General features: G+C 38.7%; 7 protein-coding genes and 1 pseudogene across 10 annotated transcripts; all 8 read right to left on the reverse strand.

Moving 5' to 3' along the window:
* Positions 1 to 803: 803 nt before the first annotated feature.
* LOC137714443 (uncharacterized) lies at positions 804 to 2322 on the reverse strand (annotated as a pseudogene).
* A 2108-nt stretch (positions 2323 to 4430) lies between these two features.
* LOC137742653 (uncharacterized) lies at positions 4431 to 7521 on the reverse strand. 3 transcript variants are annotated; one of them, XM_068482594.1, is made up of 4 exons: positions 7381 to 7451; positions 7136 to 7197; positions 6160 to 6686; positions 4431 to 5798 (listed from the first exon to the last, which is right to left on the reverse strand). In XM_068482594.1, the coding sequence occupies exons 3-4, from the start codon at positions 6661 to 6663 to the stop codon at positions 4695 to 4697; spliced, it is 1608 nt and encodes a 535-aa protein (XP_068338695.1). In that variant the 5' UTR covers positions 6664 to 6686; positions 7136 to 7197; positions 7381 to 7451; the 3' UTR covers positions 4431 to 4694. The 3 variants fall into 3 exon arrangements, with proteins under 3 accessions (XP_068338695.1, XP_068338679.1, XP_068338687.1); XM_068482578.1 differs by lacking the exon at positions 7136 to 7197 and having other exon boundaries at positions 7381 to 7521; XM_068482586.1 differs by lacking the exon at positions 7136 to 7197 and having other exon boundaries at positions 7369 to 7479.
* Positions 7522 to 8278: 757 nt separating this feature from the next.
* On the reverse strand, positions 8279 to 11422 carry LOC137728662 (F-box protein At5g07610-like). Its single transcript, XM_068467391.1, has 2 exons — positions 11323 to 11422; positions 8279 to 9518 (listed from the first exon to the last, which is right to left on the reverse strand). Exon 2 carries the CDS (start codon positions 9473 to 9475, stop codon positions 8390 to 8392), a length of 1086 nt encoding a protein of 361 aa, XP_068323492.1. The 5' UTR covers positions 9476 to 9518; positions 11323 to 11422; the 3' UTR covers positions 8279 to 8389.
* An 11407-nt stretch (positions 11423 to 22829) lies between these two features.
* LOC137744279 (F-box protein At5g07610-like) lies at positions 22830 to 25026 on the reverse strand. 2 transcript variants are annotated; one of them, XM_068484137.1, is made up of 2 exons: positions 24922 to 25026; positions 22830 to 24159 (listed from the first exon to the last, which is right to left on the reverse strand). In XM_068484137.1, the coding sequence occupies exon 2, from the start codon at positions 24142 to 24144 to the stop codon at positions 23029 to 23031; it is 1116 nt and encodes a 371-aa protein (XP_068340238.1). In that variant the 5' UTR covers positions 24145 to 24159; positions 24922 to 25026; the 3' UTR covers positions 22830 to 23028. The 2 variants fall into 2 exon arrangements, with proteins under 2 accessions (XP_068340238.1, XP_068340241.1); XM_068484140.1 differs by having other exon boundaries at positions 22830 to 24170; positions 24922 to 25010.
* Positions 25027 to 32158: 7132 nt separating this feature from the next.
* Positions 32159 to 32659, reverse strand: LOC137714528 (uncharacterized). The gene has a single exon (XM_068453750.1). The coding sequence runs from the start codon at positions 32657 to 32659 to the stop codon at positions 32159 to 32161; it is 501 nt and encodes a 166-aa protein (XP_068309851.1).
* A 1169-nt stretch (positions 32660 to 33828) lies between these two features.
* Positions 33829 to 36890, reverse strand: LOC137738117 (acidic leucine-rich nuclear phosphoprotein 32-related protein-like). Its single transcript, XM_068477743.1, has 2 exons — positions 35623 to 36890; positions 33829 to 34316 (listed from the first exon to the last, which is right to left on the reverse strand). The coding sequence occupies exons 1-2, from the start codon at positions 36736 to 36738 to the stop codon at positions 34035 to 34037; spliced, it is 1398 nt and encodes a 465-aa protein (XP_068333844.1). The 5' UTR covers positions 36739 to 36890; the 3' UTR covers positions 33829 to 34034.
* Positions 36891 to 38153: 1263 nt separating this feature from the next.
* LOC137746834 (plant-specific TFIIB-related protein 1) lies at positions 38154 to 40832 on the reverse strand. The gene is made up of 3 exons (XM_068486848.1): positions 40126 to 40832; positions 39811 to 39969; positions 38154 to 39189 (listed from the first exon to the last, which is right to left on the reverse strand). The coding sequence occupies exons 1-3, from the start codon at positions 40720 to 40722 to the stop codon at positions 38419 to 38421; spliced, it is 1527 nt and encodes a 508-aa protein (XP_068342949.1). The 5' UTR covers positions 40723 to 40832; the 3' UTR covers positions 38154 to 38418.
* A 761-nt stretch (positions 40833 to 41593) lies between these two features.
* LOC137716913 (uncharacterized) lies at positions 41594 to 45751 on the reverse strand. The gene is made up of 3 exons (XM_068456267.1): positions 45332 to 45751; positions 45011 to 45232; positions 41594 to 42085 (listed from the first exon to the last, which is right to left on the reverse strand). The coding sequence occupies exons 1-3, from the start codon at positions 45569 to 45571 to the stop codon at positions 42005 to 42007; spliced, it is 543 nt and encodes a 180-aa protein (XP_068312368.1). The 5' UTR covers positions 45572 to 45751; the 3' UTR covers positions 41594 to 42004.
* Between the last annotated feature and the right edge of the window lie 8609 nt (positions 45752 to 54360).

A 54360-nucleotide genomic window follows, 5' to 3' on the forward strand; every position in this document is an offset into this window, starting at 1 on the left:
AATAGTAACTTGTAGGTACTGTGTCTGTATAGGGCATACATCCATTATTTCGTACCTGCTCACCACCTCAATCATCCCCTCTTACATCACGGTAAAAATTCGGTTCTTGCACTTATGCATTATTTTCTACTTATAAGACAAATGGGTTTATTTTGTATTCGTTGAGCATTTTTCCATCCCACTAGATGGGAAAGAAAAAAACTATAAGGATGACGATGATGGAAAAATGCTCAACGGAGACAAAATTGGAAAATGTGATTCATTCTAATGTATGTCGACTAAACAATTTTCCACCATTTCTTTTGTTTCTGATATGAATCTTGGTTGTTGTTGTACTTTGAGAATTAAAAGAGACAAGAAACACTGCAAATTGTTTCAATTTGATGATTAAGAAATGAAAAGATTCAGCATTCAAGGGACCTCTGACTAAAAAGAGAAGAGAAATTCAACATTCAACATTCAAAATGGTGATCCCACAGTCCATGATTGTCAAATGATGTTTCCATGATCTCTGCATATCATACCGACAGTTAAAACCCCCTGAACAAACATTATGACTTGTGGTCCAAGAAACTGAACATTATAACTTGTGGTTCAAGAAACTAAACATTATGACCTTGAACAAATTTCAACTAAGAACTTCTAAACAAGTTTGAAAACAAGTTCAAAGTTGGACTTGCAAAAAATCATCATATCCTAAAATAAAAAACCCAATCTGAAAGAGTGGAAGGTGGGAAAACAGAGAACAAAAAACAACTAATTCACAACACCACGACCGTTTTTTAAGGATGTCGAAAGAAGCTTTAGCTAGCTAGCTTGGCACCAAGATCCACAGAAAGTATGCTGCTCATGTATGAAGGACGAATGTGCACAAGGTTGTTTAGGTAAGGAAGATACCTTACATATCCATCATCATCAATCCAGTCACTACTTCTTAGAATTTCAGCCTTCCTTGTCTTCAGAATATAAGTATACAGTCTCCTCCAAAATCGAATATCACCACGTCATTGTTCACGCAAGACAATGCCATCAACTCTTTGTTAAAATTGTTGAAGGACTTAAGACCAAGAGCAATCAGATGCTTCAGACTCATATCCTGGTCACCATAGATGTCCAGGGTGTATGCATACTCTTTTTCTCAAGTCAGAATGTGACACAGCCCACCATTCATCTCTGTCAATACAAAGTGACATAATACCATACTGCTCGTCATTCAAATCAAAAGCTAAAGCCGCTCTAGCAGAAGTTTCCCAAAAGGCTACACCTTTCAGAAAAAGCCCGTCGCCATTCAACTTCAAAGCATCCAGCTCATAGCATTCTGCATCAACAAGTCTCCATGAGGATAAGTAGATCTCAAAACAGATAAACGGATGGTCAATTAAAGAAAAGGCGTAAACGAGTTAGAATTGTTATGCAAAATTAAGCACAGAAGGCTTAAAGGCTAGAGCTAGGGGAGGTTCAGGGCCGTGAAAGAAGTTCGACTTGGGAAACGCCCTCCATTCCCTGGTAGCGGGGTTGCAAATGTAGTAGGTGTTCTCTCCATCACAACTTTGGCAGCAAGGCAGACCATTGCAAATGGTTCTAACAGTGACTTGTTCGGGCAAGAAGCTGAGGAAATGACTGGGAACGCCATAATCACGGTTAAGAGATACAAAGAAAGGCTTGCCAGGGACTTGACAAAAGAGACCATAGATGTCGCGGAAATGGTAAGCTTGCTTGTGCACCAGTGCATTAAGAAAGGACTGGTAATCAGGTCATCCCACTATTTTCCAACAGCTCTGAACCGGGAGAGTGCTTTTGCAAGGAGGAATGGAAGGGCATGCTCCGTAACATCTTTGATCTCCACAGTATGCTTGAGCCTTTTGTGTCCAGGATATTCCCAAGCTTCATGTACTGGAGCAATCCTTTTGTTGCGATATCTAGATATAACGCATTAGAAAGATGCCTAAATAGATAAAAGTTGAACAATGGCAAAGCCTGTTCATCATTAAACCAACAAAGTAAGGGAAATGAAATCCGGTAACCTTCTATTGCAAGAACAAAGTTTTACAATTGTATTCACATGAAAATGAAGCAAATGTATAGGCTCCAAATTAATGTAATCTATTAAACATGAATGTTCCAAAAATAAAAACAATTAATCAACCAGCAACAAACTGCATCGTAGCCGTAGCCAACCTCAACTTTCACCACATGGTCATGAGATGGATCATGCATAAACTCTTCTTGTCCACATTCATAAAAAAGTTCAACTTCTCCAGAACAATCAAAATTGCATTTATTAATGATGACAAACCCCTCATTGTCCTCAGAAGTCACCATTTTTGCAAAAACAAAATGTTAGTCAAAACAATCACGTTTCAAAGAATTCAACTAGGGTTTCTAGAGAAACCCAAAACTCCTCTCTGAAGAAACCCAAAACCCATTAAAGGAAATATGTGGGTTTCTAGGTAAAAATTGATCATTTTTTCAAAAATTAAATTTAAACCCAAAACACAATCAGACCCATTTTTCTTGCATTTTCCTTACTTTCTCAGTAACTAAGGGGATGTATTCAATTGAGATTTTGAAGGATTTTAATTCTTTCAATGAATATAATGGTATTCAATCAAGATTTTAAGCAATTATTTGTATGCAATCAAGATTTTAAGATAGTTTATTAAAATCCTTATAAATCCGGATGTATTTAATTAGGATTTTAAAGAAGTTTATAATATTTCAGGTATCTTTAATTAGAATTTGATTTTAAAGAATTTAAAAAAGTTGAGGAATTAGAGAGATTTTGTATTGCATTTTAACTATCCACAAATCTCACATCTTCTCATGAGATTTCGAGGAAATTAATCAAAATTTTATATAAAATATCCATAAATCAATTAAACTCTATAAAAATCTATAAATTTATAAATTCGTTAAAATCTCTTAAGTTTCTGGTTGAAGACACCCCTCAAAGCAATTGAACACAGAGTAAAGAAGAAAAAAACAAATAAACCCTCATAAAACAGAGAAAGCCCGATGGTGTTTGAACACGTGTTGGCCTCAGATTGGCTAACTAAAATTGTACTTCATTAGCACTGCGTCATCCGAATCTATCTGATAGTTATCATGTCTCTTTTTGTTTCAGTTTTTCCTAGAGATTAAAAGAAAAAGGAAAATTCATTGTTGGATTCCATTGTTCAGTTTTTGTCTTGTTGTGCTTTTGTTCTTCCCACTCCAAAATCTACAAAATTGAAATGCACAAACATGCTTTGTGCTCCACTAACAAATGATTTCAACATTAGTCTCACACATACTTATTTTTACCTCTTATACATATCCTTTAATTTTCAATCGTCGATCGATCGAATTGAAGATAATTAATGAATAAAAATTTACAAAGTTGTGTGGAAGTTAAATAAAAATGTGCGAACAACACTTCATATATCATTTTGTTTTGTGTACCGCCGAAACAAAAATACAATAAAATATAATGTTTAGATTGCTAACGGTTAAAAAGAAGTGTGAAAATCCTTTTTTCGTCATTCAATATTTTTACCAACATCGGAATATATTTTAATTTTGAACCCTTTTTAATGATTGATTAAATGATTAGCTCATACTGCAAGGCTCAATTTTTTCCATTAAACTAGGAATTTCGTAAGGTGAGCTATACTTTTTTTTTTTTTTAAGCCTTTTTGGAGGTGGAGTCAGCGGCAGATCCAAGATTCGAATTTTGAGAGGATCATAGTGTTAAAGTCCAAGTTTTATAGATAGAAACAGAGCATGTAGTGTGCAAAAAAAATAAATTAATTTACTCATTGGGGCATTTCGTCGAACACTTGGTGGATTTGTTGTCATCAGCCAAACTAAGTTGCACACAAGTAAAAAAGATATTGAAAAATCCGAAGCAATCTGATGAGTCCTATTGAGAGAATTTGTCAAGTGTTGTCGACGCAACATGCGAGAGGCATATTGTCACACTTGTATCAAACATTCTGAAGACTTTCACATGTATATTTTTCGAACTCCTAGTTGTACCTTGATCCTAATGTGCATCCGCCACCGGGAGGAGTTGATTAATTATTTCTGAATTTTGGGTGTGTTAATATCCACTGAACAGGGTGAGCCGCTCTTTGCACTATGTTTACGTAATTCCAATTATTTGTGTTAGGCTGGAGCCCACACGCTAATCTAAGGCTGGAAAAGGACTTCCTGGAATGAATTTATGTCACGTGGCATATCTTGTACAACAATGTCAGAAAATGTCCCAAATTCAAATAGTCTGTCCTTCGGTGACAAAAAGCCACATAAGAATAGAAACAGAATTTCCGGTTAGTTACTTACGAATTTGTAGGGAGTTTCCATCGCTGCTTTTATTTCTTAAGAAATTTCACATAAAGCACTTGGAATATAAGCCATTTTATGCACACAGAAAGAAAAAGAATCATTGTTTGAGAAGCAAAAACTGAACTGCCAAATTACCAGGGCTTATTATCAAGCACCATATTATTTATAAACACTATCATTTGAGGTAGCAAAAGCGCCATCTGACAAAAGCACTTAGTATCAAGGCACCAGGTCTACAAGAAGCCAACGAGAAATAGGTACTTTTAGAGTACTAACTCAAAGGCAAATTACATAGCCATGGACAAGAGAAACTTCAAACCAATTTGTTCAAAACATAAACCACCTAATAAAATGGAAGGCAGAGAGAACTAGATCTGCACAAGGCTGTTCACATATGGAAGATACCTTTCATTACCAGCACCAAGGCCGTAGTCAAGTATTTTCAAAACTTTTTCCTCCCCGGCTTTCACACCATACACGATCACCCTCTGTCCGACAAGAATTAGCATCACATCATCATTCACACAAGCCAATAACCTAACTGTGTCCACAAAAGAGGTGAAAATCTGGCCGACGAGATAAATTTTCTGCTTCAGGCTCATGTCCATATTACCGTAAATCTCCAAGGAGAACTGACCGAATTCAACACGAGGCAAAATGTAACACAGCTCTCCATTCATCTGTGAAATAACACCGCGTGGTCCTGTGCTGAAGGGGAGTGGCAGAATACCATATTGCTGCTCCTTCACATCGAAAGCCAAAATGACCCCAGTTAAAGTTTCCCAAAAGAGTACACCCTTTAGATAGAGGGTATAACCTTCCAACTCCGTAGTCTCCAGTTCATAGCATACCGTCTCAGCGAGTTCCCAACCACTTGACCTTGAAGAGTACATATCAAAATGGACACCTGGATGACCAGGTACAGAGAAGGCACATACAAGTTGAAAACACACTTCAAAGTCAAGCACAGAAGGCTCAAAGGCTAGTGCCGCGTAAGACTCAGGCCCATGATATAAACCTGACTTGGGAAGCTTTCTAAATCTCATGTTCACAGGGTTGCAAATGTAGTAGGTATCTTCTCTGTCTTCGCTCTGGCAGCAAACCAGACCATTGCAAGTGGCCTTTACAGTAACTGGTTCGGGCAAGAAGCTGAGGTAAGATCTGGGAATGCCGTAAGCATCATTATCAAGTGAGAGGAAGTAAGGGTTTCCACCGGGGGCTTGACAAAAAAGCCCGGAGATTTCCCTGAAGTAGTAAGTTTGCTTGTGACTGAAGAAAGGACTAAAAATCCACTTATCCCAGAGTCTGCTAACAGTTCTCAACCTGCACAACATTTTCGCAGGGAGGAAAGGAAGAACATTCTCCATTGCAACATCACTGATGTCCATTTTCTTATTATAAAGCCTTTCGTCACGGGGAAGTTCAGAACAATCATGTGCACGACGGATTCTTTTGCATGGATATGTGTAAAACTGCATATAAAGATAATCATTAGGATGCATGTCAGAGAAAAAAAAATTAAAGATAATATTTAATCACATGAACAATGCCAACGCCTCCAATTCATCGTCAAAACAACGTAAAAAGGGGGAAATAAAATTGTCGTGTACAGGGATCTTATAACAGCTTGCTTAATTTAGTTACACACGCAGTAGCCAATAATGCGTTTGGAATCCAAGCTTTCAGACAGCAAAAATTAAATATGTAGATATTGTAATATCATATACAAAATCAATTAATCAAAACAGCATGAGAGTAATATAAAATAAATGAAAACACATCCCATAAATAATACAGCAACACCAAACCTTTGAGCTGTCAACAATCGCATACCTCACAAGAACAATTCCTCGTCTTCAACTGTTTCCCAGGGAGTACAATATCCATGTAATGTTGATTATCCATAATCTTCAACTGTTTTCCGAATCCATCAGATAGTTCTTCTACAGAATCAGTACTCATATCCTCATTCTTCAACTGCTGTTCGCTTTCGTCAAATAGAAAGACTTCAGAATCGGTACTCAGATAACTAGCATTATCCGCTTCCTTCAAATGTTGTTCACTTTCATCAGATAGAACTTCTTCAGAATAAGTGCTCTCACCAGAGTCAGAGTCAGAACACACATACGCGTCCTTTTCCACATTCTTCGACTGTTGTGTGCTTCCAACAAATAGATCTTCTCCGGAATCTGTAGCTACATTGTTTTGAGGACTCACAATGACATAATTTTCAGAATCAGTACCCACGACACTTTCAGAATCACTGCACACAGAATTGGCATTGCTCACAATGACAAAAGAATCAGAGTCATTGCCAACATCTTTATCGCTATCCATGATAGGATCCTCAAAGCTCACAGCTGCACAGTGAAAAATCATTCAATGCAGATAACTGAATTTCCCAAACATCAAGACATAAAAAATCACAACTTTCAAACGAGAGGAAAACAATACAGCAGCTAGATTAAACCCTGGTATTCAATTATGGTTGCTTGGCACAAAAGAAAGCAAACCAAATATACACTATCAGATCACAACAAAACCCCCCAAGTCTTCGTTTGATTGCTTCAATTAGGTGTTCTGATATCTTGATTAACTAAATTTAAACATGGGTTTTGAAATATGGAGAAAAGTAACAAAACCCAACAAAGAATAAATCTTTTTTTTTTCAAAAATCAAATCCAAAATCCATAATACAATGGCTTCAAATCCCAGTTTTCCTTCAATTTCTCTGGGTTTCTCAGTAACCAAACAAATCAAAAAGGGTAAATAACAACAATAAAATTGAACAAACAAACAGAGAGCTTACTATTTAAACAAGAAACCCAGAATAAACATATACGAATGAACCCATCAACGATCAATCAAAACCTATTAAACAGAGGCAGATCAACGATCAGAAATGATAGGAAAAACCCCAGAAAGACCCCACTCATGCACGTCCTGAAAGATTCAATATTCTCCAGAAAACCCATATAAAATCTATAAAAAACAGAGAAGTTTCTCATTCTAAAAGTTGAAGAAGTAAACAATGAAATATACCGATAAGCTTACCGTGACTGCCGTCGTAGGCCTGCGAAGCATACCGGCGATCGAAACGCTGCGTCGAAGTAGAGAGAGACTCAGAGCTTGATAAAAACTGAAAAGTCTATACAGAGTGGGAGACTCTTGAGAGCAGTTAAAAGCATAGCACAGCGTACGAGGTCGTGGGACAAAGATTCTCTTTATTTTCTTGGTCGTAATTAAATTACGTTAATATTTTTTTAATACTTTTATAAAAATTTAAAAAAGGGAAAAATGAAAGAAGAGGATAGCTGAAGAGACTTAAGGCTGGTTTGGTATTATTGTACTTTGAAAAAAAAAACTATTTCTGCTATACTGTGAAAATAAGTAGCTATGAAATAAAGTAGTAGAGTGTTTGGTAAACTTTTTTGTAAAAGTGCTTTTGAAATTGGTAAACTTTTATGTAAAACAGATATAAAAAAAGTCAATTTTTTAAAGCTGGGTTTTGCAGCTTCTTGTTTTTGGCTTTTTTTCACAGTTTTTTTCACCCAAAACTGTGAAAAAAAGATGAAGCTGAATATTTACCAAACACAAAAACAGCTCCTAACTTTTTTTTTATACCAGTTTTTTTCAGAATCACTTCAGTACCAAATTAGACCTTAATAGAGGGAGAATTCTACTTCGAGGTGGTGTAATATTCCCTCTGATGCCAATTATTTGCACCGACTCTTCCTGTGCCACATGTACGACTAAGATTGGCCTTCAGCCAGAGGAAATGTTGGTGAGGTCAATTAGTGTTTGATTCACAAAAGTTTTACTATATAACATGTACCGAATAAATAGAACGTTAATGTGTAGTACATTTTGAAGATTACATTCCAAATTCTCGAAAATATCATTTTTTTAAAAAATGGTATTTTAGCAAATGTTTTGGCTCAAAAAAAAAAAAAAAACAGCTAATTAGAAATAAGCAGTTTACGAATTATTGACCAAAAGAAAAGCATATTTACTATTTAGTTCAAAACAAAACCACCCAACTTCTTCATGCCTTGCACACCAGCTAGAGCTCCACAAGACTGTTCACGTGAGAAACAAGCCTCCCACTCGAATTAAGTTCATCACAAACACATTGAATTTCTTTAGTCTTGATGTCGTAAACATGCATTTTTCCGCCACCCCGAAACATGATCACATTTCCACTGCCAAACACTACACTACGAGACTTTAGACCATAACCGGTTCCAGATGACATCGGAGCGGACAGTTTGATCTGATGTTTCGTTACCCATGACTTGACATTGCTGCCCATCGCCATTGTGTTTGTGTAGGCGTTACACAACGTTCGTACAACTAGTGTGGGAGGTTGAGAATACGTAGAACAAAGCTTTCCATCCATCATACCAAGGGTCCCATATCCTCTGTTAAGTTGTTGAGCACGCTCCATCTTCAGGTCAAAAACAAGAATCCGACCACTCAATGCCGGCCAATAAACTATGTCGTTCACATGAACACCGGATCTTGGCAAGAGAGTGCTCTTGCCAAAGAAAATCTCACCGGAAACCCTCCAAGACTCCTCCCTAGAGGAATAAATCTCGAATTCATATCCATTGTCGAAATCAACTGATGGAAAAGCACACACGAGCTTGTACTCGGCCACAAAATTGAGCAGAGAAGGTTCAAAGATGAGAACAATAGCAGGGTCATGTCCGTGATCCGCGTTTGGCTTGGGAAGTTTTGTCCACTTCCTTGTAACAGGATTGCAAATGTAGTAAGCCTTATAGCCATCACGTCCCTGGCAGCAAAGTAATCCATTCGAAGAAGCTCGTATGTCAACTGGCTCGGGCAAGAACTTTAGAGATGGGTCTGGAACACCATATGCATTCGGATTGATAGAGATGAATGAAGGAGGGCCTGCATTGGATTGATAAAAGAATCCCGATATTCCACGAAAACTATTTGACTGCTTGTGGGCAAAGAAAGGAGTTTTGATATCGAGCTTCCAGTCCCTACAAACTCCAGTGAACCTGAGAAGTGATTTAGCAGGTAGGAACTCGAGGGCATGGTTCCTAATGATGTCCTTGAGGTCCATGTATAGAATACTATTTTTGTTTGCAAGTAACTTATTTGTTCTCCTTTCTTGATCCATCGCACTCTCAACTAAATCTTCTTCTCCTTCAATTGCAATCAATCTTCAAAAGTAAGAAAACCGTTAAGATTAGAGGTTTGTTGTGCCTTGGCCCGTTCGTTAGTGCGGAACCGAGATTCAGATTACAACCTCACCAAAATCACACACAGTTGAATAGTTTAAAATACAAGAAATAAAGACACCGAGAAATTTACGAGGTTCGGCAAAAACCTGCCTACGTCCTCGGAGAGATATTGCTCTTCACTATGAGAAAAACAGTACAAGTTACACATGAGTTAAATCGACATAACCCAATCCCATAACCCTTGTACACCCACTCATAGAATTTTCCCAAAAGCCTCACTCTACCCCAAGAGTTCTTTCACAAGAGATCTTTCACTCTAGCTCTCTTGATTTCTCTCACCCATGCCCATGGTAGAGCCAAATGCTCACACCATCTCTTTTGGATGCTTTCCTTCTCTCCCATCCGTATCCTTGTTTTGCTAAATGCTCTCTTTTTATGCTTTTCTTAATCCAAGCCTTCTCCCACAAAACATGGCTTTGAAAAAGCCACAAAACATGGCTTTGAAAAAACCACAAAACATGGCTTTGAAAAAGCCACAAAACATGGAGCAATTTAAGCCACAAAACAAGGCACAAAACAAGGAAACATTTGGCCATTATCCAACAAGGTTAACCACAGTAAACTGACATTAAAAAAACACAAGCAAAGCCGTTTGAGACAAAGACGGGCTGAATGCTACATCGTTAATTTCTCTTGTCACGCATTTATACGATCTTTCTCTTTTGCCTAATACTTCTTAAACATCATAATTAAGTCAAAGGTAAATCCATATTTGGAAGAAACCAAACACAAATTCGATTTTCATAGATAAAACCCTAGCTTCACGGTACTCATAAGTTCATACAAAATTTCCGAATACTAAAGCGGACGAAATTGATCCGTTCCCTCTGAATACCAAAAACAATCCTCAATCACTATTCTATTCTGCACATTCTTTTAATCAAAATAAAAAACACAATCAACTTGCCCTAATGATATAGAGCCCTAACCCAAGTGTTTTAATTTCCTAACTATTTACTTTTATTGACTGAAAGTACTTGAATCTTGACTAGTAAGGATGAGATATCTTTACAACATCACGTTACCCTCCATTTTGCTTAAGTAAAGGGACCCGAGGCAAGTACGGTAAGCGGTTTGATCTAGGGAATATTGACACATTGTGTGGCTTCACTCAAATTTCCACACCTTACGCAATAACATGCTGAATAATATTGTAACACATGTTATCTTGTTTTAAATTCATTGGTTACTTGAATATATACCAAAATAAATTGATTATTTGAACCAGACATAGAACAAATATCAAAAGAACTAATACAAAATACTGATAAAAAAAGGAATACGAACTAAATTTAATTAACCTCTGGTAGTTTGTATCGTTGAACACCACCAACAGAATAAGCTTCACCAACAGAATCAAATATTTTTTTACGTAATTTAGGATTGCACACCTTTTCGTTTACTCTAGAACTTAAATAACAAGAATAATTGAGAACACATGGAATCTGAAAATAAATCTTTTATTCTTTTAGCCTAAATCTTTCTAGCCAACCAAACAGGCGATAACAGAAAGTCAGAAACGAAAACATCCAGAGTTACGGTACACCATGAAGAGACATGCAGTGAAAATCAAACCAAAAACCCTAAATAATTTCCGTTACAAACACGAAGCATACAAAATCCATGCAGACGTTTGCAGAGAGTTAATCATGATTAACAACGTTGATTAACCGATTACATAGAAGATTAAAGGAATTCAAAGTGCGTGAGAAAGGGATCGTACCAATCGGATTGCTTGGTTCATCAAATCGTCGAACTGAGCTACTGAAGAGAGGGGGTGTCGTGTTTTTGGACTCTGCTGGGGGTTTCCGAGTTTGTGTCCAGGTAGGACTCAGCAGTCACCGTACGCATTTTCTACTTCGGAAAATATGAGTATATTGCGTTTCCGAAAATTAGAGGCCATGAAAATTGGAGGCCCAAAAGGATTTTTTCTTTTTAAGTTCAAGAAAAAAATTCAATTATCTCCATTAAATCGAAAAAGTTAAAAGTTAAAGTGGGAATATGACGCTAAATTAATTATCTCCAATGAATCTAAAAAGTTAAAAATGAGATACGACTTTAAATTTGACTTATTCGGTCTCTAATGTACTGGAAAAGTTGAGGTTATATATAACTTTGTTGCTATATAAAATTACAAAGAGTTCTGCTAGATCATTGTCCTATTTTTTTACCCATATTATAATCTCACACACTACAAAAATTTAAACAATTAAAATACTATTTCCTAATCCACTATTATTCCTAAAATGACCTTTAATATATGTTTAAGTTTTTTTTTTCAATTTTTCATAAGAATAAATATTAGAGTGAGAAGCCCATTTGAGCCTCCACTTAGCTCCATGGCCTTTCCGCTTTTTGTTCTGATTAGAATTTCATAATCTAGTCCTTCCTTCTCTGTAGACCCCAACTCAACCACCTTCCCCCATTTTCAAATCCCACGATCAAGCCTCATGCTGCATTCCAAAAATTTCATCCTCATACCCCATTCCCAAAATTGTGATAACCCAATCCCACTACTCAAACTCTAATTCCTTCTTCTGGTCTCCCATTTCGTTTTTCAAATTTTAAATAATTATTTTATTAGTAAAATGTTTTAAACAACGATTATATATGGCCAAACTAGACAAAATAGAAAATGAAGAAAATACTTATTCGAAGGAATTGAGAGTTGTAGAGAGATGGTGAACAGAAAATCCTTTCAATCTTTTTTTTTAGGGAACTTTAATGAAAAGCTCCCAGTACAGTTCACTTTAACGAAAAACCACAATTTTACACTAAAAAGTCAATCCTGGTACTATTCACTTTATCTTGTATTATGTCCTTATCGTTAAAATTTGAAGTTTTCAAGTCATTTTCATTAGTTTTCCTTTTTTTTTTTTGGATCCTTAGATGTCATTTTATAAGAGGGTAAATTTGGCTTTAAACTTTTTTTTTGGATTCTTTGTTTTACCGGATTATCTCAGATTGTACTAGGTTCAGGGACTAACCTAGATTGGCTTAGATTAGACTAAGCTGGATTAACTTAATGATGCATTTGGAACTGTGTCAAGAAGCTGGACTAACAATAAATTATTATTATAATTTAATTTCTTTCCTATTAAAAATATCAAAATTAATATAACCCTCTTATTCTTCATGATTGCTAGTGCTTCTCTGCAACTTGTAGAATAGCCGAATTTCCAATAATAAAAGCTTACCCCCCATTCAAAGCTACAAAGATTTCCCAATAACAAAGAGAAAATTTTGATTATTACAAATAAAAATACCCAAGAAAAACCCTAAAAAGACTCAAATTGCTAGTGCTCCTCTCGCGCTCAGGTTACGATACCTGAAGATAGAGATTGACGACTCTATAAAGGCCGTCGTAGAAGAGCCAAGCTTGATTAGGCAGAGAAATCAAGAGATTGTAGAACCCATCTGGTTTGAGATTCGCAGCATCAGAGGTGACCTCAGATAGAAGCTTATCGATTAATTTTCCCATGAGCTTTGATCAAGTAGAGAGGGATGGAGAGACAAAGAGAGATGAGGAAAGGCGAAGGAGGGAACGTAAAGAGAGACAGAGAGAGATGAGGAAATGTGGAGGTAGCATAGTGAGGAAAGATCCTTAGCAATCCCATGGTTCAACATGAGACTAGTTTGGACAATCTAACGAGGCCAGGAGTCCACATGAGTCTAGACTATGCTCATTTAAGTTAGTCCTTAAGCATACTAAATATGGAATAATAATCTTAGCTAGTCAAATCCCACTTAAGAATGTGAAACAAACATGCCCTTAAATTTGACTTAGGGGGGTGTAGTCAATTTGGATTTTATAGGATTTTAAAAGACTTTTTAAAGTGACAAGTTTCAAAGGATTGTAGAATCCTTACAACTTTCAAATGGATTTTTAAGGATTCTTATGGATTTTGATTAAAGATTTGAAAGGATTCTTATGGACTTTGATTAAGGATTTGAATGGATTTTGAGAGACTCTCTTGCCATTTTAAAATTTATTTTTATATAAAACATAAGATTAAACCTAAAAGTAAATGAAGAAATGTGCCCGGTTCTCCCAAGTAACCCCTATCCTCCATGTCCATGGTCCTCCACGGCAGAAACCTTCCACCATAATCATTCATTCATGAAAGCGCTTTCGGCTTTTGGCTTTTTCTAAAAAGCGATTCCTTTTATTCGAGAGAGAGAGAGAGAGAGAGAGGAATGGATGATGCAAAGGTAGGAAAAACGAAGGAGTCCATCAACAAATGCCGGAGAGAAGAATGGATGCTGCAAAGGTAGGAAAAATGAAAGAGTCCATCAGCAAATGCAACTCAAACCCTTCAATTATCCACACCCCCTCTCTCGCCTTCTTCAAGTCCTATCTTCAAAGGGATGATCAACTTTGCTATCTTTGTATACGATCGTATACAATGCTATATTGATTGTATATTGAAAGGATGGGGTGGGTGGTTGAGACCCAGAAGGAAGGAAGGAAAGATGGGTTTCTCGGAGAAAATAGAGTGAGAAAGAAAGCTCGAGTTGTAGTGTGGGAGAGAGAAAAAGAAAGTGAGGGGTTGAAAAGAAATCCTAGGGTTGGAGGTAGGATTTTGTTATTCTTACCATTCATTATCAAATCCTATAAAATCTCTTATTGAATGAAATCCTTCAAAATCTATGAATTTTTGAATACCTATAAATTTGCTTGGACTCTACAAAAATCTTTTAAAATCCTAGTTGACTACATAAGGATTCTAGAGTCTTTCAAAATCCTTTAATCGACTACCCCTGTATTTGAATAGACTCTTTTAAAATCTTGTAAAATCCTAATTGACTACACCAAGATTCTGAAGTCTTTTAAAACCCTTTAAAATCCTTATTTGATTACATCCCCCTTAATCCTTCTCTTATGCATAAGAGTTAAAAATTAAAAGTCTTATTTTACTCCATATGCATAGGAGATGATATAATCTGCACAACCACATTTTTGGTAGGAAAAAAAAAAGTCCCTTGTGTTGTAGGCATAATTTACTGAACAAGTATGGAGGCCAGAGAGAGATAGGAGGTGCGGCATAGAGAGAGAAGAGAGAGATGTGTAATTGTGGATGTGTTCTATTCCACCCCATTGTGCCTTTATTTATAGTAGTATGGAAGGTTAATTCCTTACCCTTTTAGGATTACAACGCTTAATAGGTAATCAACTCCTAATAGGAATATAAAAGATATTCTTAGATCTACTAGGATTTTCACAATCACATTCCTAATCTAATAGGACTGCAACACTCCCCATTGAGTGTGTAAATACTTAAGTAAATGGTGCATCAGGTCTTCAGTAATGAAGTAAGTTCAGTTGATGAAGTTGTCAGCACAATGAGCGAGTGCGAGTCTCAGATCAACGGAAGAATGCATAAAAAGGTAAAACTCACAAAATCTTGCTATGGTAAAACCTAAGGTGGGGAAAAACCCATAGTCTATGGAGAAAAGTGGGAAGTTGCATTAAGTCAAAACTATACATCTTTTGGACGCAAGTACAAAAGCTCATAAAGGTATGATCAGCCCAGGATGGGTGCCTCGTTAAAACCTAGTTAGGTAGTAAAAACCCAGTGGGGAAAAATGCTCATAATTGTAGGGAAAAAGAGTACATTAAGATTAAGTGAGTATAATTCTGGATACTCCCCTTGAGTTTGACTAATTTCCAAATGAGAACTACAAGCATTACATATGATAGTTAGGCATACCAATTCCTCGGACAAGCTTCTAGAAGGTTGACTTCGGCAGTGACGTCATGTAGAGGTCGGCAAGGTTGTCTGGGATCATCTTGCATGACTTTAATCTCCTGATGTTTTGCTGATGTAGATGTAGATGCAATATGTCTTGGCGTTGACTTAATTGATGTATCATGTCTTGGTCGGGTGGATACATGCAGCATAGTCTTCATGGATCGTTGTTGGGACTCAACGATTGATGAAAACATCAAGTACTTCGAATATGCTTAACAAGAACTCTTAACCATGTCTCACTTGTGGTGTAGTGAAGTGAGGTGATTCTTGGAACAATTTGAAGATTTCGCAACTAAGGTCATATCATGGACCTCCAAGATATTACGATATCCCTAACGGTAAAGACATAACCATTTGGGGATTTTTCCTTATGTGGGTTTGATAAGTAACTAACGTCAGCATAACAAACAAGGCAAGCATCATTTCGAGGATTAGGGGGTTGGATTTATTGGAGATGCATCGGGATTTGCCCACGTAGTACCTTCAGGGTATGTCTTTAATACCAATTCAGTAGTTACGTGTAGGCGCAATGCTGCATCTTAACAGCGAATGAGATGTCATGTCTAATACAATGAGCTAAGTACAATGAAGCGCAAAGTTGAATTTAGATATGAAATTTCAGATTCCATAACCTCTTCAAGGGTTTCATTTGCATATAACGTATGGACAATCAAATGAATACTCAAAGGTAACACATTCAGGGTATAGTTCGATTGGTAGACTAAGGTACCGTCATAACAACGCTTGAACTTCAGGTCAAGGCATAAACAAGTTTTCGTAAGATCCTTCATCTCAAATTCCATCTTTAGGTGCGAGGCAGTTTTCTTAAGCTCTTCTAAAGTCTTAGTGAGATTCGTGTCAGTGACTTAAACTGTAACTCTAGCAATTCGGAATAAGACTTCATAGTTTAACACGCAAAGGCATAATTCATATATCTGACTGATCAAATAATCACTTAGATGGGTATACCACATCCGTCGGATTGCAAGTGAACGCCTCAAACAAGTTAAGAGGGTGTTTCGTGGTTTAGAACTATTTGAACCAGTCCAAGTAATTCTTCGGGAACTTACATGTAAATCTTCATAATTATATCCCCATGGAAAAATCATTAACCACATTTCATAATGCTGTTACGAATCACTTGACGTTTAAGAGAAGCATTGCGCTGTAAGGTGTGCATCATATCGCACTATTTCATTTATCTCATAACGCTTGCTTTTCCATTTGTAACATAACAGGGTTACCTTGGGCAGTGTAGGAACGACAGGTCCAAACACACTTTGGTAAAGAATTTAACTTGGATTGTAATTTCGGTTGTCTAATCAATTCTACGTTGTCACTTAATTAACGGAACATAATTCGATATCGTCGCTTTTCATTTATGTCGGTAGCTACCATATAAGTGAAAATATCATCGATGGTAATCTCATTTTAATTCCATTTAACTCATCCAAACTAGTATACTGGACCAAGAACTTCAAGTCTCGGGAGTAATCCAAATTAATCTCATGAGATGGAAATGATTTGAGACAGCGATCAAGAATAAATTCATTGTTATGCTATGTCTTCCTTTTTTAGGGAAATAAATCCTACGAACTGAATGATTTGTCATGCTCCAGGGCAAGATGGATTGATTGGTTATCCGCTTGTGTACCAGACCGTCCAAACCGTCTAACAGGGGCGCACACCCTCCAGGGATGTTGACTCGATGTCCGTTAAGTTTGTCTATCATTGCAAGCATGTTTGCAGTTGGTATATGATCTCGTCACTTTAGCTAGATCAGAAGAATGTGTCTGGAGCAACATTCTAAAAGCTAGAATACATTGCACTTGCTTATTACACTTATGCGGTACATGGATCGATACGAGACATAGTGGACAACGTCCACACAAATTCGCGCCGTTCTATAGGAATGTTGATGTTTGTATCTCCCCTTAACGAAGGAAGACTATCTCATTTAGGGTTGGAAAAAAATCCCAAACCATACCGAAAAAATACCGATCCTGAGCCAATTTATTGGTTGTATAATAGCTAAAAGATGTCGTGCATTCCTCTATTTCTATCCAACCCTATCAGTGTCGTTTGGCTTATCCATTCTCTCTCTAATTGCTTCGAATGGCCTCCCCTGTTTTTGCTTTATCCCTCTTCTAAACCCTAGTCGCACCTTCCTTTGTAAATGAATCCCCCATAAATCATTCACATAGCCATAGCCACCTTCGCTGCAACTCAATCCCCCATAAACCACTCACTTAGCAATAGCCACCTTCTCTACAACTTAGACTTGAGCTCTCGAGTTCTCTCTCGTACCATCATAGACCCTAGACTCAATTTCTCCTTGGATTTGTGAAAAATGGTCGCTGTAAGAACTTAGAAGCCGCCATCATTGAATATCGCACCTCCATGAGCTCGTTGAGGACGACGGTGGTTCCTGATCTCAATCTAGTTCTAAGCCTTGAGCTTCCGGGAGACAACGGCCATGTTAATGAATTTGAGGAAGGTCAATGAATCCCAAACCGTACTAAAATCCCAAAATTTTTTCGGGAATCCCAAAATTCAGGATTATCGAAATATCGGTTTGGTTTCGGTTTTCAGAATCTTATCTTGAAAAATGTTGGTTCGGGATTTGGGATCCTATTTTCTGTACGAGATTCCAAACCGAACCAACCCTAGTCTCATTAAAGTGACAACTCGCAAATGAGCGATAAAGAGATCGCATGCAAGGGCTTTAAGAGCGAAGGTGAAGGAGAATCATAATTAACAAAGATTCACATCCTTCTTTGAGGACCCATGTTGGTACGTTGAGGGGCGCAACTTGGCAAATGGAATGCACCCCCAAATGCATAAATATGAAAAACGTCAGGTTTGTACCCAGTAACCAACTATAACGTCATATAGGTTAGGTGGCAATGGGCCTCAAGGCAGACCAACATAATTGCGTACAAGATTGCATAGCCCTAGGCAGAAACTGAAAACTTGGTACGTTTACCAAAATCCGAGTGGTAATTTAATTTGTGCTTTATGGTCACTAGGCAAGGCTATTTGGGGTGAACATGGGAATTTGATGTTTAATTATAAACCCAAAATACATGCAATACTTTATCGAAAACAGTCGATATAAACTCTCTGGCATTATCCAGTCTCCCAGACCTTAAGGGATAAGTAGGGCGATGAGCCCTTAATGGGACATAAGGTTTAGCAACAATGTGTGTGGATAAACATGTGACCACTTTGTCGATTCATCAACCAAAACCATAAGTATTTATATGGTTTGCATTTTGGTTGGATTAGTTCACTTATATTCCCTTGAATCCACTGTGAAAAATGGGTGATTTCGTATCTTTGCGAGGAATGATATAGAAAATCAATTTCCCTAATGAGCAGCTTGACAAAGTGTGCTTGTAGGCACAAGATCCTTACTTCGGGTAAGAAGATGCGTCGTAACATCATTGTCCTACCTAAGTGTCCCAAAAGGTCATGCCAAAGCAAGTAAACTGCTCAATCACCAGGTTCTAGGCCGATCATATGTGGTGTGTTCCCAGTTGGGAGACAGCCTATTGGCCCCAAATCAAAGTTGTAGACTCATTTTTAGAGGTGGTGCAAAGATATTTCACTCTATTTTCTTCAATGGTTTCATTAATGATCACTATTATCTCGAATATCCTTAAAAACTCAATGACAGGGAGAATTTAAGGTCCTTTAAATGGTGATGCAGTACCATTCATACAACGAGGAGCATGCCAATACTCTTAATCAGGTTAGATAAACCTGAAGTCGTTGTTAGAGATGTGATTTAGGTGTAAAGTTAGTGTGCGTAGTATTGCATTCATCCAGACAACTAACTTCCCCACATTCCTACCTAATCACCTGTTTAATTGAATCGGTCACATGTATAACAAACATGATTCAATTAACTCATATTCGAGGACAATATCAATAAGATTATCCATAAGTAAAACATACACCAAACTTGAATCCAAGAACATAGAAAAATGTTCACAAAGTAAATGGTTTACTAAGGGGATTCGGCCAACAAAGCCATCTATGTCAAAATTTTTCTCTTCCAACGGTGTTTGATAAAGCAAAATTAGTCTCACATATTGACTACTAGAATGGTACTCCTTAAGAACATTGGTAGGGGCACGAACATGTGCATAACCAATGATCTATTCCATCGAGACGGAAGTAGATTCTGCAGGGGTAAGGTTTGGAAATATTATCCCTTATTCTTAAAGTTTTTAGGTATTAGGTGCCAATGATCCTGATTCTACCATATGTTTTAAAAACAAACTCGAAATTGGATTGTGAAAGAGTAGGCCATTCAGTGTATCCCTGCCAAAGCAGTGCATCACCATTCGGTAGGCTTTAACCGAACTGGGTCGAGCTATTCGGTAGACTCCAACCGAATTGAGTCTATACCGTTCTCTCACATTTGTGGTAGTAATTAGATCCGAGAATGTGGTAAACTTCCGCTTTCTACACTGTTGCTTTAGGAGAGAGTTAGAAATATGGAAGGACGAGAAAAGTATTCTCCAGTCAGAATTCGATCGGATTTATAAACTTCAGAATCGTACTCATTCATGGACGTAATCATGGTGTGCTTTAAGCATTGTCTTGTACCCCACATAATGTGGTTTCTATTAGAAACATCCAAATAAGGGAAATCGAACTTGTGACGGTTCGACAATCCACTAAATTGGAGGGAATAAGATTGTGATTGGTGCTATGGGAATGAATCATCCATAAGCATCAAAGTTAGAACATTCGAGTTCTAAGACATGGTTTTCATGAAAAACGTCGGGTTTTTCATGGGTGTATTGTTTTATGAAAACTTCGGGTTTGAAAGACACTAAATTTGAAACTACAGGTTCAATTTAGTTTATGAACGTTTAGTTCATAAAAGAGAGGTTCCTGCAAAAACACATAATGCAATATGCTGATTTAAGTCTAGTGGCTTTGAGTTTCTTCTAGAACTCAAGTGTGAGAACTTCGTTACTACGAAAGTATGTCAATGGTTCAAAGTATAAAAATAAATTATTGAATCGTTAATATCCAAAAGTGATTTCAGGTTAATACTTTTGGATTCATTATCAGATTAATAGACTGTAGGTCATTTTTAATTAATTCAATAAATCGGGCCATACAAGGTTGATTGTAGAAGTAAAAATAATAATAACATTCGGGTTTAAATTACTTAAAAAATGCTAAATAAGAGCATTGGGTCGAAAATACCATAGTCTAAAAATTTGGGTTGGGTGCCGTGAGTAAAAGGCAAGGTGGTAAGGCTGCAAAAGCCCAGCTGGGTAAGCTGGTGTGTTGGGCCTAATCGGGGGGCATGTGTTCAGGCCCAGCAGATTGCTGGCCTGTGCGTTCGCGTGGGAAGCAAGTCCAGCTAAGCTGGCTTGCGGGTTTGGGTCACACAAGGCCCAACCGAAGCTAGGGCCGAGTTTAGTGGACCGTGGCAGGGGCAAAACCTACCAGACTGGGCTGTCGGTAACGGGACGGGGCAACATGGCATAAGCCCAGTGGGCTAACGACGCGCAGAACATCAGGCCGAAGCTGCAGGCTTTTGGTTTGGGTAAATGGACTGCATGTCCATCAGTCAGGTTAGGCCCTAGGGCCTTGGGATGTCAGTGCAGCAAACCCAAAAGGTGCTGCCGTGTGATCCACTCGACTGGGCTTCATGCCAGCGGTGGTCCATGGTGCCACGGTGGGTGCTGCGGGGGTAGTGTCGCATAGTGCCCTATGTAATTTTTTTTTTTATTTTTTCTCGACATAGGTAGGGTTTTACAAACCCTAGATTTGCTTCTAATTTATTTTATATACATTGACTCACAATTCCACATAGCAATTTAATTATGTAATGCATGAAACAAATATATATATAATATATAAACATATACAATACATCGTAAGGAAAATATAAACATAGAGGGGTTCATGCATCATGGTGAATGTTTTCATACTTCGTGAACGTTTCAAATATCTTCCTTTATTTTAAGCGTACTTGATTGGTAGAAAAAAAAAATAAAAGTCTTTGAATTTGTAGGAGATCCTTCTTGTAAAGCCAGAATTGCATCTCCAATACGTTGTAACACATTCAACAAAAAAAAAAAAAAAAAAAAAAAAATTGAATCAATAGCATGTAGTTCAATTTAATAAAATAATAAATTAATCATAAAAAGAATGATTAAAATATAATACTCTCCAGATTGAAGATCAAACTCTCTTTACCACATCGTCAAGAGCGTGTTGATAACGTGTTGTAGGCATAATTTACTGAACAAGTATGGAGGCCAGAGAGAGAGAGAGGAGGTGCGGCATAGAGAGAGAAGAGAGAGATGTGTAATTATGGATGTGTTCTATTCTACCCCATTGTGCCTTTATTTATAGTAGTATAGAAGATTAATTCCTTACCCTTTTGGGATTACAGCTCTTAATAAGTAATCAACTCCTAATAGAAATATAAGAGATATTCCTAAATCCACTAGGATTTACATAATCACATTGTTAATCTAATAGGACTCCAACACCTTGCAATATTTTTTAATTAAAAAATGCTTAAACAACTTTCTTTATAATTAAGCGCACTTTTTATTATCAGGAATACTTTCTTTATTGTTAAGGATTTTTTTTTATTTTATTAAAACCCTCGTGAAGTGTGACTCCTTTTTGGTTTTTCGCCCTTATAATATAAAAAATATCCTTAATAATTAGGAAAAAAGTTTTATAAGGAACTTTTCATTAGTTCTCCCTATTACAGGGTCAAATATGACTTTATGGCTGCTAACATTTTCCTATAGATTGGGATGTTTTCAAAGATGAATATGAATATGCTTTTATTGTTTTAATCTCAATTCTTGATATCAAATCAAAAAACAAGAGACCATGAATTCTTAATCGACATGTAAACCAACACAACTGAACTCATTAATAATTCAATATATTTAAGCATAGGCCATACGGACCGCTCATTTTCTCCCAAGTGTCAATCATATGCTCCAATAATCCTCTCACGTATCATCCATATTATTTTTTCCAACAAAGGATGCTATCACCAAAGCTACCAAGCCCTCCACACAGGAATCGGACTACACCAAAGTTTGTGGACGAAGACTTGCATAAAACGTCACCGGACCTCAATGTACCCTTCTCCGTCGGGCATGAATTAAGCCCTTGCAACTTGTCACTCCGATGTAATCTAAACTTGCAGGAATGGGGCTAGAATAAAGGGACATGATCATTCACTTTACATGGAACATCGAACGAATCCATCAGCATAGGGAAACAAATGGAGCATGCGATCACTCTGTTTTTTTTTAATTTCTCAGTGAGCGTCGCAATGTTTTATTGCCTCCCTCGTTGATGGTAAGCGGAGATGGTATCGTACTTCTCAAAAAGGCTACAAAATTATTATTGAAGAACCCGAAAACTAAAAACTAAATGAATTGGTTCTCATAAGAGCCCTTAATTCGATAGATAAAGTAACATAACGAGTGTTACTTAAACATAAAAAATAGTACAATTTGCTTGCAGTCAACTCCTCTCCAAGTGGGGAAAGAAAACGAAAAGCAGTTTTTTACTAATTAGTTAAAAACACAATCACCTAATACAACCAACCAATGCCTTTTTTTCTTCAGTGTTTCAGAATGGCAGGGTAGGACACAAGAGAGGCAAAGCTAGATCTCCACAAGACTGTTCACATGCGAAACAATCCTTGCATTCTGATCAAGTTCATCACCCAAACATTGAGTTTCTTTAGTCTTCAGGTCATAAGCATGCAATTTTCCGCCACTCCGGTACAAGACCACATTTCCACCGGCAAACAATATATAATTAGTCATCATTCGATGGTTATAAGTCGTTGAATCGAATGGTGGAGGTGATAGACTAATCTGATGTTTCGTTTCCCATGCCCTGACATTGCTGTGCATCCCCATAGTGTTCGTGTAGGCGTTAGACAACACTTTCACAGTTAGTCCTGTAGGACTAGGCTTTGTCAGACAAAGCTTTCCATCCATCAGACCCAAGGCCCCAGTTCCTCCTGTATCACAAAAACTGCCAGAAAGTTGTTGTGCGCGCTCCATCGTCAGGTCAAAAACAAGAATCTGATAATCCAATACCCAATAAACTATGTTGTTCACATGAACACCGGTTCGTGGCACAGGCGGATGATTGCCGAAGTAAATCTCACCAGAAACTCTCCAAGACTCATCCCTGGAGGAATAGATCTCAAACTCATATCCATTGTCAAAATCAACGGATGGAAAAACACATACGAGTTTGTACTCGGCCACAAAATTGAGCAAAGACGGTTCAAAGAGGAGAACAATAGCAGGGTTACATCCGTGATCCGCGTTTGGCTTGGGAAGTATTTTCCACTTCCTAGTAACAGGATTGCAAATGTAGTAAGCCTTATAGCCATCACGACCCTGGCAGCAAAGTAATCCATTGGAAGAAGTCCTTATCTCAACCGGCTCAGGCAAGAAGTTCAGAGGTGGATCTGGAACACCATACGCATTGGGGTCAAGAGATATGAATGAAGGTGGGGCTGTTCCGGATTGACAAAAGAAGCCCGATATATCATGAAAGCTATTTGACTGCTTGTGGGCAAAGAAAGGGGTTGTGATATCGAGCTTCCAGTCCCTACAAACTCCAGTGAACCTGAAAAGTGATTTAGCAGGTAGAAACTGGAGGGCATGGTTCCTAATGATGTCCTTGAGGTCCATGTATAAAATACTGTTTTTGTTTGCTACCAACTTATTTGCTCTCCTTTCTCGATCCATCACGCTCATCTCCCTCTCCTTCAACTACAATCAATCTCCAAAACGTCACAGAAAGAACTGTTAAGATTACAGGTTCACCAATGTAAACTAAACAAAAAGAGACATCTGAATACACAAGCAAACACAACCAAGACAAAATTAGACCTCTCTCTTGTATTTAAATGCTTTCATACTTGACAGAGTACCAAATGCAAATTCGATTTTATACGCAAAAACCTGAAAGGATACCGTAACTCACAAATTTCATAATCCATTTCTAGAAACTAGACCCAGCGAAATCGAGCAATTCCCTCTAGTGCCCAACAACCATCAATCCCTATCAGTTTCTGCATATTCTCTGAATTTAAATTACATGATGCCACTTGACATTTTGGGATCTCAAGAGTATATGAAAAGACGAGATTACCAACCTGAAGAACTCGCCACAATCAAATTGCACACAGAATATAGAATCTACCAATTTTCATACACTTACAAATTGAGAGCATACACAAACTGAAAAATGAAAAAGAAAACGCTTTCCGCAAATTTTCTGAGCAGCCAAACGGACGATAACAGAAATGAAAACACCAAAATCCGCCTAACACAATCAAGACACTGACAACACAGAAAGTGAAACCCTAGACTAAGAACTCTAAGTAATTTCCATGGCAAAATGCGAACAAACTGTAAGCATACGGCATTAATGTACAAATCTGCAGAGAGTTAATCCCGATTAACAGCAATAATTAATCAATCAAATCGAATAATTCAAAGTGACAGTAGAGAGATGGTGAGTGATCGTACCTATCGGATTCGCCAAATCGGGGAGGAGAGGTCTCGATCAGGAAGAAGAAATTGATGAAAAACGGGTGTTGAGATTTTGGACTCTGCTGGGGGTTTTGGGCTCTTTCTATGGTGTGAAGTATGACTATGGCTTGACTAATAAAGTGAAGTCAATTGGGGTTGTTTGGATTCGGCGAGACGTGTGTTCTGGTTCTGAACAGAACTATACTTCTATTCTGTTCAGGACACTTGACCGAATTTGAACCACATTATTGTTAAGCCTATTGTGAGGCTAAGCTCACTCTCCTCCCTTTAGTGTTGTTTGGGCCCAAAATAATATTTTGGGCGAGCTTAGAGTCATTCTCGGCCTAATAACATTCATCTAGAATCTTGTCATAGACTGTCGAGTCAAGATTGTCCGAGTCCTATTACGAATAGGATTGGTTTAGATAAATGTGAGGTAGTCAAACCCTAATGCAACAAGGAGTCTTAAAGCTAAGGATGCTTAGAATTAGGGGATGAATCTGGTTCGTTAAGAAGCTTAGTTCAAAGTTCTATAGGGGTTAGGATTGGTCAAAATCTGATCAGATTGGGTTGAAGAGTTCTAATCCAAGTAAACTTCTAGTTCGACCATAAGGGGGTTCGCTGCTATAAATAGAGAGGGGAGTGCATCATTCAAAGGCCTCATTCAAATTAAAACACAAATTGCCTTGCGTAAAGCTTCTCAACAACCCTGAGATTTTTTCCTCTTCTCATTTCTTCTCTCCAATACACCTTCAGTTTGGATAGACAACACTATGAAGGCAACTGGTGATATCTTTAGTTTGGATAGACATCACTGGAGACGTAGAATTAGCCAATCGATGAGCACCTTCAGTTTGGATAGACAGCGCTTCGAGGTTGACTGGTTATTTATCCAAATCTCGGTTAACAAGGATTTTCGAGTCCTTGTTGGTAGAGGTCATATCATCAGCCTTCTCGGCGAAGTAAAGTGTTACCAGGTTACTAAGCTCGACACATTGAAAGCCGAGTTTTATGATTGGATATTCGCAAGTACATTTTAGAGTTTGACATTCTGATGGCCTAACCACATTTACAATCAAGACATTTATCTATTTCGAGTATTTGTGTCCATACAGTTTGGTACCAATCGGCATACTTATACTTTCACGAATATAATTACCGAGACCGAACCTGACGCTGATAATTTGTGAACTTCGAAGAAACTAGCAGCCTGGTCTTCAGGCTCTAGAACTCGAAGGTCGAGACGTGTTCCTTCCTCAGCCGCAGTCGTGAGATCAAGAAGTTAGCAGCGTGCTCAACGCCACATCAACATATTTTACTCCCCGGCCGAACTCAGCTGATGAGTTGGCACGGGCACACAACCGAATGACGTAGTTAGCTTATTAATTACTCGGCTTGCGCGCCACATAGGCTCGGTAGTTTTTAGGGTCAACAAATGTAGATAATATTGTTTGTTCAAAAAAAAAAAAAGTAAAGGTTTACTGGTTTAGGGGAGGGTATGAGGAAGGGAATAAGATTCTCTCATCTCTTAAACTCTCTCGCAGTTACGATTAAATCACATCAATATTTTATATTAATTTTTTTTATAGAGTCAAAAAGAAAAATGTGAGAGGAGGGGAGGGAAGAAGAGGGGAATATGCTGGGAGAGAATCTTACTCTATAAGGAAAACCATGGAAGGCTAAGAGCGATGATGAGGCTAGGATTTGGGTATTTCTTTGGGTACAAAGTTTCATTTATAAGTGTGGCAGATTGTAGTATAAGTGCTTTATTCCCATCCAGTGTCTTATGTCTCCACTCACTTTTTAATGAAATTTTTAGTTACATGTTCGCCTATTTGTAAAATGACCAATAAGAACCTTAAAAGATATATAATAATAGGTTGGGTGCGAAAAAGCTAACAAGAGCCCTAGACTTACATTGGGTTGTGAAAGGAATGAAATGAACCATATGTAAGCAAATCCGCAAAAAAAAAAAAATAATAAATAAATAAATAAAAGACATAAAAGATGAGGATAGAAGGAATTTTAAAACTAAAAAGTGTGGATATCCTTTCCAATGAAAGTGTAATAAGCTAGCAATTGATGATGATTGGATTTTAATGGTAGTTATTGGAGTGCATAATCACAGCAACAAAGACATTTGGAGGGCCATTCATTTGTTGGTAGAAAAAATATTTTTGTGATAATTAACCTTTTCCATTTGGGCTGGAGATGAATCTTTTACTGGTGGGCTTAATTGGGATGTAGCCCCAACTTACATGCCTTTAACAAAATAGTAATGTTAGGGAGACTAAAATTGTAAACTAAATAATGTGTCACCAATAAGAAATAAGCACGTTAATCAACATTTAAGTAATAGTGCAATCATAAATTTCCATGTCATTTAGTTTACAAAATTTAGTCCCTTAACATTACCCTTAACAAAAATGTAGCCCATCTCGTTGCACAGGAAAGTAAACAAAATAACAAAAATGTTATCTTGATCACCTGACCAATTGCTTATCTTTGAATTCGCTATTAAGGGTGGAGAATAAATTCATATGCTTTTAAATTTTTAATCTCAACTATTAATATCAAATTTGAGAGTGAGTGGCCTAAAAGCATTGTGGATGCAAATTTCTACCATCTTTTCCTTTGACGAAAATGCACTTGCAAAATAATAACACCTAAGAGTAAGGCCAAAAGCCTCACGCGCCCACGAAGACATCGAAAAATCAAGCAAGGTGTCCGGGTCAAAATCGGGTCATGATGGGGGAGTCAGGTCTAGGGCAACAGGCCTGGGGCAATGATCCGAGTCTGCTGCTTTTCCTTTTTCCTTATTTCTCTCATTTCCTCCTTCTTGATTAGGCCGTCGCTCCAATCTTTCATTTCCCTCATTTCTCTCATTGTCTCTCCATCCTAGACACACACGTGCACTAGATCAATGCTCCGACAAATCTGGAGCCTCTAAGATGATGGTCAAATGACCATTTTACCCTTAGCTTCGTTCGTTTATAACTTCAAATTACATTCCGTTTGAGCCCACTCGTTCGTAACAACGAGTACTACAAGGTTACGCTAATAGAATAGATCATACGTTGCCCGGCACGATGGTCAACAAAAGTAAATAATTTCACCTCGAAGGGCATTTTCGTAAATTCATGCATTAAAATTATAAAAACCAAAATATTTGGGGACGAGTCGTTACAAACATACACTCCAACTTGAGGGGGAGTGTTAAGGAAGATATCTCAAATTGATTAAGTCAACATTCTAGTTACCACATTGAAACGTGATTTAAAATTTTCTCCCGTATTTAGTCATGGTAAGACAAAGGAAGAAATTAACAAGGAAGCACAACACATAGCAAGGAATAAATAGTGAAGCATAACACGCAACAAAGAAGGGTTAATGCATCTAGGAGAACCAAAATAGCCCACAATGGTGCAAAGTTTTGGAACCAAAGTGATAAAATCTAACAGTTTTAAGCTCAAAGGTCACAAGATTCAAGATAAAGTCAAAAGAGTCAAGATAAAGTCAAAAGAGTCGCAAGATTAATTACAACAAAAACCGAAAGAAAACGGAGCTTTAACTTTAACAAACATTGTTCAATAGTTAACAAAACAGAACTCCCTAATAACACTTGCTCTTAATTAAACTAAAAACCCTACAAGAACTCCCCCATAAACTTAGAACTCCTCGGATTATGATGAGTCATTTGAGCCAACAGGAGATCCAGCAGCAATGACATCTTCTACATGGGCATCTCCTGTGCGGGCCACTACTAAAACCTTCTGCATCTTCATCTTCATCAGAAGAATAGGAAAATCTGATGTGTTTGCCTTTCGAGGTAGAAGTAGAAGAAACGTGCTGATGAACATTGATGGTCACACCCTTTCCTTTAACAGCATAGATTGCGGCCATCTTGGAAACAACGACACTTGAATGGCTGGAGGAAATAACAGTATGATAAGACACAGGAGACGGAGTCATGGGATGTTGAGGAACAAGTTTTGGAGGATGTAGAGACGGCTTGGGGACAAACAATGGAGGATTTAGGGAAGTTTGACTTAGAGATGGTGTGGAGACCAAGTGACTAACAAGTGGTGAGGACACACATTACATCGCTTAGGTTCATCACATTTCTGTCCAGATTCTTAGTGGTTCTAAGACAAAGATCATCAGGACTTTTTTTAACACCAGCATGTTCACACAACTAAGTGATCAGACAAGGATGAATGGTAAACCCTCTCTGGTGGGTTCAAACACGTTTGGACTTAGACAAAATTGACTTGAAAATCACAAAGCGAAAAGGCATAGCACAATGAGTTAACATGGCAAACAATACTCTGGTTGACTAGGGTTACCATTGTTCGACGTTCCTAAGACATTTCTATGGATAAAATCAGACCAAATCCTATATAAAGGTTTGAGGCGAGACTTTGACACCTACCCTTTGACGAGTGGAATAGATGGATCAACATAGGCTTCATGATCGTAGGCACTCAAGACATACTGACTAGTTGCAACATTATATTTTGATGACATAAAAGCAGAAGATGGATCAAGTTCAAGGATAGTACAAATGATAGACGGGTCAAAAGCAACCATAACACCATAAACATAAACAGCCCTACCCGACTCAAGAAAGTTCGACGGAATATTAGAGTAAAACTCTTGAACCATAGAAATATTGAAATTGGGAGGAAGAAAGTTTACCTTATGAAGCTTGTACTGTTTAATGAGGTCATCAGAACGGATAGCGTCAGCCAAGGAAAGATCATCCCAGATGATTTGTCGTTCATGCACGACCTTCCGAGCAGCCACTGTAGAGAGGAAATTCTTGGCTTGAGTGGATGAAAATATGGGAACTTGATTTCCAGTTGCCAGCTTTGGAGAAATTCCTCACAGTCTGTGATCGAGTAAAGCAACGAGAGGGTTGAGCATGGGCAATAGTAGTGTTTCCGGCCATTGGTAAGTGAAAGTTTTCGGTGAGATGGATTTAGAGTTTGAAAAACAAGGAAAGGAAATCAAACAAGGCAAACAGCACAAAGTGAGGTATGGTAAAAACCTAGATAGGTTAGAGAAGGTTGAAACCTAAGACACTGTGGAAAAGTGTAAGCCGTACTATGAAAACCAATGGATGAGATGCAATAATTAAAACAGACGACACAAAGACGAGAATACCCTTAGTGAACCTCATGTTTCTGATTAGATCACGTGACTAGTCAGAATGTTGAAATTAATTACAACAAAAGTAGTTAAGTGCAACAAGATGAAACCATGAGAGAAGATAACACATAAACATAAGAAAACACGCCACAGATACAAAACCTAGTACCATTTGAGCTATAGCCAACTGAATTTTAAGAGAAAATCCAAGAATAAACAAATTCAATAACCAAGCATCCAAGACAATTTTGATAATAAATATTCGACAAAACAATTACATTTGAAAGGAATCATGCAATGAAATACTTCAGAACCAAATTTTTATGGATACACAATGAAGGCACAACACAGATTAACACTTGCTCATACCACATCCATGATGAGTCCATGTATGGGAAAGAGATTGATGACAACCCATGAAAACTAAGTTTCACGCAAGTAAGCAAGGATTTGATTCAAAAGCTAACCAAACTTTTAATAACCCATTGAGATTAAGTCACAATCCTCACAAAAGAAATTAACCCAATATCTAAACACAAAACTACTCACAATGAAGAACCAAGCTTGACAGAACTTTTGAGATGGCAAATGTGATACGGAGCACATGACCATAGATATGATTGGAGAGAATTGCATTTTGGCAGTCCAAGACACATTTTGACCTTTTCTTGAGACAAAGAGAAATGAATTGAATTTTTCATGACATTGCATGAGACAATACTTTTGAGAAATTTTCCCTTCTCCCCTTTTTGAACCTTTGATAACTTTGCTCATGAGTGAATAGATTGAAGCTCAGATAAATGATTTTACTTTTGAGATGGTCTGAGCACAATGAAAGACACACTAGGTGGTGTTTTGTATTGGAAAAGTCACTTAGCCCAATTTATATAGAAGAATTGTCACTACACCTCAATCAAGACCAAAGTAAGCCTAACCCTTAAATCAACAAGAGTGCTTTTGTCAAATGAAACAAAGATTTTTCACAAACTATTTGCCATAACAAGGGGAACCTTTGACATCACAGAGAAGGAATTAACAAGGTTAGTCTACAAAATGCCAACATGTGAGATAGTTAAGAAATGCACAAGGTGACAAACAGACTCAGTTGATTGACAAGACAGATGCAAGAACAGGAAAAGAGACATCAAAAGGTTCTCAAGGTTCTCAAGTACATCAAAAGTGCACCTGGACAAGGTATTTTTCTGCCTTCTACAAGTTATTGCAATTAATGGCATTTTCCGATGCCGACTGGGCTAGATGCAAGGATATGAGAAGGTCAATAACGAGTTATGTATTTTACTCGGTCAAGCACCAATTTCTTGGAAAACAAAGAAACAAACCACTGTATCCCGCTCCAGTGCAGAGGCCGAATACAGTTCCATGGCCATTACATGTTGCGAGATTACATGGCTGAAGAACATCTTGAAAGATTTGAGAGTTATCCATCCACAACCTGTCACATTCTTTTGTGACAATCAGACGGCAATACACATTGCTTCGAATCCATTGTTTCATGAACGAACAAAGCATATAGAGATTGATTGTCATATGGTAAGAGAGAAGGTTCAAGGATGAATGGTGCATACAGTCTACATATGAACGATTGATCAGCCAACTGACATATTCACCAAGTCGTTGAGTTCAACATAGTTTGAAACGCTACTCATCAAGTTGGGTGTCATTAACATACACTTCGACTTGAGGGTGAGTGTTAAGGAAGATATCTCAAATTGATGAAGTCAATATTGTATAGTGTAATTAGTTATTCACTTACTTGTTTAGTATTTGATTTCCCTTGATTATAGGATTCAATATAGGATCACAACTGTATAGCCTCTATAAATTGCTGTAACCCAATTCCGTTAATAATACGAGAAGAAGAGTTTCAGTCACTTTGTAATTCTTTGATATTCATTACTACTCAAAGAAGAAAGGAAAGTTGGGAAAAACATCGTAATGGCATATTTCTTTTAGATAGATACCCTACACATTATCCTAGTAATTGAAAAGCATGATAAATTGGAGGACCAACCAACCGTGTCCACAAACACAAGATAGGATTGTATCGGCCAATAATCCCAACTCATCCAAAGCACTGGTCGGTTGGGATTGGACCTGGAATGTAGCCATTTTGAACAAACTGCAACCCAAACACCACCAAAATGGAGAGCAAGGACAAGTAAGACAGACCTTCAACAGCACCCAACAGTCCAAAGGGTCCGTTGGGCAGACCAGACCCGGTTTTGGTTTTGGTGTACAAGGACCAACCCACAATCCCCAGGACGGCCAAATAGCTGACATCTTCGAGTGCGCCGATTGAATCGCCTGGTCCAGGTGGCAGGCCGCACCCGGTTGTTTTGAGGGTGTAAAGGGACCAACCAATCACTGGGGTGGAGATTAAGCCTCCTGCAATGGCTGTTATCTCTGCAATGGTGGGGGTGCTCTCATCGCTGCTTTCCCTTGCCTTGGCTGAAATTTTCAGGGGAGACACAAATCTGGTTGTTGTTGTTGTTCTATCTCTAGCATTGAAATTGTGAAATGGCTTTGGTAATAGTGAGGTGGATACTGGAGAAAGTAGCAACATACTTGAGGTTTAGAGAGAGAGAGAGACGGTGTTTTGGTGTACTTTAGAGAACCAATTTCTGAAAAATGGAAGGGTGGGAAATGATATTAGCTTTATCCAACCGATATAAATTGGGGAAAATGGTTGGTTTTATTTCTTGATTGTAGCTCGATTTTTATTTGATTTATTTAATTCATTAATTAAAAAAAAAAAAAAAAAAAAAAAAAAAGAAGAAGAAAAAAAGAGCGCAAGAAAAGAAAATGAAGATTGTGTATAAAAATAATTTTCTGTGGCTTACACAGTGGAGAAGAGTGGCTTTAATTGTTAAAGGTTTAAACAAATTTAGAAATGTGAAAAATTAGGTGGTTATATGTCCCTTATTGAAAGCGACCCGAAACTACAGTGGCATGTTTTGTAATTATCTCTTTCTTTCTTCCATGCATTGCTAGCTCGCCCAAGCCGCTGGAAAGTAGAAGCACGCTATGAAATGCTTGAGCTTCGCTGCGAAGCTGCTTTTCTCAGCAGCTCACACAATCGCACGTGAAAGCTTGCAGCTAGCTTTTGAGTAAAGCCGTCAACAAGTTCAGCTCAGGAGCTTATGACCAACAAGCTTTATCTTTATAAATTGCTAATTTAATTTCGTCGCTCGGTACTAAAGTAGCACCTGGGTCGAAATACTCCATACACCCAAGTGCATCATATTTTGCATACAACCAAGTGCATCATATCATATTTTGCTGCACTCTTGCATATCAGATCGACGCCTCTAACATTAGGTCTCAAATCCCATAGCCACATGGGCATCACCCACCCCACAATCATTGCCACCTGGAACATTACTCGGACAAATCATAATTCCACGTCACCCGTAAATATATCAACAAATACACGAAAAACCCAACGCACATACCAAGACTCGAAGCCTAAATGCCAACATAATATACAAAGAGATACAAGGACTATCTACAGAGGGTTTTTACAATCCCCTCCCCACCATTTTTTTTATTTTTTTATTTTAAACGACGACCTCGTTGGACAAACGAACACATATCCAAAAAACAACAATTTTTCAAGTCTTTTTTTTCCCTCCAACTCTCCAATTGCTCTTCCCTCCTTCCATCCCAAACAAGAACCCCGCATAACTGTCATTTGAATAACATCCAGCAACGGCTACATGGTTCACCAACGACTTTTTAAACATCCTTAACATTTTATATATGTTGTTTGTCCAACATCTCAGGAAAATCCAAGTCTATTAACAACCAACCAACCAACCAACCAAATCTAATCTAATCTCTCTCTACGAGGTTTCTCTGTTTTTCCAAACTAAGACAGCTAAACACCATCAACAAAAACATTAAATACTGTCACCAGATCGATGATTACTGACTCTCTGTCAACGATGCTTCTTCGAAGACTTGCTGTACTCAACCACGTCATCATCTTCCTCGTCGTCCTCTCCATTGTCGTCTGAATCTGCATCTCCGTCTCTCTTCCGCTTGAGTTGCGATGACGACGAGGGGGGTAGCACCTCAACTTCGTCATCTTCTTCGTCTTCCACTTCTTCCTCTTCGCCATCTCCTTCTTCGTTCCCAGGGTCCATGTCACTGCCCCCAGCATCTTCTTCCTCCGCCTGTGCTACCGGTTGAACCAAGTAACCTGCTCCATAGTCCTCTTCCTGCCAGCCAAACATGTCTCCATAAGTTGATAAATTCAATAATTAACAAAACAGATGCTAAAATTCATACGAAATAAGTAGTCATGTAATTGCAGCACTAACAATAAATCCGCAACATATTAACTTCCAACACATTAAAAACAGACACCACATTGAGTAAACAAACAAAATCAACCCTTGTATAACCTATCAATCTTTCGTATTGCCTGGCAAGACTATAAGAACACTACTATGAAGATCATCTGCATCAAATATTCGACTTAGGAATCAAAATAGCTGGAACATAAGTGCGCCACACAGAAAATCTTAGAACAATACTCTAAATTCATGCAACCAGACACGGGGATAATTGGCTGCAAAATCAACAAATACGAGTACTAACATAACAGCAGTCAGAAAACAAGAATAATACGACTCATTAACATTTTAGCGAACTTCAAAACCGTGATCAAAGTCCAATCAAAATAAATACATCTTACCGCAAAAATTTTAAATAAATCTAAAAAAATAGAGAAAAAAGGGTCTTCAAAATCTATCGTAACACCTTCAATTTCTTCGTCCACAAGATATAATAACGCACAATCACTTGGAAAATTCAAAAGAAGAAAAATTCCCCATTAAAACAAGCAGTCCAGCAAGATATAATAACACATAATCACTTGGAAAATTCAAAAGAGAAAAAAAATCCCCATTAAAACAAGCAGTCCAGCAACAATGGAAGTACACAACACATAAGATAAGGCACAAAATAATGGTTTTTCTAAAAAAACAAGAAAACATTGTAGCAATAACACAAAATAAAAGTGCGAGGTTTAAAGGCATACTCTTCCATTTACCTTAAGATAACAGAAATTTTATGTTTGAGAAATCTTCCAAAACTTTATAATGAAAACAATTACCTAAGAATAAGGCAAAACAACCTAAATCATAGGTTTGAAACTTTCACAATATGCTATAAACACACAAAAGCACAAACATTATCTCAATATTTGAGCAGACACTCCAAAGAAGCAACCTCATAAACCTACAAGAAAACCAATCGACAAGTACACATAGATTTATGCAGAAAACCAATTTCAACCAATATGCACAAGATGCTCATAGCATAAATAGAACAGCAGCCATGTTTCTCCACTCCTGTAATCTACAAGAACATCATCCATAAACCGTTAAACACAGCCACAAAAATCAATCAATTAATAGAAACAAGAAGCAAATAAAATTATAGCATCCTGTAAATATAAAAGCAGACTACCAAGATTTAGAATTTAACAATGTAACAATGTTATTTAAAGGGATCTCTCACCTCTTCATCACCATCCTCATCCTCAAACTCTCCATCTTCCTCTACTAACTGCTCTTCCTCTCCGGTCTCGCCATTATCATCTTCATCTGCATCATCATCCTCCCCTTGCTCATGCCCATCAATCTCTCCCTCCGTGCTCGTCAACCGCCCTGTACTCTCCGGCTCTGCCAAATCCCCTTCATCATTGTCCACCTCCTCTTCCTCGTCATCTTCATCATCATCGTCGTCATCATCATCCTCATCATACTCAACCCCATCTTCCTCATCATCACTATCCTCAATCTCATGAACTTCCACCACATCGTCATCCTCGCCATCCTCATCGATTTCTTCACCAGAATCATTCTCATCATCCTCGTCGGGCTCCTCCTCATCCTCATCGCCATCTTCACCAGTCGCAGCAAACCGGAAGCCGTTCTCAGCAGGGTGATTCACTCCGTTCACTCTCCCCGCAGTCACCGTCTCCTCCTCATCCGCATCACTCTCTTCATCCTCATCAACATCCACAACTCCCTCAACCGCCTCACTGTGCCCATTGGTCATCTCAAACGGCCGCTCCTCCCCGTCAATTTCACCACTCCCAGGATCATCCTCCTCGTCCTCTTCATCCTCCTCCTCATCATCAGATTCCGGCCTCTCGTTCTCATCCGCGTCCATCTTATCCAAATACTTCAACGATTTAATCAATCCAAAAACTCTGGATCGATAATCCTTGACGTGCGTGACCGGACACTCATACAGATCAAGCGAGACGAGCCTCAGCTGCGCCAGCGGCGCAAGATCCTCGACCTGCTGAATCCGATTGTTTGAGAGGTCGAGATCCCTCAGCGAGTCGAGTCCGGCTTCGACAAGGAATTCAAGGCCGCCGGCGATTCTGTTATCAGAGAGGATGAGCTTCTGGAGATTTCGAAGCCTCGGGAACTGCTCCAGGGACGAAACGCCGACGTTTGCGATTGAGAGGTGCTGAAGGTTCTGGAACTTCTCTAGAAGGCTCGGAGGGGGCAGGCGACCCTGGACACACTTAACGGCGCCGTCAAGGGTTAGGGCTCGAGCGGCGGCGTGGTCTGTCTGGCCCTCTAGCGCTGTCTCAACGGCTCGCTCCCAGATCTCGTCCATCAAATTCGAAACCCTAATTTATTTCATATAAAGAACAAAAATACAAAATTTCTCCCTAATTTTTCTGTTTTTTTCTATCATATATTTTCTGAAAAATCACTGGAGCTACGATTTTTCAATTCCCGGGAAGGACGAAAATGGGGAGGAAAACTGAAACCCTAGATTTATCCCAAATCATAGATTCGAAGAAAAAAAACGACGCGAATCCTAATCGTTTTGTCTCTCTGAGCCGCCTTAAAACCCTAGGCTTTTATATGTACGGACGGACTCTTCTGCAAGTAGGAGATGCTTCAGGAGCAAAAACAAGCAGAAAAAGGACCAAAAATGAAATTCCTCTCTCTACCTCTCCCTCTCCTCTCTCTTTCTCTCTCTACCTTCTCTCTCCTATTCGTATTGGGCGAGTGGGTGAGCGGGATAAACCTCTAGAGGGGGCTCGTTGGTCTTTTGCCCTTCGTGGCTAGGGTTCGGGGGCTGAACCTACCCGTATCGAAAAATAGGGGGGCCGTTGGATGTTGAAGGCACGGATCGGTGACGTGGATAAATAGACGGTGGAAATTGTAGTTTGTTGTGTTTGTTTGTATGGGGAGAGAGAGAGAGGTAGAGAGAAGAGGAGAGAGGATTTCGGCTCCGCATGAAAGAAGACACGTAACTGCTGAAGGAAATATCAGTTAGGTTACAGATATGCCTATGTGATCTGACCAAATTACTTGATTGCCACGATGCTTCGTGACGGAGCATTTGCGTTTCATGTTGTAATTTCCACGCCGCTTTTGTTTGTTTCCTAATATTTATCTACGACATGCTTTTTATGCTCGTTTTAACGTGGTAGTGAAACACCACATCTTTTGGTAAAATAGTGACGTAATCTTAGTTTGTTTCAGCTTGTACTTGTCATTTAACTTTAATTAAATTAGAGTAATAGTCTTTCAACTATAAATTCATTATCATTGATCTCTCAACTAATCAAAACATATAGTTATAGTCATTTTCGTCAACTTTGTCAAAATGAGTTATGTTGAAATGATCATTGCTACAATTGGTATAAGGTTAAATGATCATTACTTCAATTGTGTTAATGTTGAAGAACTATTTCTCCGGTTAGAATAAAGTTGAGGGACTATTGATACAATTTTTCTTATTTAATTCTTGCCCATTGATTTAGCCTCATGTGTATAACGTAACTCATTTTGACAAAAATTTTAACAGAGTTGACGAAAATGACCATAGCGGCACGTTTTGACGAGTTAAGGGATCAATGATAATAATTTTTTATTAAAAAAATTATTGCTTCAATTAAGTTAAAATTAAAAGACCATTGATACAATTTACTGTTTTAATTTTACGTCGTCTAATATGATATTGTTTTTTTCAGTTGATAAAAGTGTGACATGAGTTGGACTAACACGAGCACAATATGAATCATATCACACATTTTTTTATTTTTACGTTCCTTAAAAAAAAGATCAACTTGTGACTTCACTGTAATAGTCAACTCTTTCGGGGAGCCGCAAATACTAACAACTGCATTTAATCATATGACACAATTGACATGATAAGAAAATCGAATGCTTAGCCGAGTTGGGAGTGTCCTGTTTCTCACTCAAATACAGAAGGATTACGACGATCATTAGAAGGAAGTTACATCCGTAACGTTCAAGGCTATATACAACAATCACGCCACTAGGCCTCCCCACTGTGTCTGCCACTTTCACTTCCATTTTGTCCACCGCTGCTTCTAAGCTCGGTATAACCAGGTGCAAGCTTCGGCGGCAGCACATACATCACAGTTGGAGAACTTGATGTAGATGGGCACCGAAACTGCCTGGTAACTGGACATGCACCTGAACTTGGGGGGTTTATAGTATGAGTTGGATTAGGCTGTTGGTTAGGTTGGGGCTCGTCCGTGTCCATTCCTTCCACACCATTCTCATACTTTTGTCCTGCCGTCTTTAGATCAGAAGTCCCATATGGAACCTGGGATTGCCAGAAAGTAGTTGATTGATTCATCGGACCTTGAGAACTACCTTTACGCTCATACTCTTCTTTACATACGGGTGGTGGAATGTTCATGTCTAATCCCTCGTTTGGCTTGTTCGGTTTTCTTTCAAGCAGCTTTTCTCTCTCCAAATAAAGTGGTATATCAACAAAATCAACTTTAGACGATGAAGAACGGCCTGAAGCGATTACAGTGGTAGGGAATGCTCTTTCTGGAGGAACTGCAGGAGTGTAATTAGATGGGAGCAAGTCATCCCAGTTCTCCAAGAGCTCCTTGTAGACTTTTCGGAGAGTAACTTCAGTAAGACCAGTCACCTTACAAATCTCTGCCTGAGTTTTTCTCTTGTCTTCAAGCTGGCAGGCTAAATATATTGCAGCTGCGGAGATGCTAATGGGGTTCCTACGCGTGCAGAAGCACTTGTTGATGACAACCTCTCCAATGTGAGTTGCCAGTTTCTACAAGAAAGTATGTGATCATGGACTTCATCAGGAGAACAACTCAAGTTCAATACTCTCATCATAGAACACAACAATTTAAGTCACAAAAAGTTAAGTTCAAATCTGTAGTCTGTATATTGAAGATATGAGTGCAGGCGAAGCAAATAAGATGTGGCTTTGGTTATGAAGCATATAACACAACAATTTAAGTCACGGAAAGTCGAATTCAAGTCCGTAATCTATATATTGAAGATATGCGTGCAGATGAAGCAAATAAGATGTGACGTTGGTTAAGAAACTGTAATGTTATTTACACAGTTATTAAAAATGTGCCTCCATTTAGCTTTCAATTACACTGGAACTAGCCAATCAAGACTAGAATCCAGCAGACATCGGTTTCAATAGCTGTTGTGAGATAACACCCTTTCAAAACTTGTAACTCCAAAATCTGTTTTTGTACTTATTACAGAAAAACAAAATCTTTTCGATTGCACATACAATGCCAGTGCCACATTTCTTTCCTTCAGTAATCATCTAACCATACAACAAGAACGCATATGCATCCAGAAGACTCATTTCAAGTGATGTAAATTCAATGAGCAGTCCAAGTGGCGAATTCAGCATCGAAACAAAAGGTACCTGAGCAGATTTATTGAGCTGGAGGAGAGTGCAAAACCGCGGCATATGCACCGATATCGAATTGCTGTTGATGGGCTGACTAAGCTGCAGTGCTTCTCCAAGTATCTTAATGTACTTGCCAATTTCTTTCTGGGGCACATTTGCTGCAATGGAGATTTCCTGCAATACAGAAATCAAAAGCGAATTCACAACATCCATAACCCGAAACAACCACAAAACTCGAAAACCCATCATCAAAATCCAGACTTTGAATAAAAAAATCAGCTCAAAACGCATCCAATTACAAACCCAATTAGCACTAATGAGTGAAATTACCTGGAGGGTTCTGGGCTCTTGGGCCTCTCTGATAGCCTGGACCAGAGCAGCAGTCGCGAGAGCTTCAACGCTGCGATTCCGCAAGCAAGTGGTGGAGCAGCAGTCCCTGAAGAGCTGAAACGCGTGGTCCGAGATGTCGTTTTCCAACCCCAGAATCGAAGCGACATCGATGATTTGCATGTAGGCCCTCAGATTATCGACCACCACGGTGGACGACGACGAGGATGTGGAGGAGGAGGAGGTGGATTCGAGGGTGCGTTCCAGCTCGGCGAGGTGGCCGGAGAAGGAGAGGGAGGAGCGGAGGAAGAGAGGGTTGGGCTCCAGGGCCCAGGTGGAGAAGGCGGTGATGAAGCCGGTGGGCAAGAAGGGGTCTTCATCGTCGGCGTCGTTGGGTTGCTGGGTGTGGGGGAGGGTGGGGAGGTCGGAGGTGACGAGGCAGAGAGGGTTGTCTTGGGCACGGAGGTGGAAGAGGTGGTGGAATTGAGATTGGCGCTCTTCCACCACACGGCCGCACGACGTGCACTCCGTTATCGAACGACGGGAGTTGGTTGTCGTCGCGCACCGTGCTTGGCCGGTGGAGCAGTAGGGGCACCTCATTTCTGTGGGGTTTGCGAGCTGAGTGTGCTGAGTCCGCCGCCCAATTCTTCAAAGATCACTCTTGCAAAAGGTGAGGTAAGAGCTTCTAGTGGTGAATGTGAATTAAAAGTGTATGAGTATTGGTTGTTAACTTGTTATAGAGCAATGATTTTTTTAGCACCTTTGTTAAAATTTTCATTCAAATAAAGGGTTTAAAGAGGTAAAAATTGAATAGAAGTTCTAACAGAGTTAAATAAAATAACTATTGTTTCACATTATAATTGATTTAGAAATCAATACTCATAAAATTTTAGTTCAACGGTCAAAGTTTCAATTGGTCAACATTAGGAAACTATTGCTTTGATTTTCTCTACAAAAATTGATTTTATGAACAAATAAAAAGTAAATAAATGGATACAACATTGTTGTTTAGCAAAGAATGAATTGTCCATGACAATAATCAAACAATTTCTGATCTACCAGCTCATATTATGAGATTAAACTGTGGCGTTAACCCAAATATTTAACGTTTTGTCAACCTAGTAAAGTTTGATTCATTTGTGAGTTAAGGACACATTTGAATCTAGCGTAAGAATTCATTTCTCATTGCATACAATTACAGTTACACATGTATGCATAAACTTTTGTTTTGATGAATTAGATAATTAAATGACTTAATTACATGTGTGTGTTATCAATATTTGGTACATTAGTTCCAATCAAGAATGGAAATTGAAACACTAAAAACACATTTATTCGTTCATTCTCCATTCTTAATATCCAATTTACGGGTGAGTGACTATGTCATTCTCCACTTTTGATAACCTTTTCGTTTCGATGGTGTATGTAGATACTTGGTAAAGATTTTGTCGATGGGGTTCATATTTGATATCAGGATTCACCTTCAAAGTATCAAACTTTGGGTCCCACTGTAATTCAATCAATTCTGTCAAAGCATCATGTTGAAGGAGTAATGCTAACATTTTTAAGTTTACATGAAAAATATGCTTCAGAAATTCCGCTCACTTGAATAATTGAATTTATAAAAATAAAAACGAGAGAATATCAAAAGCAAAATTCCTGCACTCTGAACTCATCTACTCTAACACCACACACACGGCAAGACTGATATCCAAAACTGGAACATTTAAGAACCTGATCAAATATATAGTTTTGCCCTATGAAAAACATAACAAGAACCGAGTGTGGCCGTGCGCATCACTACCACTCGACAGACTCTGGGCATGTTGTAGATGCAGGATAACGGAGACTTGAACGATGGTCCTCAACATTAATGTAGACATCATCGACCACTGCCCGTAGAAGTCACCAGTTCTCTACCTCTCTCTGCTTGCTTCAAAGTCTTACTAAATTCTCGTGCGCTCTGATAGAAAAGGACGGAACATGTTAAAACTTACCATGCGTAAACAGATTGCCAAGCTAAGATATAGGCATCTATAAATTTACTTGCAGATATTAAGGAACCAAATAGCAAAGCTTGGTTATATCATCAGGGCACATGCAAGGAAATGATTCCTTAGTCAAGATCAAGATGTTCATGCCAAGAAACTAAACGAGTAGGTTTCATACATAGGTTGAACTTCTGAATTAATTATTCACATCAACCGCACGACTATGTTATCTTATGAGAACATGTGCCATTGTTGTGATTGTGTTGGGCATGACACAGGAATACAAAGACATTCCTACAAGAAACTGCAAAAGGACATAGTTTATTTTATGACTCCAATTACAATTGACATTCTCCTATGATAAACAATACACTTAACTGCCAAGATCAATCAAAATTCAATGTTTGGAAAGCTATCTAATGCTTATTATGCTTTAAATTATAGTCTTTACATAACAATATATCATCTGCTGAACCAGTAGAAAGCATCAATTTAACATTTGAGGCCTAATTTGTCCCTTAGAAAGCTAATTCACCACACCTATGCTGTCATGCTTAACAAAGTCTTCAATTCCGAGGAAATTGAAGCAACATAACATAATTTACCCAACGAGAAAACTGAACTCAGTAATCTGTTATCTCAATCTCATTTTTCTGCATTTTTCTCCAAGAATGTAGAATCAAATTTTTGGGAGGAACATCCTCATCCAGACATATCTCAACATGCATTAACTGGAAGGGAGTGAATCTCACAGTCCTATAGCCAAGGAAAACAAGGATGTAGATCCAAGAAGGTAATCGCCAGCCTCTCACCCTTTCCAACTCTAAATAATTCCCACCGCCTCTCAGCTTCATTTGCAGAATGGATCGATTTAATGCTTATACAAAGGGTAAAAGTTCTTGGCCAAGTGGCTTCTGCCTTTGGTCAGCTGACAATCTGGGGTTGCAACTAAGTCGGCTAAGGAAACTAATGATGTACTAAAATAACTTCGATTGCCCATGAGTTTCACTTCCAGAATGGATCAAGTTAATTCTCATACAAAGGGTGAAAGTTCTTGGCAAGGAGGGACATTTTGGCTTTGGTCAGATGACAATCTAGGGTTGCAACTAAGTTGGCTAAGAAAACTAATGATGCACGAATGGATCCAACTAATCTGTGGTTGCTCATCTGGGTTTGCCACTCGCATACAAAATGGATTCAGTTAAGCTTCATATAAAGGGTGAAAGATAATTCTCAGAAAATAGCTTTGGTCAGCTAACAATCTGTGGTGAAACCTAATTATTGTTAACCACGTAGCAACCCAGATTCCGTAGGCAAAATGGCTATTGAAATTCCACAGCCAGCCAATGTGGCTAGAAGTCCTGTTTGTCACTCATCCTAGCCTAAATTTCGGCACATAATCAATTGAAAACCGAATTCAGACATTGACCAGGGCAATCTCAAGCAACTAAGGTCACTTCGGCACCTAATCAATTGAAAACTGAACAATGACAGATTTCGGTTGAACTCAGACATTGACCAGGACAATCTCAAGCAACCAGGTCAGCATGTTTTCAAGTGCTCCCATAAAGATTAACCTAGAAACAATTGATAAAAGACCAACACAAAAACTGATTATCTAGCATAAGTCATCAATTACCATCCTAGTTCAATTGATTACGATGCCAGGCTCAAGCAATAACGCCCAATACATCGGAGCATCCAAATCTAAATTCCTACTTAACGCCACCCAATCTTCAAAACAATGTAAGCAAAGAAATTTTGAATTAGTGCTGCTCTGTTGCTTCCTTGGTAATCAATAATCATTAACAGGTTAAGCGGAGATGAGGATGCTTCGTTGGATGTGTGGGCACACGAGAAAGGATAAGATTAGAAATGAGGATATTCGAGGTAAAGTAGGAGTAGCCAAAATTGAAGGAAAGATGAGAGAAAATCGTTTACGATGGTTTGAACATGTGCAAAGAAGGCCTACTGACGCTCCGGTTAGAAGATGCGACTACGGGACAAAGGTTTAGGGCCGAAGGGGTAGAGGAAGACCTAGGAAAATTTTGGAAGAGACTAAGAAAAGACTTAGAGTACTTGGATCTAACAGAAGACATGACACAGAACCGAGCGTAATGGCGTTCTATGATTCATATAGCCGATCCCACTTAATGAGAAAAGACTTCGTTGTTATAAAAACTCTGAAATATATTCAACTTAAATATACACAAATACTCTCAAATTTAACAATTAAATAAATTAAAAGCTTTTTAGCTACTGTTGCCTCGAGCTTCGGTCCAACCTTACCTACACTTCTACACTCCACCACCACAACCCTATCCCCTTCGACCTTCTCATCACCGACATTGAGAGCCGCCGCGGTTATCGCAAGTGGGATCAGCATAATTTCTATCATGCCTTCAACGTATTTTTTCTTACTAATATCATTTTTAGTTTTAAATATAAAAATAGTTTTTAAAGTTAATCCACATGTCGTTATATGATTGTATTTGTGAGACCCACGTGGCGCCAGATCATTACACTAACAGAGCAATTGACAGATTTTTCACGAAAAAACTAAAATGATTCACGACGGACAAATTCAAAGAAAGACTAAAATGATTCACGACAGACAAATTCAAAAACACTACTATTGATTATCATTCATTATTAAGGACCAGGTTAAGAAGTTACGTGAATGTCACGAATCATTTTAGCTAAAAAGCCTTTAATTTATTTGATCATTAAATTTGAGGATATTTGTGTCTATTTAGGTGAAATTTTGGATATATTTAAATTAAACTAACCCATAGCACTAATTAAAAAGGCAATGCAATGTCCAGCTAACGAGCAATGTAGCTTGATTAAGTAATCAAAAAAAAAAAAAGAAAAAAGAGAAAGCATAGGGTACTCACTGCAGATTGCACCGGAGGCGGATCGAGATCCACAGAGACAGAGCGGACGGACATCTTAGCGATCTCGGTTATGGCTTCCTCTCGAACACCAGGGACGTCACTTGTCAACTCCTCATAGGCAGCCTCAAAAGCTTCCTGCCAGAACCTCGGTAATCTGATCCGACGGCTATTGGTGTACACATCCCACATGTGCTTCACCACCTTCTCCCTCCCTTCCATTTCCTACACCACCACAAAAAAAACCCCAAAATCCCCATTAACCAATCAAATCAGAGATCCAACCAAATCGACCCACAAAACAAAAACAAGAAAATATCATACAAGAACGTCGAGATCGTCGTGAATGGGGGAGTTGAGGTCGTCGGAGAGGCGGTTGAGGTTGCCGGCGGACCACCGGAGCGTGACGGTGCCGGTGAACATGGACCAAAACGCGAGCAACAAAATCGCGGCCAAAGCCCAGAACTTGTACCTGCCTTTCCCGAGTATTAGACCCGAATCCGAGCTCTCCTTCTTCCCGCTGCTGGCCGCAGTCGTTGTTGGAAAGCCGTCGCCATCCTTCATTGCTGATTAATCCCACGCAAATTGAGTTTAATTTAAATTTAATCGCCCAAAAATCTTAATTTCTTTTTGTTGGTTTTTATTCTATTTTTGGAATCTGGCTGTGACTCTTGTACTCGCTGTGCACATTGTGAGAGTAAAGGATCCAACCGAAGGAGTGTTTGCTTTCCTTGTTGGATTTTCTGTTTCAGAGAAAGAAGGTGTGGATTTTTCATTTAATTTAAATATATATAATATGCGGGCCACCACAATTTTCAAATTTTAATTTTGAATAAACTGTAAAAATAGTGTCTCAACTTTAGCTAAATTGAAACAATGGTCTTTTAATTAAAATTTCATTATCATTGGTCTCTCAATTCATTCAAAATGTGTAGTTGTAGTCTTTTTCGTCAACTTTGTTAGAATTTTGTCAAAATGAGTTATGTTGGAAAGACCATTGCTACAATTGGGTAAAATTGAAGGATCATTACTCTAATTAAGTTAAACTTGATGAACCATTTCACCAATTAGATTAAAGTTGAGGGATCATTGATGCAATTTTTCATTTTTGATTTTTCGTATTTGCCCCTGATTCATCCTCACGTGCATGGCACGTGATTCATTTTGACGGAAATTCAAACAGAGTTGACGAAAAACTATAGCTGCACATTTTAATGAGTTAAGGGACTAATCTTAATGCATTTTTAGTTAAGAGACCATTGCTCCAATTAGATTAAAGTTAAGGAACCATTGCTACAATTACCCTTTAATTTTCGGTAATGTTGACATTTATTGGGATGGGCTGTTGCGAGAGAATTGTGGTGGTTGGATCTGGTTGAGATATCTACTTTGTGTAAAACTACAAAGAGAAGTTTGGAAAAATAATCAAATTTGGATCTCAAATAGAATATAACTACTTTTTTAAGTTCATAATAAATATAACTAAAAATTGATATGAAATTCTTAAGAGCATCTTCAGCGTGCTAGCAATTGCCCTTAAAATCTGGTTCAATTTCCATCTGCCCAAAAAGTGTTTGCTCCATCAATAAGAAAAATGGGAGGCAATTGGATTGAAGGCAGGTGTCCCTTCAACAATTGCAGGGCTTGCGCTTGAGTGAAAGCCCATCAGATAAGGTGTGGGACATCCCCACGTGAAGCCCAGTAGACTTTGCCCTTCAAACGGATAAATTTGCACAAAGATAATTACTGTGTAGAGTGAATAATGAGGATAATTTCATTGTCCTTGCCCTCCAATTATCATTGCTCTCCACCAATGCGTGGAGATGCTCCAATATATCATTGAAATGAGGTTTTTTTCCTTCTTTCTTTAGAAGAACCAAAGTAAAATTAAAATAAGAATCGGGTTAATCGTGTGTACAAGAAAATCTCGGTCTGCCTCTGAGTGCCTTCAACCTCAACTTCTAAATCTTGTATTTCCTTCTCCTTCTCGACAAGAAGGTTGTTTGTCTTTTCTAGTGCTTATCGTACTCGAATTGCTCTTCCATCACTCTTAGTTGCTGGAGTGCTTCCATATGGAGCGCTGCCCTTTCCTTTTGCAGTCTTGTGATCATGGCCATTGCTTGATCTGAAAAGATTGCAGAAGCATTGTTTTCTTCCTCCAACTCCTTATACAAAGCGCTTGTTGATTGCTCAAGCCCTCGAGTGGCAAACAACTGTGACAACAAGACCTTCAAATCTTCACTAACTTTTGAAGAGTCTTTCCCATTCTTCTGCAACCACACCATACAAATGCCTTCCTTTACTAACAACAAGAAGCTTATAAGTATCACTAAGTTCTAGGCACCTCACCTGATCTTCATCTTAATTTTGCCTTTTGGTTCTTTTTGGAAAACCTCAATTTAAGATTATATTAGTACTTTTGTATCAAATTTTGGTTATAACTATCGTAAACTTAAAATGATGGTTATACTTCTATTTGTGGTCCAAATTTTGGTTTTTTTTTTTTTTTTTTTTTTTTCCAATTTCCCAAACTAAAAAGGCCATATTTTCTCCAGTACTATGTTACATATTTATTTCCTTGAAATGAAAATTTTCATTTGTATAAAAAATGGAAATTTCATAAGTTGACCAAGGAAAAGAAGAATTGAAATGGAATCAAAGTCTACATTAAGATGTATCTAGTCTCAATTCACAATAATAAGTAACAAATCTCATGTGGTGAGTGAGCTATACTCATTTTTCTCGTTTCTCATTCCAATCCTTCTCCAAGACGCCTTCTTGAATTTTTTCACTTTCTTTAATCTTATTTCTATTGCTGATTTGAAGGACTTTGGTGCGATTTGCCCATTTATTCTTGATCAATTTTGCCAAGTGACAACTCTTAATCGCTAATATGCGACTCTTTTCCGCTATTATGCACAGTTGGATCAATAGAGATTGACTCTTCCCTAAATCCTTTCTTTGTTCTGCAGGTTCTTAATGGCTACATGTGGGTGGATTCAATGATGACACAACTTCAATTGGTGGTGATAGTTATGATTAAGGGTGGTAAGAAATACTCAAAAAACCAAAATTGTACGTGTGGAGCAAAAAATAATCAAGAGGCGACACGTGGATTTTTAGGTGAAGAGGACAAAATTACTCTCGAGACATACCGGGTTTTCTACATGCTCGTGGAGAATCATCCATCAACCGAGTCAAGAGTGTCTAAAATAGGTTACAAGTTCAAATTTATCTCATCCATCTTTACTCCATATCCTCTACAAGGAAATCATTTCATAACCTTCAAAACATTCCCTATAAATTAAATTAATTAGGCTAATTAATGGATTAATTCCTAATTAATCCATTAATCACCAAATTAATCACCATTACACCCCAAAAAACATCCAAGGGTCGGCCATTCTCTCTTCCAAAGAGGGCCGGCCATGCTCTATAAATAGGACTCCATTTTCTTTGAAAGGGGAGGTCCACACTCTTGTAAAACTCCAAAAACTCTTCTAATACTTTTTCTCTATAAATTCTAACTTTGGCATCGGAGGTTCTTCGGCCAAAGCCCCTCCCCCACCCCATTCATCTTGAGCGCGTGAGGTTTTTGGCCTTGACCTAAGGTGTTAATTGTTTTGTAGGTGCAATTTTGCACAAGATCAAGAAAGCGGAAATTTGCATCCACAAATTGGTGCTTTCATTGAGAGGAGAAATACACACTTGTAAAAGACTCGGATAAAAGGTTTTTCTTCTCTATTTTCTAATTTTTGGTCCACTTGTATATTTTCGTACGTTCTTATTATTAGAATTTTTTATTTGCAAAGATTCTTTGATATAACGTAAAAGAGAAGTAAAACGGCTAGAAATTTAGAAAATTCAACAAGTGAAAATTCCAACATTCAAGAGATAGGACCACGGCGATCCACGAGGCTAAATATGACAATAAGTGGAGCGGCACCACCACCATGGGAACCACCGCAGTGGCTACCACGATAGCCATCCGTGGCGAGGTCCATGGTGTCACCACTACCATGATAGCCTACTCTTGCAGCCCAGCATGCTCCCGCCGAGCAGCCCACTTTCGTGGCCCAACCTGCTCCTACCGAGCAGCCCACTCCAATGGCCCAGCCTACTCCCGCGGCCTAGCCTTCTTCCGCTGGGCAACCTACTCCCGTGGCCAGCCTACTCTAGCAGCCCAGCCTGCCCCCGTGGCCTCCCAAGTAGCCCAAGTCGACCCAAAACTATCTCAACCATTCGGACCTACCATCAAGCCGGGGGCATTTTCACCACATTTCTTCGCGGATTTGACATTTCTCAACTCAAATCTCGCGCCCGGAGCTTACCACACTTCCATTGCTTAAAGAGACACATTCCTTCCAAGCTCTTCCAATCCAAATGATTAACAACACTTGTCTCGATAAGTCATAGAGTTGATGAGCGCACTTGCACAACAAACAACCTTGGTGAATCAACTCTTGCAATGCACCGAGATCCAACGTGCCCTGGACGAGGTGTCCCTAAGTAGGACAAGGGCAGATAAACCTCTCCACCAGTGTCTAGGCAAGCAGCCCATCAACCAGCCACGATCCGAGCGTTCTGGTAGTTTACGCTCCCGCTTGGGTCTTTGGGATAACGTATATTTTCGTCTTATCGCACAGAGGAGCGTATATTCCCGATCAAGCCTATGGACGAGCATACGTTCACGGTTGAGGTCACATTCCAATTATCAACATGGACAACCTTCCAAGCGAAGTGTTTATTCATAACTAGGCTCGCAAAGAGTATTCTCCACCTCACATTGGAATAGGCAGCATGGCAAACGGAGAGAAGCAGTCATTCAATCCGACTTAAGTTCAACCGGCAACCTACGAGCAGCCCATTCGCCTGCCAGGAATGTGCCACATGCATTGCAGCCGTGACATAGACGAGTCAAGCATAGAGAAAAGCGGCCTAAACCCATAGGTCACGACCAGGGGCAGCCGAAAGTTCTACTGCCCTAACAGAGGCAAATTCAAGAAGAAGTTAAGAGGTTCCTAAATGAACGTTTGCGCAATTTCCAACGTAACAAGGCTGCTGATGATGTGCTTCAACGAGACATGACCAACATAAGCATGTCACCATTCACGAATGAGATCGAGTGAACAAATCCACCTCGTGGGTTCACTATGCCTCACTTCATTTAGTATAAGGGAGACGAAGATCTAGATCAACATCTCAAGCACTATCGCAGTACCATGATCCTCTATAGGAACAACGATGCGCTTATGTGCAAAATTTTTGCCACAACTCTACAAGGCGAGGCGCAAAACTGGTTTTACACTCTACCGTCGCAGTCGATCCGAAGTTTCAACGAACTTTCCTTTGTTTTCACTAAGGAGTATTCATCTAACCGCTCAATCAAAAGGGCATCCGACCATCTTTTCAGCATCGTAAAAGACCCTTGGGAGACAATTCGCAACTATATCAAAAGGTTCAAAGCGGAAAAGGCCAAGATTGTTGGCTGCAACGAAGACATAGCAACGGAAACATTCAAAAATAGGCTTCCCACCGAACATTGTTTATTCGGAAAACTGATTATGGGAGAAGAACTAATCCTAGTATCTTCATATGCTTTGGCATAAAAGCATGCACTATGGGACAATGTTAAGCAGTCTAACAAAAATGAGTCGAAAAAGAAGCATATGGAACATTCCTAGACCAGAGAAGACTCAGCGCTTGAAACATTCACAAAGTTCACAGTTCCAATCGGCCAAATTCTTCGCAAGCTCAAGAACGAACTTTGGTTGGAACTGCCGTCACCCATGAAAGGCGATCTTACCAGGCTGGATCATACAAAGTATTGCTCATTCCATCAAGGACTGGGCCATACTCCCAACGGTTGCCTGAACTGGAAGAAGTACCTTGAGAAGCTGACAAATGAGGGCCGATGCGACGAGTATCTTGACAGGTCAACAAAACGGCTTACACAAGCAGGGGAAGTCTCCATCACCCCCTGAACCTCGTTTGGTTTTTTTTTTCCAAATAAGTTCGAGGTCTCAAGCAGCTCGACGAACAAGGCTTCACAAGCTGAAGATTATCCAGTTTGTTATGCAGTTTCTACCTTCCGGTATAGTTGATTTATTTCTTTATTCTCAATGAAGATTCGAGAAGTTATTCATAAGCCTGGCTCAACTGCTGCCCACAACAACTGCTAAAAACCCTTTCTGGGTCTGCTCTCCAGTGCGAGAGGATAAACTAATTGCTCTTCAGTGCGAAAGGGTAAACCAATTCCCCGACATCTATATGGGTCTACTCTCCAGTGCGAAAGGATAAACTAATTGCTCTCCAGTGTGAGAGGGTAAACTAATGGCTCTCCAGTGCGAAAGGGTAAACTAATTCCCCGACATCCATCTGGGTAAACTCTCCAGTGCGAGAAGGCCATATAGCTTAAAAGATCGAATGCTTAAAGATCAACTAGGTAGCAAATGGTCAGGGGGCAGCAACCATTTTTGCACTTAACAGTTCACTCATTTGACACTTCATCTTTAGCAGCTCTGATCTTGGCAGCTTTATCCTTGACTGCTCTATCTACGGCAGCTAAGAAATCTAACTCAAACAGTTTCCTCATTTTTGGCAAGCAGCCCAGACATGGCAACCCAAACCGTTGCCCATGCCATGCCACTTCCTCGGCGTATGCCAAGCCAATCCTTGGCTTCAATCAAGCCGAACAGCATAAGTAATGGCCCCTGCCACACCACCTCCTTGGCCTATTACAAATCGACTCCTGGCCCCTGCTAGCCGATGTGTCGCACCACCCGACGGCTGCCCCGTGGCAGCACTTCCCAAGAAGAAAACAAGGAGAATTAAGTGTTCCTTACATCGGTGCGGCGCGAAGAAGACGAATAAAGCAACGAAAGACAGTCATTTGCACGGGCAAGTGTAGAAGATTGCTAGGGGAGGGGGAACAAATATCTTTTAAGCTTTCTCTCTCTTGTAAGGTAGAATAAATCGCTCTCCAAAGTTGATTTAACAATCCACTTAAGGTGGACTTAAATAGGCTTTGAGAGAAATTTATTTCCTTTTCCTAGAAGGATCTAATTTCATATTAAAGAGGGAATCTACATCAAAATAGGAAGCAGTCTTAAGTTTTCTAGAGCAAGAAGATCTTTACACCTGCTGCCCTTTCCTACGAGCAGCTCAGCAGGTGTAGGGGCATTTTTGGAGCCAAAAATAATCAAGAGGCGACACGTGGATTTTTAGGTGAAAAGGACAAAATTACCCTCGAGACACACCGGGTTTCCTACACGCGAGCAATGGAGAATCATCCATCAACCGAGTCAAAAGTGCCCAAAATAGGTAGCAAGTTCAAATTTATCTCATCCATCTTTACTTCATATCCTCTGCAAGGAAATCATTCCATAACCTTCAAAACCTTCTCTATAAATTAAATTAATTAGGCTAATTAATGGATTAATTCCTAATTAATCCATTAATCACCAAATTAATCACCATTACACCCCAAAAAACATCCAAGGGCCGGCCATGCTCTATAAATGGGACTCCATTTTCTTTGAAAGGGGAGGTCCACACTCTTGTAACTCCAAACACTTTTTCTCTATAAATTCGAACTTTGGTATCGGAGGTTCTTCGGCCAAAGCCCCCCCATTCATCGTGGGCACGTGAGACTCTTGGCTTTCACCTAAAGTGTTAATTGTTTTGTAGGTGCAATTTTGTCCAAGATCAAGAAGGTGGAAATTTGCATCCACAGTACGAACTGAAAATACCAAAAATTCAGTACCCCAAAATCGAAACGAAATCGAAAAATTCGGAATGGACACCGTTATGAAATGTCGATTTGTCCGTTGAAAGCGTACCAGACCGAAATTATATATATATAAAATAGAAATATATAAGATCTGGAATGAATATAGATGTCGGATTTGGTTGAAATTTAATCTCAACTGTTGAATCCAAACCAACACATCTATCTCGACCTCACCTCACTTTGCTAACGACCCTCGGCCCTTTTATCTATGATTCTCTATATCTATGTCCTCTGTCCTATTCTCCGTCTTCGAATTATATGGTGGCACCACACATGCGCACCACACCACAGTGGGCAGTGACCAGTGACCACACGACTCTCGAGACTCCTCTGTTACGGGGTGTAGTCAAACTCGGATTTAAAAAGATTTTAAAAGACTTTAAAATCCTAATGTAGTCAATTAAAAGATTTTAAAGGATTTTAGAATCCATTCAAATCTAGGTATAGTCAATTAAAAGATTTTAAAGGATTTTAAAATCCATCCAAATATAAGTGTATTAAAAAAAATTAAGATTTTAGAGGATTTCAATAAGTTGTGGATTTTGTGGGATTTGAGAGCAAAAAGTATATATAACGAAGACTAAAAAGAATCCAACCTCACCCCCTACGATTTCAAATCCTTCCACCACAATCCATTCAAATTCTTTAAAATCCATATGAATTTTGTAGGAGTCTTTAATCCTCTTAAATCCTATAAAATCTATCACTTTTAAAAGACTTTAGAATCTTGGTGAAGTCAATTAGGATTTTTAAAAGATTATATTTAAATATAGGGGTAGTCAATTAAAGGATTTCGAAAGACTTTGGAATCCTTGTGTGGTCAGCTAGGATTTTAAAGGATTTTTATAGAGTCCGTGCAAATCTACAGGTATTAAAAAAAATCATAGATTTTGAAGGATTTCCTTAAATAAGAGATTTTATAGGATTTAAGAATGAATGGTAAGTATAACAAAATTCTACCTCCAACCCTAAGATTTCTTTTCAACCCCTCACTTTCTTTTTCTCTCTCCTTACACTGCAACTCGAGGTTTCCTTCTCACTCTTTATTTTCTCTAAGAAACCCATCCTTCCTTCCTCCTGACATCTCAACCACCCACCCCCATCCTCTCAATATACAATCAATATACCATTGTACACGATCGTATACAAAGATAGCAAAGTTGATCATACCTTTGAAGATAGGACTTGAAGAAGGCAAGAGAGGGGGTGTGGATAATTGAAGGGTTTGAGTTGCATTTGTTGATGGACTCTTTCATTTTCCCTACCTTTGCAACATCCATTCTTCTCTCACATTTGCTGATGGACTCCTTCATTTTTCCTACATTTGCATCATCCATTCCTCTCTCTCTCACTCTCTCTCTCTCTCTCTCTCTCTCTCTCTCTCTCTCTCATAAAAGGAATCACTTCTTAGAAAAAGTCAAAAGCCGAAAGCGCTTTCATGAATGAATGATTATGGTGGAAGGTTTCTGCCGTGGGGGACCATGGACATGGAGGATAGGGGGGTTACTTGGGAGAACTGGGTATAGTTCTTCATTTACTTTCAAGTTTAATCTTATTTTTT

The sequence above is a fragment of the Pyrus communis genome, chromosome 1 (genome assembly GCF_963583255.1).
Source record: "Pyrus communis chromosome 1, drPyrComm1.1, whole genome shotgun sequence".
In the NCBI taxonomy this organism is placed as follows: domain Eukaryota; kingdom Viridiplantae; phylum Streptophyta; class Magnoliopsida; order Rosales; family Rosaceae; genus Pyrus; species Pyrus communis.

Excerpts from the sequence above, each read along its gene's own strand:
- LOC137742653 (XM_068482578.1), bottom strand. The coding sequence starts at position 6,663 with ATGGATAGCGATAAAGATGTTGGCAATGACTCTGATTCTTTTGTCATT. Across the intron at positions 5,799-6,159 it reads CGAGGAATTGTTCTTGTGAG|TTTTACACATATCCATGCAA; the intron begins GTATGCGATTGT and ends CTTTATATGCAG.
- LOC137738117 (XM_068477743.1), bottom strand. The coding sequence starts at position 36,738 with ATGGACGAGATCTGGGAGCGAGCCGTTGAGACAGCGCTAGAGGGCCAG. Across the intron at positions 34,317-35,622 it reads ATGAGGATGGTGATGAAGAG|GAAGAGGACTATGGAGCAGG; the intron begins GTGAGAGATCCC and ends TTTGGCTGGCAG.
- LOC137744279 (XM_068484137.1), bottom strand. The coding sequence starts at position 24,144 with ATGAGCGTGATGGATCGAGAAAGGAGAGCAAATAAGTTGGTAGCAAAC.
- LOC137714528 (XM_068453750.1), bottom strand. The coding sequence starts at position 32,659 with ATGTTGCTACTTTCTCCAGTATCCACCTCACTATTACCAAAGCCATTT.
- LOC137728662 (XM_068467391.1), bottom strand. The coding sequence starts at position 9,475 with ATGGATCAAGAAAGGAGAACAAATAAGTTACTTGCAAACAAAAATAGT.
- LOC137716913 (XM_068456267.1), bottom strand. The coding sequence starts at position 45,571 with ATGAAGGATGGCGACGGCTTTCCAACAACGACTGCGGCCAGCAGCGGG. Across the intron at positions 45,233-45,331 it reads ACGACGATCTCGACGTTCTT|GAAATGGAAGGGAGGGAGAA; the intron begins GTATGATATTTT and ends GTGGTGGTGTAG. Across the intron at positions 42,086-45,010 it reads CGCCTCCGGTGCAATCTGCA|AGCGCACGAGAATTTAGTAA; the intron begins GTGAGTACCCTA and ends CTTTTCTATCAG.
- LOC137746834 (XM_068486848.1), bottom strand. The coding sequence starts at position 40,722 with ATGAGGTGCCCCTACTGCTCCACCGGCCAAGCACGGTGCGCGACGACA. Across the intron at positions 39,970-40,125 it reads AAGAGCCCAGAACCCTCCAG|GAAATCTCCATTGCAGCAAA; the intron begins GTAATTTCACTC and ends TCTGTATTGCAG. Across the intron at positions 39,190-39,810 it reads AGCTCAATAAATCTGCTCAG|AAACTGGCAACTCACATTGG; the intron begins GTACCTTTTGTT and ends ACTTTCTTGTAG.